At 37.0% G+C, this 59,430-nt stretch overlaps 4 protein-coding genes across 5 annotated transcripts; 3 read left to right on the top strand and 1 right to left on the bottom strand.

Moving 5' to 3' along the window:
* Positions 1 to 3,829: 3,829 nt before the first annotated feature.
* Positions 3,830 to 10,428, top strand: LOC130471407 (uncharacterized). The gene is made up of 3 exons (XM_056841506.1): positions 3,830 to 4,358; positions 4,480 to 5,782; positions 10,311 to 10,428. Exons 1-3 carry the CDS (start codon positions 3,830 to 3,832, stop codon positions 10,426 to 10,428), a joined length of 1,950 nt encoding a protein of 649 aa, XP_056697484.1.
* A 19,889-nt stretch (positions 10,429 to 30,317) lies between these two features.
* Positions 30,318 to 31,287, bottom strand: LOC110780726 (protein FAR1-RELATED SEQUENCE 5-like). The gene is made up of 3 exons (XM_056841504.1): positions 31,122 to 31,287; positions 30,723 to 30,947; positions 30,318 to 30,571 (listed from the first exon to the last, which is right to left on the bottom strand). Exons 1-3 carry the CDS (start codon positions 31,285 to 31,287, stop codon positions 30,318 to 30,320), a joined length of 645 nt encoding a protein of 214 aa, XP_056697482.1.
* Positions 31,288 to 35,769: 4,482 nt separating this feature from the next.
* LOC110780845 (uncharacterized) lies at positions 35,770 to 42,937 on the top strand. Of its 2 annotated transcripts, none has more exons than XM_056826455.1 (10): positions 35,770 to 36,011; positions 36,090 to 36,159; positions 36,781 to 36,909; positions 37,005 to 37,068; positions 37,160 to 37,235; positions 37,757 to 37,841; positions 38,116 to 38,172; positions 39,129 to 39,245; positions 40,530 to 40,578; positions 40,845 to 40,915. In XM_056826455.1, the coding sequence occupies exons 1-9, from the start codon at positions 35,899 to 35,901 to the stop codon at positions 40,575 to 40,577; spliced, it is 759 nt and encodes a 252-aa protein (XP_056682433.1). In that variant the 5' UTR covers positions 35,770 to 35,898; the 3' UTR covers position 40,578; positions 40,845 to 40,915. The 2 variants fall into 2 exon arrangements, with proteins under 2 accessions (XP_056682433.1, XP_021840841.1); XM_021985149.2 differs by lacking the exon at positions 40,530 to 40,578 and adding an exon at positions 42,458 to 42,937 and having other exon boundaries at positions 35,773 to 36,011.
* Positions 42,938 to 45,327: 2,390 nt separating this feature from the next.
* LOC130459532 (uncharacterized) lies at positions 45,328 to 47,175 on the top strand. The gene is made up of 4 exons (XM_056826973.1): positions 45,328 to 45,510; positions 45,896 to 46,130; positions 46,240 to 46,451; positions 46,552 to 47,175. Exons 1-4 carry the CDS (start codon positions 45,454 to 45,456, stop codon positions 46,936 to 46,938), a joined length of 891 nt encoding a protein of 296 aa, XP_056682951.1. The 5' UTR covers positions 45,328 to 45,453; the 3' UTR covers positions 46,939 to 47,175.
* The last annotated feature ends 12,255 nt before the right edge of the window (positions 47,176 to 59,430 follow it).

Below are 59,430 nucleotides of genomic sequence, written 5' to 3'. Positions count from 1 at the left end.
AGCTTCTTACATTAGGAGCACCAGAAACTACTTTACCCACAGCTTTTTACAACCTATCAATTCCTGCATGAGACTGTAATTAGTATGAAGACCTAAGGCCATAAAAAAAAGCCTATAATAAAACCATTATAAAAAAAATGTACAGAAGAAGTTTGCAGATATGCAGAATGCTTACGTCCAGATGTGTCACATAGACCAATATCAAATCCAACTTCCTTCCCTCTTTAAAACGCCTGCGAAAGAACTAATCAGAACGAACCTTCTTAAGGCCATTTTGCACTGTCATCTGTTAACGCCAACCTGTTCGTTCAGCCCATATCTCAAGCTGATCACTTGCAGCAGCATGAAAGTGATCAGCAGCACGAAATGTATCACCAGCCGGAACAATACATAACATGAAGCATGAACATAGAGATTTAATATTCTCCTAAGGACCCGTCCACAGCTGATTATCCCCCCGCCCCCATTAGAAGCATAATCTTTTTGACTGAATACCTGATCTTTGTTACGCAGTGAATCAAGAACCCACTAACGCTGACTTGCAGAGAGAAAGAAGGAAAAGAAGTCGGATGATACTTAATGAAAAAAGAGAACAAAGACAATTACAACCAGTACAAGGTATTATAAAACTTAACATCTCTTTCTATGCTTACTGTAGTCATTAATCAAACCCACATCCCAAACCACGATTTGAGCAATCTCACATCTAATAATCCATAATTGATTCATTTCGTTGATAACATTAAAAATCATTAAAATTTCTACAATTTGGCTTAACTAAAACAGCAAGAATCAAAACCCATTACCAAGTAACAACCTATTAAAAGTATACTACATCACTATTTTCAAAACACTTACCTATTATATGCATGAATTGAACTTATGTGCAGAAACAACACATAATCAAGGATATTTGAGTTTAGGCCCACCTGAAGAGGAATGTCCATACTACAGTGCAATAATGTGGTGGGAAGAGAGAATCAAGAAAAAGAGCACGAAAAAAAAGACCTTTTTCAACATGTGCTGTCAAGACGGGAAAGTAAAACTGCCAAAATTCAAAGAACCACCAAAGTTATTAGCAAAATTGTTGAATTACTCGGGAGACAGGGGAGACAGAAGTGCTGCAAACTTTAGACAGCTAATCCGTATGTACAACTCATGTTTTGCACTTACTTCAATGGGCACCAAAATTGATGCTTCAGTAAACACAAATTCTGGGCCATATGTTTACAGAGTTAGTGGTCAAAATCATCATCTCATAGGGTCTCTTCTCCCGATTGACGAAAAAAGACCAGCATTTGCACAACTATATATATATGACACTGCATCGGAGATAAGCAATAGAACAGAAGCTGTCTGCAAGCATAACAAAAGCCCGGAGTTAAATTCTGAGTTACTCTCCAAATTGAAGGACATGTTTGACAAAATGGTCAATCAGGCTACTTGGTACAAGGGACAATAAAAACAAGACATACAACATCCCCACATCATCTGAGATAGCCGCTCTTATAGTAGGAGATATTGGCCACAACACTTATGGAAGGGATATAATTATTGAGCACAAATCAGAAGGATTAAAAAGAATCAGCGAATTGCACCCAAGCTTCATGGCTCTACAGTACCCTCTGTTGTTCCCATATGGTGAGGATATCTACCATCTTGGAATACCATATGACAACAATAAAGGATCGAAAAGAGGCAAAAGGGAATGTGTGACAATGGGAGAATATTACGCATACAGGTTGCAAACCAGAAAAACAGAAGGACAGACTCTCCTACGGGAAACTCGACTACTCCACCAATTTATAGTTGACTGCTATCGCGCAATTGAAGAAGAAAGGTTGTCATTTATTCGAAACCATCAACAACAACTTAGGTGCGACCTTTACAACAACCTACGAGATGCAATGGTACAAGGAGACACAACAGGGGCAGCAGTTGGAAAAAGAATTGTCTTACCAGCATCATTCACAAGAGGACCAAGGTACATGTACCAAAATTACCAAGACGCCATGGAAATTTGTAGATGGTATGGGAGCCCACATCTATTCATAACATTCACTGCAAATCCAAAGTGGCCTGAGGTTCAGTAAATGTTAAGTGAAATTGAAGGTCAAAAGCCAGAAGATCGGCCAGATATCATGGCAAGGGTATTCAAACTGAAGCTAAAAAAACTCATGAGATGTCTTAAAAAAGACCATTACTTCGGTATTGATGTGGCAGGTAAAAGTAAAACTAACTCATCGATATTTATCTTAACCTATTATTAAAAACTTCCGTTTCAGTTGTTTATTGGAAACTATTTTTTTATTTTAACCTTGAATAATTTATAATGCAGATGTTTGCACTGTGGAGTTCCAAAAGAGAGGTTTACCTCATGCCCATATACTTCTATGGCTAAGTGAAGAAGGAGTAGAGCTCAGTCCGCAATTTATAGACAGTATCATTCAAGCAGAGATCCCTGACAAAGAAACAAACCCCGAATTATATGCTGTTGTTTCACGTTACATGGTTCATGGCCCCTGTGGTAATGCTAACCCGAATTTCCCCTGCATGGTGGATAAAAAATGCAGCAAAAACTACCCCAAACAATTCAATTCAGAGACTACTATCGATAGCAATGGTCACCCTGTATACAGAAGAAGGGAGGATGACATGTATATATATATTTACATACAATATATCTATTTAGTATAATAAATGATATATACATTGCTACATACTTAAATCATAAAAATAAAACGTGTAACAGATTCTTAAGTATAAATGATTTGTACATTACCACATACTAAAATCAAACGTGTAAAAAGTTCATTAAATATTCAAGCTTGAAGATGATTCATCTTTTAGATTTAATTTTCAGTAAATAATAGTTCATCTTTTACATTTTATTTTCAATAAATAATAGTCCAATTTTACTACGCAGTACATAGTATAGAGTACACTTACTACTGTTAGATATTTTAGAAGAGTAGTTCACACTTTGCTCAATGTATTAGCAATTTAATGATTCCTACCTTTCACATTAGCTAATTATGTGATCATGATTTCTACGAACTACCAGGTTCATTAAAAAAGGAGACCATATCATGGACAACAGATCAGTTGTTCCCTACAATCCAGGCCTACTAATAATGTTTGACGCTCATATTAATGTGGAATGGTGTAACACTACACGTGCAATCAAATACCTATTTAAATACATTTGTAAGGGACCAGATAGGACCACCATGATTATCACTGATGACCAAATGGATGAGGTCAAATCTTACCTCGACTGTAGGTACATCTCAGCTTACGAGGCCGCATGGAGAATTTTCGAGTTTGAAATCCAAGAAAGAAGTCCGGCGATCATACGTCTGCCAGTTCACTTAGAAGGAGAACAAGCAGTCGTGATAAGAGATAATGACAATTTGAACTTTATCATAAACAGAGAAGATGTCAATGACACGATGCTCACTGAATGGATGAAAATAAATGTTGTAGACGAACATGCAAGGTCACTGACATATGCAGAATTTCCGACATAATATGTTTGGACAACAACTAATCAGGTCGATGAATTTGGAAATAAAAAAAGAAAAAGATATGGGAGAAGAGACAGCTTGGAAAAAGCATCGGCAGAATCGCATACGTGCACCCTTCAGCAGGAGAAAGGTACTACCTACGCCTTATGCTCAACATTGTCAGGGGCAGTGGATCCTTCCAAGATATTAGAACAGTGGATGGTTAGGTGCATCCTACGTACAAGGAAGCGTGCTATGTGTTGGGCCTACTTAACAATGACAAAGAGTGGCACGATGCTATAAAAGAGGCAAACCAATGGGCAATGCCATCACAGCTTAGAGAACTCTTTGTAACCCTACTGTTATTCTGCAAAGTAACTGACATGCGAAGCTTATGGGAGAGCATCTTCAAGGATCTTTCAGATGACATACAACGGAAGAAAAGGAGGTTATTCAAACATCCAAATCTTATACTCTCGGAAGATCAGATCAGGACATACACCCTCATTGAAATCAACAGAATCCTGATGAAATTTGGAAAGTCGTTGTCTGATTTCAAAGATATGCCACAACCTGATCTCACAGAAGTAGATTGCATGGAAAACAAGCTTATAGCAGAAGAAAGACTCTACGACACCAGACAATTACAAGCAGATTGGTCCGATAGAATAAAAAGGCTAAACAAAGAGCAATTAGATGTTTACAACAGAGTGGTGCAAGCTGTCGAAAAAGACACGGGGGAGACATTTTTCGTGTACGGCCATGGAGGGACAGGAAAAACATTCCTGTACTGCACCATCACCGCTAAGCTACGTGCTGATCGCAAAATAGTTCTAAATGTTGCGTCATCAGGTCAGCCATCTATCTATCTTAGAGTTATGTTATTATCTAATTACATTGCTTACCAATATTTGACAAAAAGCATAATTGATTGCATCACATGATAAGATATTTTAATTTTACTGTATCTTAGGTATTGCTGCCCTATTGCTGCCCGGAGGAAGAACAACACATAGCAGATTTGAGATACCAATTGAAATCCTAGAAAATTCCACGTGTAACATCAGCCGCAAATCACAACTAGCTGAACTAATCCGACATACATCACTGATTATATGGGACGAAGCCCCTATGGACCACAGGTTTGCATTTGAAGCATTTGAAGCACTTGATCGCACTCTAAGGGATATAATGGGAGACAAGAACTGCGAATCATCATCTAAGTTGTTTGGTGGGAAGGTAGTATTACTTGGAGGAGACTTTAGGCAGGTATTACCCATCATCCCAAAAGGAGGAAGACAAGATATTGTACAAGCATCGATCAACAGATCCTACATTTGGAATGAATGCAATGTGTTCATTCTCAAACAAAGCATGAGGGTACGAGAAGGGAACACAAACGCAGAGAACTACCATAAAAACAAGAGGTTCAATGAAGGGATTTTAGCTATGGGTGACGGGAGGCTTGAAACACAATCTGAGGAACACGAAGCTGAAGGAACATGGATTGAAATACCAAGTGAATATATAGCAGAAGTGGAAATATCAGAAATTGACGGGATCGTGGAGACAATTTACCCAGATTTTCAACAGAGGAAAAGTGACGACAACTACTTAAGGGAAAGGGCTATACTCACACCCTTAAATGAAACCGCATACACCATAAATGAATACATAATGGGTCTCTTACCCAAAGAGGAAAGGACCTACACAAGCTGCGATGAAATATGCTTATCTTCAGCTGAATGTGATACACAGTTCAATGCATACCCAAGAGAATATTTGAACAGCCTAAAGTTACCAGGTTTACCCCACCATGAGCTAAAGCTGAAAGAAGGAATGCCGGTCATGCTTCTTAGAAATATCAACCCGCCACAAGGCCTTTGCAATGGGACTCGGCTTATGATAACCCACCTCCGAAAGTTTGTAATAGAAGGAAGGATCATAACGGGCTCAAAACAGGGAAACAAAGTCCTAATACCCAGAATTGTCATGACATCAAAGGACAGCAAACTACCCTTCATCTTAAAAAGAAGGCAATACCCTTTGAAGCCTTGCTATGCAATGACAATAAACAAGAGCCAAGGACAATCACTTTCATTTGTGGGAGTATACTTACCGAAGCCTGTTTTCAGCCATGGACAACTCTATGTGGCAGCATCAAGAACAACTTCTCCAGAGGGCCTAAAGTTCTTTATCAATGATACCTACCAGAAATACAAAAACCACACAAAGAACATCGTCTACAAGGAAGTTTTTTCAAACTTGCCTAGCCTGTAAAAAGAAAAAAAACCTTAAGTCTAATTAGCTAGCCCATCGGCCATGTTGCTCATAATTAAACTTAGTAGAACTTATATCTGAAATTTTTTAAAGATGTTTTATGATAGTCTGGAATGTTCAAACTTTCCTAACAAACTAACCTCCTGCTCTAATTTGAATAAATGACGATTGAAGTGCTGCTGCAGTCTCTCATTTGCATAATTGATGCAGAACTACTCAAAGCTATTTATCTCTAACAAAAAACTACAATAAGAATATTGAAAATAGCTAAAGAAGTGAAATAGAAGATGAAGAGAGAATAAAAGAAACACAAGAATTAAAAGAACATACTTCAAATGATTCGAAGCCATAGATGTCTAGAATGCTGATGGATTTTCCAGTTGCCTACACCTAGAGATTTGTTCATTGTTCTACAAGCCAATCAAACAAGCACGAATAGATAGATTTCGCCAATGCATCACCTAAGATCTAAAAAAGCACCTAAATATTTCTAAGCTTAAAAACGCGTTTGATCTTCCTATATTATAACCACAAATCCACAAATAGCTTCAAGTGATTATAATTGGAAAATATTAGAACATGATATTACAGAGTTTAAAACTTCAGTAATACAACATAAAATTTAGAATCGGATCATATAATCATTTTATTTCAAGAATATTTTTTACTGAATAGAGAATTATCAAACAATACTACTCGAGAACAATAAGATTAGAAAATCAAAATTGAAAAATAGACCCAAAATTGAAATTGTACCTTTAGAAATAAACCTAAATAAAATAATATTCTGAAAACTTCGGAAGGTATTTGCTGTATTTGGTGAAGATCAATGGAACTTGATGAAGATTAACGTTGATGATCGTCGCTGCAAATGAGAGTGAAGCAGTTGAAGTTTTCTTGGAGAGAGAATTGGTTGAAGATTTTTTTAAGAGAGAGAAACAAATTGAAGCGTGAAAATCAGAGATTTGGGGGTATATCACACTAAAAAAAATTACAAGTACTTTAGTTTAGTCTAGACTTTTGCTCAATTATTTAGTTGTCGTAATAGGTTCACTTTTGCTCAGTTATTATGCACCATTTCATTTAACGGTTTTAACCCATTCATTCAATTATGAACAAATTTATTTTAACTTAATCTATTGCCACTAAACCAAACATATGAAATAAATTAAGTTAAAATGAATTTAGATCTACTTAATGCATGTGTGTCATTTTTATCTTTCAAATGAACTTAATTATTATTATTGTTAATAGTTACTGATTGTCTTCCAAAAAAAAAAAACCATTCATTCACCGTAACAAAACCTAATAACATAAATACAAAACCGTTACTAAAAAAGAACAAATAAAAGAAACCCGTGCATCGCACAGGCTTCAAAACTAGTATAACATAAAAATAACTTTTTGTTATTACTTCTCCAGTGAGCTATCCTTCAGTTTTTTTATGATTTTAATTTTAGAACAAAGCAACAAACAAACAAGACCAACCTAGTTCATCTAGCATACTCATACACCCATCTCAAGCAAGGACATAATCCCACAACATGCAACTGCATATCCTAGTAAACACCAATTTAATTTACATACAAAAGTAGAGAGAAAGAAGTTTCACATCATAATTCTACTAGGGGTCATCCAACCCCTATACCTAAGAGAACTACTCACACATAGTAGAACTTAAACCTGGAAAATCTAAGCAAACCATACATGAAACATGACTTCCTATTTTAGTTAAAGAAACTCAACCTAAAAGATGAACTTGAGAATGAACACCAAGAAAATACCAAATTGGGTAAAGAAACTCAACCATAAATCATGCACTACAAACCCAAAAAATTGCAAGAAAGCTATAAATGAAAGCAGTTACAAATTATGCTAAGAAATAACGAAATACTTGAATTGAAAGAGGATATCTTACTTCTTAAAGTGCAGAATTCAAAACACAATTAAAGAAATTAAAGATAACTAAAGAGTTAAACTAGGAAAAAAATTAAGTGGTGAGAGTGTGCAACCTAAAAGAAAACAAAATTCATAGAAAATAAACTACTACATACTCCACACATGTGGGATTTAGGGAACACTCCATTTATATATCAAGGGGGAACATGTGCCCAAAAACTGGGGTAGTCGTCATGCGCCGCACAATGCTCAGTAGGGTTCCACGGCCCGTGCATCGGGGTCGTGCAAGATAATCATGTAAGGTGGCATAACGGGTGTTGCACGGTCCGTGCAACGGGTCATGTCATGTCGAATGTGCATGGTCCGTGCATCGCTGGTATCCAAAGCTTCTTCAAGGCAATGCAAGGGTTGCACGATCCATGCAAAGATCATGTCCCTAGCTGCTTCATTTCTCTTCTACTCTTCTCCCGTGCATAAACATCATGCACTCTTCAACCCCAAAGACTTGGTTTGGTGGAAACTTTCCACTCATATTTCTCCTTCTTCGTCTGAGCCTTTGATGATAGTGAAGAGGTGGGATGATGAGGATGTCGCAACGCTTGGACTCGTTCCTCATTGATGTGGTCATTCTCTTTTTTGGATTAGCGAATACTCTGTGCGTCGCTTTAGCTTGGCCTGAAAATGGGGAGAGAAGATATCTCCGTGGAACATAAGCCAAGAAAGGAAAACAGTATGAATAACTCTAAATCCAACCTATATGCAACTAACCTACGTATGCTAATATTTACACAAAAGAGTTCATATTGGCCCATAAAGATGTGCAAGTTGCAAGCACATCAATAACTATTAATAAATCTAATATGGAATACGGCTCGAAATACATACTTTTTCTCCTCTTATATTGACATTCCTAGTTATTGTAGTAATATTACCTCCATTTTACTAAATTCTACCCGCTTTCTCTCTCTTTTTTTTTTTTTTTGGAAAAATAGATTTTAAAAATACAACATTTGGTCGGTCTTCTCAGAAGGGCTAATGCTAAATTTAACTAAGAATTACACAAGCTTTTGTATTAATCTATTTTAAAAGGGCTCGTTTCAAATGCGACTTGCTAGTACATGTAAATTGGTGATGTGGCATTATGACTATTATAACTTAGATGTTGTTCGGCACCATTTTTGTTTCTTGTTTTTTCGTTGTTTCCCCCAAAAAGAAAATCAAAACCTATTCAGCTAAATGGTTTAATAAAACAAATACTGGGTGGTTTTCATGAAACAAAAAGGGTAGAGCAAAAACTACAAAGAGTGATTCTACAAAAATAGTTTTTTTAAAACACGCATCATCTCTGACTGTCACTCTATCGTCTTTGTGCCTCTCATTTCTCTCTCCTCCAAAATCACAGTTACCCAAAATTCAATAATTCAGATGACCTAGATATCCCTCCGTCTCGTGAGGAGGCGACACCGACTACTCATCTATCTGTTATAGATCTTGGGTGAATAAGTCAATTACCAAAAATTCAATTCCACTCTTTGAAGTAATAATCCCAAAAACTCTATCAAAGATACCAAACCAGAAAACTAATAACAAAGTAAAGAAAATCAACCCCAATAATGGATGAATCCCATAAAAGAGATGACATGCATCCCTATTAGTACATACTCCGTAAGTACCGCCGCGGCTCCGCCGCCTTCTGCACCACTTGAGCGCTGTCACTACCACCCACACCTGCGAACACCCACCCAGATTCCACCTTGTAACAGATGGCTAGTGATAATGGTGGTTGGAAGCTTGGAACGACAAGAAGATATAGATGGTGAAATTTACCATTTTAACTTCATCTAGGTAAGTTGTGATACTTTATATAGGTAAGGATGATAAAGAACATGAGAGGAAAAAATGGTGGTATTAGATTAAGATTTGATTTGATATGGAGCCATGACTATAATTTAGGCGAGAAAAAAGATGAAGGTAGCAAGTGAAAATGAAGATGACAAAGTATCCTCTAAATAAAACAAAAAGTTGTTTTAAATCAGTTTTATAAAAATAAAAAATAAAAACTGAAATCAGCTTTCAGTTTTTTAAAAACAAAAAACAAGAAATATATAATACCGAACAGACCCTTAGTTATATATTTTATTTCTTTTTTTTTCTTTTCTTCTTACCCAATAAACCCCCCCTCTTCTTCTTCCACCATTCTTCTTTGTCCTATACTTCTTCCCCCCATTCTTCTTCGTTCTCATTTTATTATCAGACACTGCAAACAAGTTCATCGGCGTGGGTTGTATAAATGACTTGGCAATGATGGTAGCAATGCCATTTAGTACACTAGTCGGCCACATAAGTGGTTGTATATACCAACATTTACTAAAAAGAAAGATATGCTCAAGCATGATGATACGTCGTGTTTGGGGGTTGGTTGTTGCAAAATAGTGATCCCAAGAAAAGGGTTGGAACTGTTGGCGGTAATTCTACAAGGTGACGTACAACCTAATATTGATGAAAAAATCACCATTGATGTCTCATGATGTGTCACCCCATTACATCTTTGATTTCTTAGCCGAGGAAAACAAATTCAGCTATGATGTAGCTGACCTTTGAAGATGATACAATGTTTATTAACAGAACGATTGACAATGTTCCGATAATGCTCGATTGGTTTATTGATGTTAATGAGACTTATGATAAAGTTCAGCAGAAGCCATCCATCTCCGGTGCTTGCAAGAAGAACGTTGGTGCATAGATTTTGATCAACCAAGGTATCGCTGCAGCTATCTTTCCTACTTCGGTTATGTTTACATTGGTGTAGTAATGTACGTGGGTCTATCATCTGTCCATTGGCTACTGGTTAGATTTTATGATGTGTGAATTGTGCACGGATGCATCAATACATGCCTTGTGTATGGTGTGTGTAGGAGGCTAAATTTGCTCCTGTATAGTTTATTTTTGAATTCAAGTTTTAAAGGCTTGACAAAATCCGATTTAATTTTTCCAAGCACACTAAACTTAGTCCCGTATATCGAGAAGCGTGACAACAAGAGTTATTATGTATAAGTGTTTTCAAGGCTAATATGAAGAACAAGGAAGAACTTGAGGAACTTGTTGTGTCGGGGTAACCAAACCACTACCTTGAAAACGAGATTCGGTGCAACCGGAGTGCACAATTGTATTCACCGATTCGTTCCCTAAGGTTTACACAACTCTCAACACACAATGGCACTCTTGGATGTGAGATGGAGTTACTAGAACCTATGCCCAAAAGAGAGAAAACAAACGAGGGGAAGAGGAAATGATTTTGTGTAAACAAAACAAGAAATGAAACATTTATTTATAAGATTAAAGGAGGAATCAAAACAACCAAGAGATTCAAAGGAATCCAATGATAATAATCATGACAATTAACCATTGATAATGAAGAGTTAAAACCCCCGTAAAGGGGAACTTAAAAACATTTTAACTCACCATAATCAGAAAGGTTAATAGCCTTTGCCGCGTACATAATAAGGTTGTTACAAAAGGAATCACGAGGAAGCAAATCCAGTGTACAAAAGACGTATTTTGGTCTATGCCCGATGGTCCGATCGATGATCCTATCGATCGGGAGCGCGTTCAACAAACAAAATTTCTTTAATTTTCCCGATCGGACGACCTCCGCCTGATCGGACACCCACAACAGTGAAAGAATATGAGCCGAACGTCCGTTTGGACGAAGATTGCCCGGTCGGGTGAATTACTCGCCCACTTTCACATTGTACGCGCTCCCGGTCGGGCGGCATTCGCCCGATGACCATCGGGCGGAATTTTTTTCAAGCTTTACTTCCAATAGTCTCCCAGTAAAGATAAGAAAAATAAATAATGACAGAAGATGAATTTTTGGGTGTGAGGGGGTCGAAAAATAGGACGAGCGTACTTTTCCTAAGAAAATGGCTTGAACGACTTCCCCCTCGGGATTTGGCGATAATATTAAGTAAAAGCGGAACTAACTGTGGGCGTTAGCCTCTTTTTACTAGACTTTAGGAGTCGTTATTCAGTTTTACAACTACAATGAAGAAAACTGACAAAACTTTGTTGTCGTGATATGTCCAAAAGACTAACATATTTTATCACAACAGCCATAGGTCCCCTTGTGATCCCTGTTATGGAGATTGCTCAACGTACATCCAGCAGAGTAGAGATTGAAAGTTCGGGGCAAGTTTACTAATGGGGGGAGTGTCCAACATTAGCCCACGCGGCGGTCCTTACTAGTTCAATTTTACGACGAAAGGGACATGCCTGCATTAAACTATATTACTAATCTGAGTTATTTTTAATGCACATATATTAACTAACGATTGTCTAAATAATGATTTAAGTTAATTGAAGGTGCCTAGCAGTAACAGGTTTGGCCAAGAATTATCTGATTAGTCGTGATCAATATAGAAGATTTATATGAACAATTTTATAGTGGTGATGAAAGCAATAAAATTATAGATTTCAGGTTACAGTATAGCTTAGGCTATGCTGCGGTTCTCAGGAACACTAACTACTTGTCTCTACTAGCCTTCCTTTTCTGTTTTGAACTTTCTGGTAACTGACTGTTTGATGAGATTTTTCCAGATTTTAGGCTTAGGATTTGTTTAGGACTTCAGCAGTATTCAGGCTGGACTGAGCTATTATGCGGACAGGGTCTGCTTGCCAGTGTGCTAATACGGCAGAACGTTGTGAAAACGCGACAAAATGCAGTTTCGGTTAATACTCAAGCTTAGGGAGTATGGTGGAAATTTGATGGTGAATGGTAATTGGTGGTGTTTGTTATCATTTTACGGATTCTAGAGGGTCGTATTTATAGTGTAACCAGTCGAAATAAGATAGACATTTGAAGAATTCGAGTTTTTGTGAAAGTCAAATGGCAGCGCCAGTATAAAGTGGTACTGGCCTTTTATGCGCTAGAATATTGTAGCGTTATGCTGTGATGCGCCAGATTTGTTGATGCTGACTCATTGATAACTCATCCAAAAATCTATCTGTGTCATAACTGGCTTAGAATCAAACTGTAGCGCCAAAATTTTATGGCGCTGGTGTTTGAGCGCTGGATTATTGCGGCGTGTGCATGCCACGTGCTAAAATTTTCTAGCTCTGGTGTTTGCTTTCCGCGGGATTCCAGATTTTTTGGTTTTATTCCGAATTTCTATCCCATTCACGTTTTCAACTCTTTAAGGATACCGATTGGAGTGACTCTTATCCTTTCCTCAAGGATTAACCGTAATGCGACACAATCACTTGAAAATCTATCTTATACGGTTATTATTCTGGGTAGCGGCTAAGAAGGGCAATTACTATAAATAGCAGTTGTTAAAAAGGGAAATACGGGTTTTGGGATTGCGTCAGTCAGTCGCAGGTCGTTCGTCGACACTTAGAAAAGCGTAGACAACCAGTGTTTGGTTTCATCATTGAAATCACCGCTTCGGGAATAAGGACAAATGTAGGTTTCTATAGTTAGCCCCCACTTTGATTGAGTCTGATTAAGGAGATAATCTAAGTACTGGTAGATGGACTGCGACACAAAACTTAATCTGAATGAGACCAAGTTTAGGTGAGGGTCTCCCGAGCCCCCGAGTGATAACATTTGACTTAAGGGTCATCACTAGGAATGTCAATAGTCCCCTCACGAGTCATTGGGAATTTACTGACCTTAAATGATACTTCTCATAGAGTTATTGAAGATGTTCAAAATACGCATAGAGTTTTTCGAAAGCAGTAAGCGATAGACATAATGGTAAAGCAAATTTAGAAAACTTGAAATTAACACACGTTTTTTTTTGGAAAGAGAAACGGTCACAAAACACCTTTCCTTAATAAACACACGTCTTATATTGCAGTAGCTTTTAGAAGAAGAAGGTTTGAAGTCCAATATCAGTGCGGAACCAAGGGGGGCTTGATATGTTCATATTTTATAGTGTTTTAACCCCCTCGTTCCTTAGTACTTTTTGATCTCAAATGAGCTCTTTGGAGCGATTTAAAGTACTAATGTGCTCCTTTTAGTGTGGTTATAATTTCAGGTTCATCGTTGTAGAAATTAGCATATTTTTGTGCATTTTGTACTCATTTGAATCAATACAAGAGATTATGTACTTTCGAGAGCACAAACGTTGAGTTGGAAGAGTTAACAAGCAAAGCGAACAGTGAAAGAAGTAGAAAAGCGACTATCGTCCACTCGTTTGATCATAACTCAAGTTCTACAATTCCAAATGTAGTGATTTTAATTGGGTTGGATTCTAAATTTCAAGATCTTTCCAACGAGTGGTCATTTTTCTAATTCCGATAAATAACGAAAGAGCTATGACATTTTGAAGATAGAGACTTTGTGTTGTTTTGCACCGAAAACCGGCCGGGTTCTGAAAACCGGCAGGTTTTCACAAACCTGGATGCCAGGTTTTTGCTACCTGTAGGTTTTCTATTCTGGGAAGGACCGAAAACCGGCCTGTTTTCACAAACCGGGGTGCCAGGTTTTCGGCCCCAACCCGTATTCCTTTGTTCGTTTCTCTCCGTAGGTTTAAGGGGCAGGCTATATATATTAAATTAGCTTTTAGTAGTAGACTCTTCTGGGGATTCCGTATTATTTTCCTAGTATTAGAACTTCAACTTTATTATTTTCACAAAAACTTTGTCAAACACTTAACTTTTATTTAATTAAAGCTTCAATATTTCAGCTAATTCTTCGTTCTTCGTTTAGGTATTATTTTATTTCTTATTCTATTATTCAATTTCAATCATGCTTTCATTTAATATGTTTATTTGGTTTAATCTAGATATGTGTGAGTAGTTGATTTTCTAGGGTTTTGGGAATCCATAAATGAATATGAAGGGATGATTAATTGTTGTTGATTGTTGGTTTAGCTGTTAATTCCTATTGATTGCTCCTATTTACTTTGCAATTAAATTTGCGCAGGTTTGATTGTATTAGTTTAGCAATATCAATTTAAGACTCGAGAGATGCAATTTGATATTTAGGCTTGTTTCAATAGGTAGAATTGGGATTAATGCGTAGCGAGAGCCCGTTAATTCTAAGTCTATGATTAGTATCGATTCGAGAGAGCATGCTAGTCTAATTAACTATTTCATTGATTATTATTGATTGTTTATCATCCTGGATTGTTGTTCATTGGTGAACCTATACCCTAGACCTTTTATTTCTGATTTATATCGTTGCAGTTTATTATTCAAACCAAATCAATCTCTTGTCTGCAATAGTTTAGACTAGTTAATTAATAGTAGAAATAACGCTTGTTTCCCTGTGGATACGATCCCTACTTCCCTTGCTATCTTGTTAGTGGATTTATGTTATATTTGATTAGGTGATACGACTTTAGCCTGTCAGGGCGGAGGTGGGCCATGGCCCCCTTGGTGTTGTATTTCTGTTAAATATTTAGATGTTTCATAACATAGCACTAAGTGTCATCTAGCTAGCGCAGTTGGTGTGGTGATGTACTCGATATTTATTTCAAGTTTCAGCACGGGTTCGACCCTCTATAGCTGAAATCTTTAGAAAAAGTTCTAATTATTTTTATTTTTTGGTTTTCATTATATATAGTTAGTTCAATTTTTTGTACAAGATATTAATTCATACGGAGTACTAAGTTTGGCCCCTTAATAAACTTATTTTGGCTCCGCCAATGAACAATACATTTTCTCCAATAAAAAAATGGTCTAGGCAAAAGAGCTATCGAAATATGAATAACTCATATTCATACGTACTCAAATCCAATTTGGGGAGGATGCTAATGTGATGGATTAAGTTGCGAATTTTCTTCAACTACCATTGGAGAGGTTATGTTTGAGCTTTTTTTAGGGGAGAGAATGAGTAGATCTAGAAGAAAGAAGAATTGAGAAAGGAGAGAGAAAGAGAGTTTGATTGTCATACATATACAGTGGGGAGTATGTTCTAAAAAAACCAAAATCATAAAACCAAGAAAATTCGTTTCCTCTTTTCCGCTTTAGTTGTGTCAAAACATTGGTGAATTTGTTTTATTAAACACTTTTACCGAACAGTTTTGTTTAATTTTTTTTAAAGAAAAAAACGGAAAACTAAGGCCACATTCGCATTATTGTTGTTTCCCGTTTTCTATTTTTTATAACAAAAACTAGTTCGGTGAAACTGATTTATTAAACAAATTTTCACCAATTTTCACGAAACTACAACGGAAAACACAAAGCCACTGAAAGTAGTTTTCATCGATTTTTTTTCCTTATTCCCACCATTACATATTATCAATACACCATTAATGAATAATTTTCCCCTCTCATCGCGGTTGCTTCCGTCGAATTCTGCCGCCCTCGTTACCTTTCGTCGATGAAAGAGGGTGATGGTGTACGGTGTACCTAGAAATAATCAGCAGGAAACCGTGAAAAGGAAAGGGGTCTCTAATTTTACGGATTTTATAGAACGGAGGTGTTAATTTTTCTTTTTTAAAAAATAAAATAAAAGAGTGCATTTACACATGTCTCTCCTTGGCTCCGGATCCTCTGGATTTCTAGGAAACTCTACAAGGTAGAGTTGAGTAAATCTCAACCCTTGAAAGAAATCAACGGCTTGATGGCCTTCACTATTAAAAAAATAAAAAATAAAACATAAAAACTTCCCAGTTCCCACCAACCTTCCATCTAATGTATTCTCTCTGCTCTTACCAAAAAAAAATGACGATCTCCTTCCCAAACTGTACCGCCGGCCACCATCAATCGTCGTCCATTTTTTTTTTCTGATTCCCGTATTTCAGAGATCTACCTTCAAATTCGAATAAGCATCGTTTGATTCTATAACAGGTACTTCTTATAATCCATGGTAATTTGATTTTTGTTTATTTATATATTTATTTTCGTGTAATTCAAAGTGAATTGATGTACTTCAGTTATCAATTGACGGAGGCTGACCGTTGTTGTTGGTTTGGTGTGTGATCAATTAATGAATTATTTGGGTATTGATTGTGATTATTGGGTTTATTTGTGTTTGCCCAAATTTGATTTGAGTTCATATCCGTTTGGTGGTGATGAAATAAAAGGGGATTCAATTGACGAACTTGAACCATTTCATTAATTATGCTCCCCGTCTTGTTTTGCTGGTAGTGTATTTAAGCTTAGATTTTCATATTACTTGTTTGATTAAATGCAAATTTCGCTAGTCGTTTGATTATTATTGCACTAATGTTAAACTCTTAAAATGGGGTTTCTTTATATGCTTCATGATCGGGTCACTTGGAGTAAGTGAAAGCTCACTAATTGTTGCTTGCTATACATTCTCTATACTTTAAGCTAGTGGATTTTTCTATGAATTATGGTGTGTCTTTGTTATGTTTGGCTCAACATATTACAACAAGTCAGAAATCACCTACTTCTTTATAGCATATTAGCTCAATATGGTAGATCGTTGTGTGACAATAAACACACAAAGATGTAGGTTCAAGTCCTATGTAGGCTACAATATTTTTTTTATTTTATTTTTTTTGGCAGAGGGAAAAACAAACAAACGAAACCAACTAGTCCCTTTTTCTAGATTTTATCGCCAGATTATGGGCTCTAGTGACTTGTACTCTAGGAACTTTAGAAATACAGAAAAAATCTCAATTCCCTCAAAAAAAAAACATCTTCCATTAGATCCTTTATTTCCAATTTTGTTGTGCTAGGTTCACGAAATGCTTCCACCAATTCAATTGAGTTTGTCGATCGTGACCTCGATCCGGGTGCTGAGCTCCACAACATCCTGTAATACCAACCACAATGCTCGAGCTTCAGCTTGTAAAGGCGAAACAACATAAAATATGTTGTTTCCCCTCTATTTGATTTTGATCCCATGCCGCATACCACCCTGCTCCAGCAACCCAATCCTCACCACTGCCCTTTTTTATTTTCTTCCACACACCATCAGTTTGCAAATTCATGGGGATAGGACCAGCCACATTCCCCGTACACCAGTACATTTCTCCTTGGTTAGTGCCACCACCACTCATGTTGCTACGCACTCTTCCCTTCTTCTTACCCTCCATAAACTTCCAACACCTGCTGAAATTGTCCGCCACCTTCTGAACAACGTCATCTAAACTTTCTGAATATGGTGTCATTTCTATGCCTCCATATACTCCAAAGGGTTCCTATAAAATGCAGTAACTTCTCATCACTGGCTTGCTCACTCAACATGAAGAACCTAATGTAATTACGAACTCAGCACTAATAGACAGCGTTGGACAAACCTCTTGAATGTCCAGCGAACCCGCACTCCAAACTTTACGAACAAACTCACAATCCCTAAACAAATGTTCTAGAGATTCCTCTTGTTTTTTGCAACACTTACAAGTAGTATCCAACACCACTCCTCTTGACTTAAGGTTGGTACACGAAGGCAAAGCCTTATTTATCAATCTCCAAAGAAACATCTTCCACGATGGGATAACCTTCATTTTCCAAAACACCTTCCAAAAGGAGTTGCTTACATTTTTCCGCCCTTGAAGAAACACATAAGCTGATTTGACCGTGTATATTCCTATAGAAGCAGGCCACCAAACCAACCTATACATCTCCACACTCTGCCGTAGATGCATAGAAAGAATTCGTTTTGCGGTAGTGGCATCAAAACATCTCCAAATAAGGTTTACATCCCACCTATGATCTCCCGACATTAACTCCTTTACCCAACTAATTGCAGGATCAGCTCCTAACTTTTTCTTGACCTGTTGGTCTTGGAAGGTTATCTGTAGACTAAAGATGGAAATGAAGGGTGGGTTCCTGTCAAATAGGTGGGGTTCTGGCCCTGTACCCAATTATCTACTTCTATCTCAATATTCGAGCCATCTCCCACTCGACTATCTACACCCCCTTTCAGTCTCGTTGCAGCCTTGTACATGCTTCTGAAACCCCACGAGACCAGCGCCAAGTTGTTTACCTGTGTTAACTTTTTCTATGGGTGAACATTTGTATTTCCCACTCATAATCCGACTTACAAGAAGTTGAGGATTATTACGGATCCTCCATGCTTGTATACTCAGAAGGGCCATGTTGAGATTTTCAATATGCCTTAATCCCAAACCACCCTCCACTTTATGTCTTTCCATCAGCTCCCTACTCCTCCAATAGATCGGTCTTCGCTCAATAGATGTACTCAATAAGAATTTGGTGAATAGGCTACAAGATTGGTAAAATACAAAGAAAGACTTCTGAAATAGTTAGTATAAAAGAAAGGGGGCCAAAGTAATCCATCAAGAATAATTATAAAAACTCAAAATACATCAGTAATACCAAAAGAAAATTATGGCAGTTGGACTATTGAATAAGAAGCACCATTGTACTACATATAGCCATAATTCATAATCATATACTTGATGAAATCAAATTAAAGCCGAACTCTTGGTCAAACATGCACCTATGGTATTGTTTCCATGCTAGAGCCACTAAATCCTTTGAGAATTTTTAGAGAATCATTAACCTACATCCATTTAGAATAAGTCCTTAGTTTTTTTTATCCAGAAAGTGATACACATTTGAAGAGCTAAGTAAGATCATACCTAGCCAATTTTCATTTGGCACATAACTTAAATTGGTCTGGGAATGGAGTTGACTAAAATTTTGTACATCATAACCTACAAGAAGCGACTGAAAGATGAAGCATTATGTCCAAAATATAAATTGTTGCAGCTATAATAACTTTATACCTGATTTGGAAATGAAGTCCCTTTCCACAAAGCACAATAAGGTGGAGCCTCCTGTCTTCCATAAGTTTAACCCTAGGTTACAAATCACAAAGCTCGTGAAAAACATAATACAAAGAATGTACATTGTTTTATATAATGTAGTTTACTAATAATTACCAGGAGTAATTGTGTATAGCTACTCCTAGGTACTTCGGAATATTGATAGTTGGTTCCAAATGACATAAATTGTTGTGGTAAAACCCTCTGATTTTCTCCTTCCTAATTTTTTGGCTCCAAAAGGAAAAATATGCTAGCAGTAAAAAATACATAATTAAGATAGATTATGACATTTATTCATACATACCTGTAGCGGTATATTTTATCTATTCGGTTGATTTGACACCTTCTTCTTGATACTCTTTGCCTGATTTGATTGAGATTCTTTGTACTTTTATCATGAAATTTTCAGGCTTTTTCCCCTCTTTCGGCTTCAAAGTAATCTTATTAGGAATAAAGACATGTGTTTCACCTTGCTTTTCACCTTGCTTTTCACTTGCATTCATCTTAGAAAATATAGGAGCTCCACTGTTTTCTATTTTAAGGATCAAGAATAATTTTTCAACGTCAACAATCAAATTATTCAACCCACTCTCTATCAATGATGATGATTCTACAAAGTTGGATGCCCTAGTAGCCATTTTCACAAACTTTTGACATAAAGTTTTGTACCTACGTGTAGCATCCAACTGAGGGTCCTCAAGAATAGTCCTCCCAGAAATATCTTGCACGGTTTCATCCCTTGATTTTCTTGTCCAACGCTTCAAAATATATTTCTCGAGAACCAATTTAATATTCATTGTATCAAGGACTTTCAATGCATGAGCACGTAATATGCCCAGTCTTTCAAACATTTTGTAACTACATGAAATTGTTTCAGTCAAAGGATTACTCAATACTTTGTATTCTTTATCGATAGAGTTATTATTTTCAAAGTCTTAAATTACGACTTTATATTCATTGCTGGTTGACCCTCGACAGGCTGCTTAATATAAGCTATCGTTGACCAATCATAATCATCTTGAAAGGCTTCGAATATATTAGGAGTATAAATTTGGCCAACTTGCCTAAGTAAAGGTGATCTCTGCATCTTAATTCTTGGCAGTTGTTCTCGCGAATGAAACTCATTGCTTGTCTCATTTTTCCGCTTTAGCCCAACGAATCTCTCAAATTGTTTGAAAAAATGCATTATATCCATAGTGAATTTCATATAACCTTTTAAATCCCTGTTGAAGCTTTCACTCAATTGAGTGTTACGCATCCCCAAACAAAATACATTGGTCATGTAACATTCTACCCACTTTTCTTTTACGGCATAAATACTATCTAACCAACTTTTTTTGTCACTTTCCAACGCAATGCTTCAAATGCCTTTTCAAACTCCACCTCTAATTTAATCTCATACATACAAGCTTTGAATTATTGAACGACAGATGTGAAGGAAATATGTCCTTCACCCAAGGTGCATTAAGTCTAATACCAAGGTTCAGATTAATTGCGAACAATTAATTCAGTGAGATCAAGTGATCGGAACAGCTAGCTGGAGCAATGCTTCCGATCAGTGAGTTCTAATGGATATTGAACTCACAACTTACTCTTGACTGAACCTACAAGGTCACACCAATGACACGTAACAGATCACCGGATTAAATGAATCGGAAATTCATTTAATAGCTTTTCGGGATTTAAGTTGGAAACGTATTATACGATACGACCTTGCATCGGAATCGTATATCGTATCCCGAATATTCGTAAGCTAGGCGAAACGAATAAATCGTATCGTACGACGGTGATTCGTCGTATACGAAACGATAAACAATATATCGGAAATATATTAAACGCGGATACGAGGAGCGGCCCACGAGCCGAGTGCACGAAGCACTCAAGGCCCATGGGCGCGCGCGCTAGGCAAGCAAGCAAGGCGACACAACAGCGTTGGCCCATGGCCGAGCAGCTGTGTGCACGCGCGGGCCAAGACCACGACACAGCAGCAGCAGCGCGGCCCACGGCCCAGCTCGCTGTGCGTGTCCGTGTGATGCTGCGCGGGCTTGCTAGTCGGCCTTGCCTTATGGCTTGGTCGGTTAGTAAGGTTATGTAAATAACCTTATGACCTAATTTCCAACTAACTGCAATCACAATTCAGATTACACACAACCCTAGGAGAAAACAGAGAACCCTAATTCTCTCTGTGCCTCCATAGTGTGTTCATCCCAAAAAGCAAATCTCTTGATCAATTGTCTAAGCTACAATAATCAAGACGAATCTGATCGTGTCGGTGAACCAAGTAGAGGAACGACAAGTGGAGTTCTTTGTTCGTGTTCGTTGACGGATTATTGTGGAAAACACGCTTCGAATGTAAGTTTGCTTAATCTGTGCTTTATACATGTTTCCTGGCTTTGGGGATTGTTCCGCACATGTTATTATGTTTAACTGTATTCCCCTACAGTGGTATCATGAGCCTTATGTATTCAAAGCATGAATTAGCATGATTATTATTGTTTTTGCATTGTCGAAATTTTTGGAATTTTTGTTGATTTTTCGGAATTTTTTTCGAATTATGGGATTAATTGCGAAATTGGCAATTCCGAAATCAAAAACATTCGCTTTTTCGATTTTTAAAACCTTAATCTGATGGAAAACGATTTTCTAAGATCAACTCATGAGAATAGAATTGCGAAAACAGGCCTCGAAACATCAGTTTTTGGGCGTTTTTGTTAATTTTTTATTAAAAATTAAATGTGTGGGACAGTAATTTAATTAAAAGGTCGACCTAAACTACTCGGAATTGCTTGAAACTTTGTCACAGTGTTTCTGGGTACATGCTTGATCTATGGTAAAAATTTCATATTTTTCCGATAAGCATAAACCCTAATTTTGCCTTTCCCCAATTCGTAAATTTTACAACCCTAATTGATTTTTAATTAATTATGGATTAATAATTCGGTTAATTGGGAAAGGGGGTATAATTTCATGGGTCAGTGGCTAATTTTAAAAATTATTGGATTAAAATTTTGAATGGTTTCGTTAATTTTAATCACACTTAAACCAATTTATTAATAATCTGAAATTTAATTGTTTATGAACGATGTAAAATTTCGGATTTTGTTAATTAAAGGTTCAAATTTTAAAGTTGATTCGATCGTTCTTAAAAGTTTGAATATAGTTAGCCCTTGATTTATTAATTTTACGAAATTGGATTGTCGTTAAAGTTTATTAAATCGTTAAAAATCGTTGTTTTTCGAAAAATTAAATCGTAACTTTTTTGAAAAATAAAATTAATGCAAGTTCGTGAATTAAAATTTAATTTTAATTAGGTTGGTCCGTTTTACGAACCAAAAACACGAACATGGGCATGATGGAAGTATGGCTCGTCGAGCCATACGAGGCCGTTATGCGAGCCGTGCCATGCGACACGGGCAGCAGCACGAGCTGCGTGCCTCGTGCGCGCTAGGCAAGGCAGGGGCAGGCGATGCCTGCGGGGCTGCGACGAAGCGAAGCGCGATGCTTGCGACGTCGAGCACCCACGATGCACAACACACACGCAACGCAGGGTAGCTATGCTGCGGGTACGCGATGCGCATGCGCAAGGCATGGCGCGCGACGCGTGTGGGCGAGGCATGGCGCGCGAGCGATGGGCGAGCGATGGCATGCTATGCGATGCGATGGGCTGGGCGCGCGGGCAATGCTCGTGTGCTCTTGGGCCTCTCGCACGACGAGCTGGGCGCAAGCCTAGGCCGTTTGATTGAACGTTTTTTTAAATCGTTTAATTAGTTGTGCTTCGTGTATTTGCATTAATTTGGGCTAACGGGATTTTTAATTTAATATTTTATTTACTTGGGCCGAGCCGCGAGTTTTAATTTAATATTTCATAATTAATTATCCGGAATAATTATTGGTTTGAGTGGGAGCCACTAAATGAAATTAAAATGAAAGAATTATTTTAATTGTTTCGTAGGTCGCATTATATTAATTAAATTCAATTTTAATTAGAATAAAGTCTAAGGATTAATAATTTGGAAATTGATTAATCTTTTAGGACGCGTTTATGTGAACGTGAATTTTAATTAATTCACGTAAATACTTGCATATTTACATGGGCCATTCGTTTTAGCATACGAATGGGTGAATGCGTAGAATATATATTTTATGCAATGCAGGTACTCCAAGTGACTAGTATGGCCAAATTTAGGATAGTTAAATACGGTCTGCGCACCGTTCTATCTTTGAATGTAAAGTTGTAAATATGGTCTGCGTACCATGGAAATTTTGATGTAATTTATTATTTTCAAGTATTTCTAAGTTTAGAACTTTAAGTTAGCATTTGAACGAAGATTCAAGACGATGCCAAGCTAACAAGGAGGTGATGAAGATTGGATGCTTCAAGACAAGAAGTTTTGGGCCATACTAGATCACCAATTATTTATGCAATTTAATATATATATATATATTATGCGTGAATGTATGAATGTATGTATACTTTGCATGAACAGGTTGTTTCCTATGAATCGATTAGTTTTAAGTTCACTAAATAATCGAACCAACATAGAAACAACTAGGTCCAAGTAATATTGAGTTTTAAAAATTGCCTTCCAAATCAACACTTACAAAAATCTAGGGATCTAAGATAGTAGGTTTACGCTAAAGCGAGGTGCTATTTTAGTTGACTTAGATGGTAAGGCGTCCTAAAGGAGCACGTTGATTGTGGTTATAACTCAAACAACAATGGCATTAAGTTGTGGCAATGGGATAAATTATGGCATTAATTTATTAACCAAGAGTAATTTGGAGATTACTAGCAATAGGTTTTGCTTACCTAAAATCTTAAAATACTTAAGACATGCTAAAGCTGCTTAAGGATTTAGGACTTTTGGGGTCTTGGAATCGTTTCATTCATTTCGGACCATGTTTTTGCTTTTTGCATGAATGAAATGTTTTAATAGCTTTAATGATTGCATGTTTGCTTTTATTTTAAAGTTATTGAATTGTATGAATGGTTATTTATTATTGCAAATTCTTTTCGATTGTAGTAATGAAAAATGGCCGCAAACAATAACACTTTCAACCTGCGTTCAATTCTCGACAAAGAGAAGTTGAATGGCAACAATTTCCTCGACTGGCAGAGGAACTTACAAATAGTTCTTATGCATGAGGAAAAAGAATATGTCCTTGAGGAAGAGTTACCGGAAGAGGCTAGGCCGGAGGTAACTCAAGCTGCCCTTAATCGTTGGATTCAGGCCAACAGGGATGTCAAATGTGTGATGCTTGCATCCATGAGTGCTGAACTTCAGAAAACGTTCATTAACTCGGATGCTTACCAAATCATCTCGGAGTTGAAGAACATGTTTCAGGACCAAGCCAGAATCGAAAGATTCGAGACTCAGAGGTTGATCCTTGAGACTAAACTCAAGAAAGGAGAACCAGTGAGCCCACATGTTCTTAAAATGATTGGACTCTTTGAGAACATGAGAGCTCTAGATTCTGACGTCTCAAATGAAATGGCTATCGACATCATTCTCCATTCGCTTCATAATGGCTATGATCAGTTCAAGTTGAATTCCAACATGAACAGCATGGAGAAATCTCTTACTGAGCTTCACGGTATGCTGAAAACCGCTGAAAAGACGCTCAAGCAAGAGAATAAGCATGATATGCTTATGGTGCGTAAGGGCAAGAACTTCAAGAAATCAGGCAAGAACAAGGGCAAGAAGGGTAAGGGCAAGGCTTCGCCCTCATCCAAGTCCAATGGCGCCGGTTCTGGTAAACAGAAAAGGGCGACTCGTTCTCCTGCCGACTCTGAATGCTTCTACTGCAAGAAGAAGGGGCATTGGAAGAGGGATTGCTTGAAGAAGAAGGAAGATAAGAAGAACGGGGACGTTGCTTCTACTTCAGGTATGTATGTTATACATTGTAATCTAGCTAATTCTACTTCTTGGGTATTAGATACTGGTTGTGGCTCACACTTATGTTCCAATCCACAGGGACTAAGGAGAAGTAGAAAGCTTGATAAAGGCGAGATGGATCTACGCGTGGGAAATGGAGCACGGATTGCTGCATTAGCCGTAGGATCTTATTTTATTTCTTTGCCTAGTGGGTTTGTTTTGGAACTAGAAAACTATTACTATGTTCCTAGTATCACCAGAAACATCATTTCCGTTTCAAGTTTGGATTCTAAAGGTTTTAGTTTTCAATTTAAAGACAATAGTTGTTCTTTTGCTTTGAATGCAATGTTTTATGGTTCAGCACAACAAGAAAACGGTCTTTACGTGCTAGATACGAGCAAACACATTTATAACATAAATACCAAAAAGGCTAAAACTGGTGATTCTAATCTCACATTTCTGTGGCATTGTCGATTAGGCCATATAAACATAAAGCGCATGGAATTACTTCAACGGAAAGGAATTCTAGAATCATTCGACTTAGAGAAGATTGATCAATGCGAATCTTGTTTACTTGGCAAAATGACAAAGCAACCTTTCTCAAAGGTGGGAGAAAGAGCAAGCGAACTACTAGGGCTAATACATACGGACGTATGTGGGCCTATGAGTACGAAAGCTAGAGGTGAGTTCAGCTATTTCATAACGTTTACGGACGACTTCAGTAGATATGGCTATCTTTACTTAATGAAGCACAAGTCTGAATCGTTTGAGAAATTCCGAGAATTTCAAAATGAAGTAGAGAATCAACATGGCAAGAAAATCAAAGCTCTAAGATCGGATCGAGGAGGTGAATATCTTAGCCACGAGTTTGATGACCATCTAAAAGAATGCGGTATTCTTTCTGAATTGACTGCTCCGGGGACACCTCAATGGAATGGAGTGTCGGAACGGAGAAACAGGACCTTACTCGATATGGTCAGGTCAATGATGGGTCAGGCCGAACTTCTTTACAGTTCTGGGGACATGCGTTGCAAATTGCAGCACTCACACTGAATCGTGCTCCGTCAAAAGCTGTTGAAAAGACTCCATACTAATTATGGACTGGGAAACTTCCAAAGTTGTCTTTTCTGAAGATTTGGGGTTGCGAAGCATATGTCAAGCGATTAATTTCGGACAAGCTACAACCTAAATCTGACAAATGTTTCTTCGTTGGGTATCCAAAAGAAACTATGGGGTATTACTTCTACAACCAGTCAGACAACAAGGTATTCGTTGCTCGTGACAGTGTCTTTTTGGAAAGAAATCATATTTCCAAATTGACAAGTGGGAGAATAATAGACCTCGAAGAGATTCGAGACGAACAACGAACTCGGAACTCTTTAGAAGCAGTTCAAGTTGATGAACCTCCAAGGTCTTTAGAAGAGCCAGTGGGAGTAGTTCCTCAAAACGTTGTTGCCCCTCGTAGGTCAAATAAAACTATTTTTCAGCCGGACAGATGGACAGGCGTCCTCTTGACTGAAAACTTAGACGTTCTCATATTGGATAGTGATGAATCTTTAACTTACAAGCAAGCTATGACGAGCCCAAGCTCCATTAAATGGTTAGAGGCCATGCAATCTGAAATAGACTCCATGTCTGAAAATCAAGTCTGGGATTTGGTTGATTTGCCGGATGGGTTCACACCTATCGGATGCAAATGGGTCTTTAAATTGAAGAAAGACAAAAATGGAATTGTATACATATACAAGGCTAGATTGGTAGCAAAAGGTTACAGTCAAGTTCACGGCGTTGACTACGATGAAACCTTTTCTCCAGTCGCGATGCTTAAGTCTATTCGGATAATCCTTACGATTTCCGCTTTTCATGACTATGAAATATGGCAAATGGATGTCAAAACTGCCTTCTTGAACGGTGTTCTTGAAGAGACTGTGTTCATGACACAGCTGGAGGGTTTTGTCGATCAAAAGAACCAAGGAAAGGTATGCAAGCTTAAGAAGTCCATCTACGGACTAAAGCAGGCATCAAGGAGTTGGAATAAACGATTTGATGAAGCAGTCAACAAGTTTGGCTTCATCAAGAATCAGGACGAATCTTGTGTATACAAGAAGGTTAGTGGGAGTAAAATTGCATTCCTAGTCTTGTATGTTGACGACATACTGCTTATTGGAAAACGACATTCCTATGTTGGAGTCTGTAAAGACTTGGCTCGGGAAGTGTTTCTCAATGAAGGACTTAGGAGAGGCACAGTACATATTGGGCATCAAGATCTATAGGGATAGATCTAAGAGGATGATTGGACTAAGCCAAAGCACTTACATTGACAAAGTGCTAGCTAGGTTCAATATGATGGAAGCCAAGAGAGGCCATCTACCCATGTCACATGGCGTATATCTAAGCATGAATCAGTGTCCCAAAACATCTGATGAGCGTAGAAAGATGAGTGGAATTCCATACGCTTCGGCTATTGGATCCATCATGTATGCTATGATTTGTACAAGGCCGGATGTTTTGTTCGCACTCAGTGCAACGAGCAGGTTCCAGTCAGAACCAGGTGAGGCGCATTGGGCTGCTGCCAAGAACATCCTAAAGTACCTGAAAAGGACCAAGGATCAGTTTCTGGTTTATGGTGGTACAGATGAGTTGATTGTTAAGGGCTATACGGACGCAAGCTTTCAAACTGACAGAGATGATTTCAGATCACAGTCTGGGTTTGTGTTCTGCCTCAACGGCCGAGCAGTAAGCTGGAAAAGTGCTAAGCAAAGCACTATTGCGGATTCTACAACTGAAGCCGAGTACATTGCTGCCTCAGAAGCAGCAAAGGAAGCTGTTTGGATTCGGAAGTTCATCGAAGAACTTGGTGTTGTCCCCTCCATTAAAGGACCAGTGGCTTTGTATTGTGACAATAGCGGAGCCATTGCCCAGGCAAAGGAGCCTAGGAGCCACCAGAAGTCCAAGCACGTACTGCGGCAATTTCATATACTTCGAGAGATCGTTGAAAGAAAGGAAATCAAGACTTGCAAGGTTGGAACTGACGACAACGTCGCGGATCCATTGACTAAACCGTTGCCACAAGTGAAACACAACGCACATGTAGCAACCATGGGAATCAAGCATGTTGGAGAATGGCTTTGATTTTCTAAGTATTGTTTTAGAACATCTGTTAGATCTATGTTTAAAACAATTGGTTTAACCATTTCATATTTATGAAATTTATTATTTCATATTCATTTAATTGTGGTTTAGAATTAAATGATAAGTCCATGTGATTCCAATCATTCAAATGGGATGTCAAGATGGATTCTTTGGCAAAGAAACACCCATAAGTGAACTTGAATATTGAAGTCACAAAGGATCCCTAATCCAGGTCATTGAAAGGTGGACGACCAATGACTAATGAAGATTAGATTGCAAGTAGATTACTTAGTTCTGTTTCTTGAACTAGAGTGACTGGATGTCAGAATCTTTTCATAGATACTTATTGGATCTTGTATCGGATTGACCATGAGAACGCTTTAAGAGATTAAAGTCATGTCATAGGTAGTTCTCATTAATGGTGATTAGAAACCATTCCTCAGAACATGAGCGATTATGTCTGCTCGTTTGAGAATTAGTTCGCTTTGATACTAGCTAAACGTCGCACCGTAAAAGGAGGCTATAAAAGCAGTTATTGGGCGTACTATGAATCAAAGTGAGTGTTCATAGATTGCAAGAATTGATTGTCCTCCTATCTTTGATAGGATATGGTGTTGTTGTGTAACAAGGCCTCTCGGAGAGTTAGATACTGTAAAATGCATGGCCGTGCTCAGAATGGTTAGGCTTAACCTTCTGCAAAAGTTTGACAATTGAACTCTGTAATCTGAGAAACACTTCTGGACCTAATAAGGATGGCTTGGATCTTACCTTATGTTCAGTAAGTAACACTAAGCGACAAAGGAATTTGGATGCACACTTGTCTGAATGACAAGTGGGAGATTGAAGGAAATATGTCCTTCACCCAAGGTGCATTAAGTCTAATACCAAGGTTCAGATTAATTGCGAACAATTAATTCAGTAAGATCAAGTGATCGGAACAGCTAGCTGGAGCAATGCTTCCGATCAGTGAGTTCTAATGGATATTGAACTCACAACTTACTCTTGACTGAACCTACAAGGTCACACCAATGACACGTAACAGATCACCGGATTAAATTAATCGGAAATTCATTTAATAGCTTTTCGGGATTTAAGTTGGAAACGTATTATACGATACGACCTTGCATCGGAATCGTATATCGTATCGCGAATATTTGTAAGCTAGGCGAAACGAATAAATCGTATCGTACGACGGTGATTCGTCGTATACGAAACGATAAATAATATATCGGAAATATATTAAACGCGGATACGAGGAGCGGCCCACGAGCCGAGTGCACGAAGCACTCAAGGCCCATGGGCGCGCGCGCTAGGCAAGCAAGCAAGGCGACACAACAGCGTTGGCCCATGGCCGAGCAGCTGTGTGCACGCGCGGGCCAAGACCACGACATAGCAGCAGCAGCGCGGCCCACGGCCCAGCTCGCTGTGCGTGTCCGTGTGATGCTGCGCGGGCTTGCTAGCCGGCCTTGCCTTATGGCTTGGTCGGGTAGTAAGGTTATGTAAATAACCTTATGACCTAATTTCCAACTAACTGCAATCACAATTCAGATTACACACAACCCTAGGAGAAAACAGAGAACCCTAATTCTCTATGTGCCTCCATAGTGTGTTCATCCCAAAAAGCAAATCTCTTGATCAATTGTCTAAGCTACGATAATCAAGACGGATCTGATCGTGTCGGTGAACCAAGTAGAGGAACGACAAGTGGAGTTCTTTGTTCGTGTTCGTTGACGGATTATTGTGGAAAACACGCTTCGAATGTAAGTTTGCTTAATCTGTGCTTTATACATGTTTCCTGGCTTTGGGGATTGTTCCGCACATGTTATTATGTTTGACTGTATTCCCTTACAAGATGATCCATAAATTAGCAAGTGCTTGATTGCATTTTCTGTGATGTGACAAGTACACAATCAATGCCATACCTTTGCCATCACCTTTGCAATAGCCTTTCTCGTAGAGATATCTTGGTTAGTGAACATTGTCTTTGGATTCTTATTTCCATGTGTTGCTAGAAACATTTCAAACAACCACCTAAAAGATTTAGTTGTTTCATCATATAAAAGAGTTGCACCAAAAACCGTTGTCTCCCTAAAATGGTTAAAACCAACAAATACACCAAGCGGTTGGTGCTCTTTGTTTCTACCAAATGTAGTATCAAAGGAAACTACATAGCATAATACATAAGCATCCTTGCATCTGCCCAAAAAATATTTGTTATTTGTTCTTCACAGTCCAATTGAATTGAATATTGGAAAGAAGGATTTTCTATCGTTTGTAATTGAAAGTATTTTAACAAACTTCTGGCTTCCTCATACATATAATCTCTTTGGCGCTTACTCCACGGATAATTTTATGGTCCCGATGGGTGTAGCCAAGATTGTTTAATCCACCAACATGTGAACCAATGGGCTCATGGGTTGCTTTAGGCCTAATTCCATAATCATCAGCAAGTTCAATTTCAACAACTTGTACTTCAATTATATTCCTTTGTGATGACAACAAGTCCGAAGTATTTGGACAGTGAAGTACATGATTGTGTTCTGATACAAATTCATGAACACGATATTTTCCTGTAACTTATTTATAATAATACGAACCTTACAACCAGTTCTTGTTTTAGCTGGAGGATTAGTTGTCAAATGATCGCTTGTCCGATATGCAAAAACCCTCTTTCGAACAAACAAATCTTCGAGAAGTCACTTGTTCGTCCTTACTCTTATTCTCATAATGCTTCCGAACATTGAAACCCATCCTCGCTCCATATTCTAACCAAGAATTCCAAGCATGATACACCGAGTCGAATTCCATACCAATCCGAGGAATCCAATTTTCTAATATCTCTACATTATCACTGAACTCATTTGCTGTAAAATTATCCATCATTGCACGGAAAAAAAAAATCGGTATTAATATGATTAATAAAATAAATTAAAGTGTTCGTTTGCTTGATTGAATAAACAACTAACTAATTAATGTAGACCATGGGAATGACAGATGCAAATCATTTAACCATGTATGGAAAAGTGGAAAATAATACTCATAAATAAGCATAATTAATTAGTAGAATGTTAAATAAATAATAATGAAAGTACCATGGTGTTTGGTCAAGCAACAAATGCAATCACACACACACGCACACACAAACAAATAATCAGTTTCTTATTACATTCAATTACTAAAATGTAAAAAGAAAAAAATATTGTTGAATATACCTCCTGATTGTTCAATAATCGATAATTGACGATGATGACCTTCATTGCTTAGTTGACCTTTGACAGGCTGCTTATATAAGCTGTCGCTGACCAACCATACTCAGAAAGGCTTCGAAATATATTAGGAGTATAAATTTGGCCAACTTGCCTAAGTAAAGGTGATCTCTGCATCTTAATTCTTGACAGTTGTTCTCGCGAATCAAACTCATTGTTCGTCTCATTTTGCCGCTTTAGCCCAACGACTCTCTCAAATTGTTTGAAAAAACGCATTATATGCATAGTGCATTTCAGAAAACCTTTTAAATCATTGTTGAAGATTTCACTCAATTGAGTGTTACGCATCCCCAAAGAAAATACATTGGTCATGTAATATTCTACCCACTTTTCTTTTACGGTATAAACACTATCTAACCAACTTTGTTTTGTCACTTTCCCATGAGATGCTTCAAATGCCTTTTCAAACTCCACCTCTACTTTAATCTCATACATACAAGTTTTGAATTATTGAACGACAGATGATCCATAAATTAGCAAGTGCTTGATTGCATTTTCTGTGTTGTTCCAAGTGCACAATCCATGCCATACCTTTGGCATCACCTCTGCAATAGCCTTTCCCATAGCGATATCTTGGTCAGTGAACATTTGTCTTTGGATGCTTATTTCCATGTGTTGCTAGAAACGTTTCAAACAACCACTTAAAAGATTCAGTTGTTTCATCATATAAAAGAGTTGCACCCAAAATCGTTGTCTCCCTAAAATGGTTAAAACCAAAAAATACACCGAGGGGTCGGTGCTCTTTTTTTGTACCAAATGTAGTGTCAAAGTCAACAACATCTCCGAATTAAGCATAATACAATATCATCCTTGCATCTGCCCAAAACATATTTGTTATTTGTTCTTCACAGTCCAATTGAATTGAATATTGGAAAGAAGGATTCTCAATCGTTTGTAAGTGAAAGTATTTTAACAAACTTCCGGCTTCCCCATACATATAATCTCTTTGGCTCTTACTCCGTGGATAATTTTTATGGTCCCGAAGGGTGTAGCCAAGGTTGTTTGATCCACTAACATGTGAACCAATGAATTCATGGGTTGCTCTAGGCCTAATTCCAGAATCATCAGCACGTTCAATTTCAGCAGCTTGTACTTCAGTTATATTCCTTTGTGATGACAACAAGTACGAAGTATTTGGACAGTGAACAACATGATTGTGTTCTGATACAAATTCATGAACACGATATTTTCCTGTAGCTTATTTATAATAATACAAACTTTACAACCAGTTCTTGTTTCAGCTGGAGGATTAGTTGTCAAATGATCTCGCTTGCCTGATATGCAAAAACCCTCTTTCAAACAAACAAATCTTCGAGAAGTCACTTGTCCGTCATTACTCTTGTTCTCATAATGCTTCTGAACATTAAAACCCATCTTCCCCTCCATATTCTAACCAAGAATTCCAAGCATGATCCACCGAGTCGAATTCCATACCAATATAAGGAATCCAATTTTCTGATATATCTACATTATCACTGAACTCATTTGCTGTAAAATTATCCATCATTATACGGAAATAAAAAAATCGGCATTACTCCGTAATATGATTAATTAAATAAATAAAAGTGTTTGTTTGGTTGATTGACTAAACAACTAACTAATTAATGTAGACCATGGGAATGACAGATGCAAACCATTTAACCATGTATGGAAAAGTGGAAAATAATACTCATAAATAAGCACAATTAATTAGTAGAATGTTAAATAAATAATAATGAAAGTACAATGGTGTTTGATCAAGCAACAAATGTGATCTCACACACACACACACACAAATGAATAATCAGTTTCATATTACATTCAATTACTAAAATGTAAAAAAAAAAAAAAGTTGAATATACATCCAGATTGTTCAATAATCGATAATTGGCGATAATGAAATCTGATAGCACCTTCTATTGTTTCTCAAACTTATAGTACACCTTAAGAATATAAATGGTGCAATGTATTGCGACCAAAGAGGCAAAGATCGACCTTTTGTCTAGGGTTGAAGAGTTTGATGGGAATTAAAATGCTAGTAATCTATCTTAGCGGGAAGTTTAATAATTGCCAGTAATGTATTATGTAGGATTTTGGTGGGAAGTTTTTATGTTTTTTTATTTCATTTTTAATAGTGAAGGCATCAAGGCTATGATTTCTTTCAAGGGTTGAGATTTACTCAACTCTACCTTGTAGAGCTTCCTAGAAATATAGAGGATCCGGAGTCCTCTCCTTCTTAATCAACTAGTATTATACGCAGGCGATGCGTGCGAATATAAGAAACCGATTTGTGTTATTACATATAAACCTGAAATAACATGTAAAAAAATATAATATAAATATGAAGCGTGTTAATATAAGAAACATATAAATTAGATAGAGCCGAACGCATATAAAAAGATTGATTAAAACGGTAAGAATTTATTCAAGGGGCTAGATTGATTAAAATGTTTCTTTGGGCTTTTCCAATTTGGTAGGTTGTCATTATATCGTCTATTATATAAGTGTGGAGGGTATTTTAGTAATATAAGGGGGACAACAAAAGTGGATTTACTAAAATAACCCCACCTCTTCACTTATAAAATAGAGATAATCAAAGAAGTATACATGCGGCGTTCATAGACTTACAGATATGTTGTTTGTGAGGTTAATCACCTTTTTAGGCAACTATAGTCAGACATGTAGATCAATAGATGTAGGCATAATACTCCATAAATAATACTCCCTCCGTTCTTAAATGTTAGTACCTTTTAACTTTTTCATATGTTTCAACTCAATATTTAAACGTAAATATCTTCAAATACGTACGTTAAAAAATATATATATATAAAAATTTGATATTGTTAAACTACACATTGAGACGAACCAAACAAGATCTCACATAAATATATTTTGATACGCATTGGAAAGAAATTAGAAAATTCTCTTCAATTGTAAATAGTGACAAGATTCCAAGAGGGACTAATAATCAATAGTGGAAAGAGTAATAAAAAATGATAATAATCTATAGTACTCCAAATTCCAATACGAGTAGTACAATTATGATAAATATTAGTTTCAAAACAAGAATTAATACCGAACAAGCCCTAAGAAACACTAAGGGGCCGTTTGGTTCACACGAGGTAAAGGGAATGGAATCAAGAAAGCGTTTGGAATTGAATGGAAAGGAAATCCCTAGATTATCACAAGTTGTTTGGTTTACAAAATTTAAAAGGAAACCCATTCTTCCCACCACCCCTTCCCTAAATCTACAACCACCACTGAACTTCATCCTTCCCCCTCCACCGCCACCCCACTCCACCGCCTACGCACCCCACTCCACCGTCTACCCACCCGCCGCATCTCCACGAAAACCGCCGCATCCACCACCTGTTGCCACCGGTTTCATTGTTTTCGCAGCGTCTCCCCACCAGCGTCGCCTCCCACTGCAGAGTGCCTCCTCCACCGCGAAGCAACGAGTACCGCCCGTCCCTTCCCCCTCTTTCTCTCTCCTCTATTTTTCATCTCTCTTTTAGATCTAGTTTTCCGGCGAGATTAGGGTTTGTTTTGGAAAGTTGTGGTCAATTTCGGGGGTTGGATACTTGATTTTTGTGCTGGGTAAGATGATTCGATGGTTATTAGGGTTGTTTTGGTTGTGGTATGATGGTTTTGGTGGCGGTAGAAGGTTGTTGGGTGGTGGTATGGTTGTTGTACGGTGGTTTCGGTGGTTGTAGAGTGGTGTTGGGTGGTGGTTCGGTGATTGTAAGGAGGTTCTGCGTTTTGGGGGTTTTGGTGGTGGCGGCACAAGTGATGGTGTGGTGGTCAAGGATGGTCAAAGTGGTAGTTAAGTTGGTTGGGTGAAGAGGAATTTGGGGGTTAGGGTGATTCCTTGGGGGGGGGTGGGGTGGGGTGGGGAATCATGGTAGAGGGATGTTGGGGAATTAAGGGGGTAAAGGGAATGATTGAATTGGTCTCACAAACAATAAGAAAGGGAATAAAGGTAGTTATCCCGGACCCTAATTATCCCGGGCTTAGCCTTAAGAAATCAAAACAAAAATCTGTTTTTAATTTTTAAAAACATAAAACTAAAAATAAGAATTGATACTAGCCCTTAAAGTTTAAACCTACGCGACCCGACGGACGAACGCGAGCCCGAACCCCGAACCCTGAACTCCCAATTTGACCATTCGTGCAAGTCCGAAACTTTGCCCCCAATTGCTGTGTTTCTCCCTCCCTCTCAGCCTCAGTCTCTCCAGTAGAATTAAACATGTCAAACCACCACCAGAGTCTCGACATGGCGAACCTGGACCTTTACAAGCAGTATTTGGTCTCAGCTTTTCTCGCGATGGAACCATCTGATTCCTTAATTTCCTTAGCAAGGTAAAAAAGAGAAACCCTTTTCACCATTGCAACTAACTTGTGTAGTACTATTCTTGTAATGATTTCCTCATTGTTTAGGAAATGTGGGGGTGGCTTTATTTCGGAGGATGTGCAGCAGTTCATTTGGGCTTACTGTATTAACAATAGTGTAAGTGATCTTTGTTAGTTTCGTTCCCTTGTGATTTATTCATACTGTGATTGAGATTATATTGTGCTAAGTGTTAATTTGGTATTTTTGGTTGTTAATTAGCATGATTTACAGTATTTTACCTGTACTATATTCGTCCCTAGGTGTCACATTGCTAGTTCAAGAATTAATGTGACTATTGATTCCGGCAATCCGGCCGAAGAGAGTATAATACATAATTCATTTAGCTGGGATATTTATGGGTTTTGTTTGATTAGGTTATTCTAAGGGAATCATTGGTTGTTGGGTTTACGACTTTACGCATTCGTTTGAGGATGTCCAGCAAATTTGCCACTATACTGAAATTTCTTGCTGAGGGTGGTTTTGGTCCTTTGGGAAATGTTGTCATGATGCACTATATTTGGCCTGAAAAGAAGGAAAGATGGATAGTGAGGTGTGCCTGAGTCGCCTGACTGCCCGTGTTATGATTTCTCTTTTTTCTTCTAAAAATGTGCATTGATTGACTAGTGGACCAAGTGAACTTGGAAGAAAATTCGTTGAATGATGCTTAGAAGTTTTACAGTTGGTGGATACAGTAATATCTAGCTATTTCAAAATCCATGGTTGCTTGTATTATTGCAGGAAGAGAACTGTTATGTACCTTACTTGAAAATATTTCTGAAGAAGCTCATTGATGAAGTCGAATCAACTGGGGGTGATGTGTTGGATGAATTTTATGAACGTTATGCTCACTACATGGTTTCTTTGAAGGTCAGTTTTTGTTCATTTATCTGTGGGAGTGTTATTTTTCCATGGAAGCCCTTCATTTATCGTTTTGTTGTACTACTACTGATTTTAAATCGTAGGAAGATGCACCGGGGAATGAAAAAGCATGGATAGTGAAATGCATATCATTTTTTTTTCATGATGGTAAGAACTTTTAACCATTAACATGAGGGTTTTTTTAGTGAGCTAATGTCTGGCTAACATTCTCGCTTGTCTTTGGTGACATATTTTCAAGTTCCTAGTCACCCAGGTCAAATGCAGATGGTTGTACCATTGCAGTGTTCACTCAACATGCTTGAAGGGGACACTGGGTACGTTTTTCTGTCAATACGTTCTGTTCTTTTGAGATTTCTTTCCCTATTATGTTCTCTTAACATAAATAGACCAAATTGCCAACACTTTTGAGGGGTTTCTAGGAAATTATGAGTTTTTTGTCTTCAGTGTTGATTTCTCCTTTTCATGCAACAATAAAAGTATTGTTCTTAGATCATGCGTTGTTCCAGAGGGAAACTCATTATGTGAATCTAAATATTGTAATGGTCTGCATTGCATGTATCTAGTTTGATGCTATGGGCCAAATCTTAATGCGGAAAACAAATGTGACATGCAAAACGTTCTTGCGGATTTGTTAGACTATTAGAGCATTATTAGCTAAGCCTTGTTGTCTTCAGTATATTGTTTTTGTTTACTTTGTTCTTGTTTGTGGTTCTGATTAACCCCCCCCCCCCCCCCCCCCCCCCCCCCCCCCACCCCCTCTTTGCTTGGACAGTCTTGTAGCATACTTAAATCACTTGCTTTTTACAGATAAGCTGATTGTGTAAATAATGTGTAGGTGTGCTCTTTGGCCTTCTAGTCTTTTTCTGTCCGAGTTTATTCTTTCGTGCCCCGAAGTTTTTACGAGGAAATCATGTTTTGAGGTGAAGTATAGCCATGGTGTATTTCTTTTGGAGAAGTTTGGTGATAAAGTTGCTATAAGTATAACACTAGCACACCAGCATTAGTCTCTCGCTTTTAGCATGCTTTTCCGTTCGCCATAAGCAGGCCTGTTCTATATATCATCTAAGAAAATAGTTTTGTGTGTATTCTGTGCTGCAATTTGATACTTCAAGTACTTGAGTATACTTATATTGATGGCAAATTGCCATGTGGTGATAATAAATTTGCTCTTTTTGTTTGTTTTATGTCAAACAGGTTGGTTCTGGTGTAGGTTTGCTTGGTGTCTGCCTCAAGCATGTTACAGCCTCTCAGGTTCGTTTTATCATATATTCCTTCTTGATTAGAAGAATTTCTTAAATGGTTCTTTATCTTGAATAGATTGTGGTAAAGGTTTACTTGTCATAGTTTTACTTTTACAAGGTGCATTCGTTCATTATATTTTTCTATTAGACAGGGAGGAGTTAGACTCCAGTCCATGAAATATTCAATTAATTGGCGGATTTTCTCATTCTTTGGGCTTAGGGCATGACCAATTTTTTTGGGGGAAACCCTTTGACACGAATGGAGTAGTTATTCAGTGTTTATTGTTTTATTAGGAATGATTCTGGATTCTTAATCATAAATTTGTTATGCCTTGTCAAAAATGATTACCTCGCAGTAGAAAGTACATCTATTTAAGGCCAACCAACTTGAAACATGGGATCCCTTCAAATAAACAACAGATAATCTAACTTAGTGGCGTTTTCATCTACTATACATATCTTCACTTTTCTTGTACTCCGTATTAGTTTCAGTTTTTCAAACTCACAGAATGTTCTGTCTTTCTTTCTTTCTTTCTTTCTTTCTTTCTTTCTTTCTTTCTTTCTTTCTTTCTTTCTTTCTTTCTTTCTTTCTTTCTTTCTTTCTTTCTTTCTTTCTTCCTTTCTTTCTTTCTTTCTTTTCCTGTCTACTATTTCCCCCAGTTTCTTCAATCTTTTCAGTTGTTTCTCTGGTTCATCTGCATAGTGTATATTTTTGTAGTATTTTTTATTTTTAACTTGTAAAATTTTCATCTTGTCACACCTATTGCTTACAATGGGGAACTTTCTAGTTTTGCGACCTCTTCTTTGTCTTTCTGTCTTTGAGGATGACCTTTTGCCTTTTTGGTCTTCTGAACCAGCTTCATACCTAGACGTAGACGTTGATCCTTCCCATGATAAAGCTTTTTCAAAAGAGGATTTCACTTCTATTTTCAGTATTTGATTTTCAATTTTGTGTTTTGAATGCAGGTGATCCTGACTGATGGTGATGCATCAAGTTTAGAAAATTTGAGGCTTAACTTGGAAATGAATAAGGTTGAAAATCTAGATACTTCTTTAGATAGAAGTAAAAGTAGCCCATATATGGTAAGTTAAATGAGTTTCTGAAGGCAGCAGCATTTCCTGTTCAAAAGTACTCTTCTTAAGCCTTAATGCTCTAGATGTAGCCTGCGTGTTGGTATCTATGTCTTTACTATCTATATGCTTGATACATCTTCAGTAGGACGTAGGTTCTTAGGTTTGTATTGCTGTGACGAGGTTATATCAACAATAAGAGTTAACTGAGTGCTTGTGAGGTTGCTTCAATAAGCTTTTAAGGTGCTCCCTTTGTGCTGTGTGGCATCTAAGACGTGTGATTGAAATAGGAGTTCTTCAACATAGTTGTTATGTTTTAATAGCACGATTTATATTAAAGTACATACTTCTTCCATTTATGATGCTTATGCCATGTTTCAAAATGGATGTCGAGATTACTTATTATCTCATGCACTGCTTCACTGAAAGCAGTTCCTGATTTCCTATTGGTTTTTATCCAAATTTTTTAATCTTAACGAAAAGTCAGGATACACACTGAAGTGCAGAAAGAATGGGCTTTGGCATGAACATCATAAAATCGCTGTGTCAGTCATAAACAGAATGCTGCGTAATTCTTGGGTTGTTGCCTTCTGGGATTACCTAAGTATGATTGTATGATCTATGATGTTTTTACGGTATCATTGTTTTCACATTCAGCTGATTGCTGAAAATTGGCATGATCAATGTGCTGTTTCAGGCTTGTAGACATGATGGTGCATGAGAAAAAAAAAAGTGCTTGTAAAGTAGAACACACAGTACCAGGTACTTTTGAGATTTATCTCAAACCAAAGAAAAAGAAGTTGGACACTAGAAAAAAAAAATATGGACTTTTAGTTGAGAGTTAACTGTTAATTGAATGGGAGTTTCCTTTAGTTATTGCACACTTTCTTCTCTTAATAGTAGATCTTTGCGCTCTTTATTCCTTTTCTATTAGCTTCTCTTTGATCCTGGTGTCAAAGGGGGTGTTGAGGTTAGTTTACCTAATTCTTTTACCTGGTCACCCCCCGGTGGACCTTGTTCTGTAATGTGCAAACTAAGTGATATGCTTGTACTCCTGTGGAATGGTTTAATGAAATAGTTGTGAATTATGTATTCTGTATGCATTCCATGTTCCAAAGTGTACCAATTTCCAGGTAAAACCAGTTTGAATTGTGGATGGGCTGTAAGGAAGTTAGTCAAGGGATGGGGGATCGTCTGCTAATTGGTTTTCTTGATGTTTACAGATAATAGATGTAGTAAGTCTGTAATGAACTAGTGACTTTATATTGATGTGGAAAACCTTAATTTCTTTCGAAGGTATTCTCTGCAAATCAAGCAAAGAGTTCTCATTCGATTAACTTTTAAGGTTCGAGTTCTGGTCCTTCTTTATTGAACCTTTGAATTGACAAAATAGAACCAGAGGTTGAATGGGAGACTGAATTATCAAGTTAGGTGTTATGGTTACAGTGGTGACGTGTAATTGTGTGCAATATTACTATGCGATTTTCATCATATATCGTTTGTACTTTGTAGCACCCTTGTAGTGGGAAGTCTAGGAGCTGTATTGCTGTTTACTTAATTTGTAACAATATACATTCAAGAAGCAATTATCTATCCTACCATTTGTTGCAGGTGCAATGCATCCATCTTCCATGGGAAAATGCAAATGAGAGTGAACTTCAACAATTCAAGCCTGATATTGTGTAAGAATTATATTTGTTATTCTTATGACAGTATTACGAGATATATTCTGCTCTTAAGGGAAGTTTTTCTCTTCCTTTTTTTTTAGGTTTCAATATTATCTAAATTTTTTGTTGTAAGCCTTTGAGTTATGTAAATCTTAAAACTTCTATCTCCCAAAATATCATAAGGGGCTTCTTCATGTGGGTGTACACCAGCATCATTGAAATGGAGTTTTTGGAGAAGGACAAATCATGAAAATGAGAAGGCTAGGATGAATGAGGAAGTCATGTTGTTAAAGGACATATTTTGGGAAACTGGTTTTTGAGGAGGATGCATGAAATTTAAATTCATGTATTCTTCTAGTTAGAGGAACGGATACCTTTTGGTGTAGGAGGGAAATGTATATGTGGTAATAGTATTTGGAGGGTAATTTTCACTTTATAGGGAAAAAATTGTCTGGAAGAAGTTTCTTAAACTTTAGATAACATAATATTGAAGTTGATTGCGACTTAATGGCACTGATTAGCAGCAACTCGTATAGTTCCTGAAGTACAGGGCACTGTGTAGTAATATGAAAAGGGGAGACATCATACTAAAAAAAGAAGGGCACTATGTTAAAAAAACCCTTTATAATATCCGGTTTGATCTGAAGGCCTTACTAGAGGTTCAGCGGTTCAGCTAAACTGCCAGTTGCAAGTTTCTTAATTCAGCATGTCTTGGGAAGCAGTCATTAATTCTGGTGTCATTGATTGACATAAAATCTAGAGGTGAATTTTGTGTTTCAGGCACTACAATTGCTTGTCTTATTTGTTCCTTTTCAAGTTTTCAAGGTGTTAACATTTCGTGGAAAACAATTCTCAAAGCTCCCAAAAAGAGACACATTATAATATGGAAGCTAAACCACAGTGTTAAAAGACAAGGAGTTTAACCAGAGCCCTTTCTTATGGCTAGGAAGCGAAAAAATAATGTCAAATAAGGATATATTTTGATAACTCCGAATTCATAATGATTCCTGAAGCAACTTTAGTTAGTGCTGTTTCTGCAAGTCTCTTGGCAGTTGGCAATGCTGTTATTATTGGACCCCTTTTTGTAGACGAGGCAGTTAGCCAGGTATTGCCTTTGCAGGTTATATAAATGTAGGAACATCGCTAACGTTTGGTTTTTCGAGCCAGGTAAACTTCTTTGATGATTATTGAGTCTCCAAAAATGCCGACTGCAGGTTGAATGGGACAATTGGAAGTAAAGATCCAAAGTCCTTGGATATATTGGAGCTTAATGGATACCATTTGTTTTTTTTCTTTTCTTTTCTTCTTACCAACACTAACTTATTCTCTTTCCCACCACTTCATTCCCTCATCATCACCTTAATTTACCTTGTTTTATTAGTTTTGACTTTTATTACTTCCTTAATGCATTACCCTCAAATCCTCAATCCAAGCATGCCCTAAGTATTGTTGTCTTCCAAGTAATAACATCATGTCACGAATAATTATGTGACTCCTGTGTCTCTAAAAAGTGAGATTTTACCCTAAGCTAATTCTTTTTGTGTACTTGTCATGCAGTTTGGGAGCTGATGTAATCTATAATCCATCGTGCCTCCCGCATCTTGTTCGAGTACTTTCCATCCTTCTGAATCAAAGAAAAACCAGTAACAGCAAAGTGAATGGCAATGCCCAAGTCAATGATAAAGAAGAAAATTCCAAAGACAATGATTCTAAAGTCTGGAACAAAGAGAGATTACAGGGTGCAACCTTGGAAACCTTGATTGAAGAAGTGGTGAATGGTCCGGTAGCTCTTATTGCCTCGGTGATACGAAACATTGATACTTTCGATTGCTTTCTGAAGTTGTGCTGCCAAAATGATATTCTTGTTAGGGATATGACTGAATCAATTAGGCCGTTTAACTTGTTACCTTATATGGACTCATATAAGAGATCAGATGTACACTTGTTGCTGCTATCTTATTCAAGCAAGTGAACTAGTGAATGTGTGCTCAATTTTATTGAGGATTTTAAATAATTTGCAAGCATTTTGAGTTCTTATAGAGGTGATGTTGGTGCACCCACTTTGTGATCGAATCACACAAAGGTGTGTCAAAATCAACAAAGTAATGTGTCAAAAACAGTTAATTCGTCATTTCTCCTTTGTCAGCAATAAACTTCGGTTCAGTCGTACAAAGATGGAATCCGCCACAACACAAGAAGGCTGCTATATTTCGAATAGTGATGGCGCGACAAAGGGTATCCCATGACATGCTGGGGGAGGTGCCATTAATATAGACTTTTTGAGGGGTGGTTTGTTTCTGGATATTCTGCTAATTGTGGCTACTACATTGCCTTCAAAGCAGAAATGATGGCTCTAATTATGGGGCTAGAACATGGACAAAACCTTTAACTGAGTCAACTTGATGTCCAATTCGACAGTTTGCCGTGTGTTCAGGTAGTGCAAAACAATTACCTTACCCATGGAGACATAGCTGTCCATACTCACAAATTAACTACCTTCCAGACATGCTTAGAAACGCTAACCGGAAGGTGAGGATCATTCATGTTTATCGCGTGTCAGATTGACTTGCTAATTAATGAATCGCTCAGAGCAATAGGCTTAATATTTCACAAATTCTTATTTACATGAGGTGTACGATAAATATTGTACACCGAAGTTAAAGTTAATGTAAAATGCTTAAAAGTTACCCTTATATATATAAAAGTTATATATTTTTAAATTTCATTTTAATATAAATGTTTCTTCAAAATCGCTAATAAAGTAATAATAATGTATAAAATTAATTATTAAACCCTTTAAAATGTTTATCTATCAATTTTTTTTCATAATATAAAAGTTAGATAAAACATGGTAAAAGTTAGAGAAAATTGGGTAAAAGTTATATTGGTATACAATAAATTTATTGTACACCTCGTTCATGCAAGACCTTTTGTTAATATTTTACATAGTACTCCCTTGGTTTCATATTAATAGAGGACACTTGACTTCGACACTATTCACAAATTTCAATTTAACTATCATTTGTGATTTATGGGAAGAAAAATAGAGTCGCGTGAGGTCTTCTTTGATTCGTCCCTGTACGTACTTTCGGAATATCAAATTTTTTATAAATTTTATGAATACAAAATTAGAGATATTAATGTCAAAATATTTACATTGGTAAACGTGAAAAAGGTAAAGTGTAATTATTATTTCGAAACAGATGGAGTATTCTGTTAGAACTTAGAAGTTAGTGGTACATCTTAGAGGATGATGGTCGAGGTGTGGCATTACCTTTTTTTATTGAATTATCATAGCATTGGGGTTTAAACAGCTACCCACCTATTGTAGGTGGGTGTGGCATTACCTCGCTTTGTACCTCCTCTCATGAGGAAAAAATAAAAAATAAAATCACAAATGTGACACGTGTCAGTATTAACTGGTTTAACATGTGAATGTGAGAAATATTTAAGAGCAATATCAAGGGGGTCTTATCTTAAGACTTTTTTCATATGCCATGTCAGTTTTCCACTAGTATTTAGTTAATTAAATTTTGTTAAGACTTTTTTTATACTCATCAAAATTTAGCTATTCACCACTCAAACTCATTTAAAGCATATCAAGTAATATAGCATCTTATTTATCTTTTATTTTTTATTTAACCCACTTCAATGCTGCAAAATGATATGTCTGATCTTAAGACTAGGTAACATTTCAGCAAAATTCAAGTCTTAAGACTTGACACTGATATTGCTCTAAGATGTAGATACTCACCAAAGTTAGGACCATCCCGAATTAATTAATAAGTTGACTTCGTTTAAAATTGTTCACTATCACAGAGAAAATTATTCCGTAGCTTTTTTAATTCTTGATTTTTTTGAACTTATTTGAACTAAAGCGAAACAAACAAAAGCGTTACTGCGTCAGTGACATATTTCGTCTTTCACAATTTAATCTCGGCAATTTTTTTCGTTCGTCCCAATTTAATGGTCATACTTTATTTCATGTCATTGACCCACTAATATTTTATTAACTTTCTCCCATCATCCCTATTTTTTTTATTAAATTATAAATGGTAAACAATAAGTTATCGCATAAAACTACATGAAAAATTTGTTTCAACGATTAGGCCCTGTTCTATTCACCTTATTTTCACTTAATTCTGTAAAAATAAGTTCAGATGAGTTCAGGAAAAATAAGAGTTGACTGAGTACAATTCATAACAAAAATAAGTTTTGATAATTTCTAATAACTTTAGATAAGTTCAATTAAGTTCATATCAGATAAGTTCAGAAAAAATAAATCAAAATAATCGGGTTGGACACTAAACACACCAAACTAGTACACCACACATCGCATCACATTCCGTACGTCACCAATTAAAATTGCAATATAACTGCAATCCATACCTCACGACATATATATTCTCCCGCCCAAAGACGGTTTTCAATCTCTTGCTCTCAAAACACAATTAAACCTCTGTTTTCCAAAAATAAAGAAGCAAGACAATTCTCCTTAAATTCAAATATTTTCAAGATACTCTCTCAAAAAAAAAATCAAGATTGTAATTGCAATGGAAAAGGAAAACAAGAAGATGAAGGAGAAGATAGAAGACTATGGACATTCTAATGTAAGATTTTCAATGATACTCTCTAAATTATTTCCTTGGTTACGTTGATTGATTATATCTTCTGAATCACTTACTATTTTACTAATGGCGGATCAAGAGATAAATTAATGTGTGTAATTTATTGCTTCGTTCAACTGCGTTTCATGATCATATTTTTCTTTGTATAACTCTCAGTATTCGATTCTATTATTCTAATTACTTGGCTGTTTAGATTTTGTTTATTGGATTTGTGTTTGATTTTTTTGGTGTGAAAATGGTAAGCTTCAATAATTTAAATGAAGTTATTGGATTTGTGTTTAGTGATTATTTGACATTATCGTGATATTCTTCAACCTAAAACCAGTCTTTCTTAATAAAAGGTTGATTAATTTTACGTGTTTTTCAGTTGAATGTGGTAGATAATGAGGAAGGTAGTGTGAAAAGACCCAGATATGCCTTGGACCTGAATTTTTCTTCTTTTGAACAACATGAAATGGGAGCTCCTTCCAGTAGTTTGTCTGAATTTGATCCTTCCCCTACTTGTGCACTAGCCCCACAGTTTCGTTTCAGTGATACCAATGATACTGGATCAGGAAGCCAGGGGTCAATTCCTAATGTTGGTAATCTGTTTGAAAATTCAGGTATATATGCTTGAAAACCTCAGTTGTTTGTTTGTGTTATACTGGCAATTTGTTCCCTGCATTACTAACTAGTTACTTTTGATAATTTTATACATCTGTATTGGGTAAGATGTGTTAGTGCGACAAATGCAGCAATCACCAAATCCTATGGCAAAGGTTACCGCTGCTTTATTACAGTCATCCCAAATAAGTGGCACAACACCATCTCCTATGACACAAGTGGCCGCTGCTATATTTCAGTCATCTCAAAGAGGTGACACACAGCCATCTGATACCTCTGATGAAAGCCTTCCGATGAATGATATTATGTGGGATTTCCAGGTCTGCTTTTGATTCTTCACACGCTCAATTTTCTGTATAGTCGATTAGTCGGTATGTTAATAAGGACAATAAGGTTCTTCTACTTTAATTTTGTGTGCAGATAGATATGAATAACAACATTTTGAAGAGGTTTGAAGAGTTGCAATCAGAATTGGCTGATTACAAACATCGCTTTTTACTGCTGGAAACTCGGTTCAATAATATGAATCCATCAGAGGGACAAATTGCAATTGATGACACAAGGTGTGATTCGGCTGGGCAGGCAACCGAAATGGTCAAATCAGATAAGTCTAATCCTTCAGTTGATGCAGTTCCTTCTAGTACTAATGTTCTGTCAAAGGGGCCGTTCATTACAGTTGCTGGTGAAGGGTTGTCTGCAGAAAATACAGACAGAAATAAAGAAGCAACAGAAGCAGATGAAACACAAGATGACAAGGAGAAATCTAATGCTTCTCAAGATGACAACACTCAAGAATTTCCCGGGTGATCATGTTCACTGCTCGGACCTTAGTCTCTTTTCTATTTTGTACCTGAATTTCCTACTGTCTCTATCAGATTTCATACTCTTCTAATGTTATCTACCGACTACCGTACATGATTTGTTTTTGAAAGCATGATGCTTTTTTTCTGTGAATAGATTACTGCAGTTAAGTAGGTATTATCCGAAATGTTTGTACAGAATTATGGAACCTTTTTGTATGCAAATCATATCAACAAATTGATTCACTCACCTTCAATTTTCCAGAAATGTAGTTGCAACATTTAGTTATATAACTGTATCACTAACAATGGGCACACAACCCACCTAAGAATCTTCAATTCTTTTTTCATGAATTTGTCCATGAGTTTGAAAGACAATAATTCTGCAACCTATTTTTGACAAATTAATTCAGTGATAATTAATTTTGCTACCTAGCTTAATTTATCACCCCTTTCACATGTTATCTTAGCTAGCATAGTAATTCCATGAAGAAATCCAATCTCAAACTACATAACACATGCACTAAATGTACATTTTGCTAAAGGAAACAGGAAATCACACAATTACCAAATTAGGTACTCCGTAAATAGAGACTAATTAAAGATTGTGATTTTGATGAACCACTTTTAAGTTTACTAGATTATGTAGCATTTTTTTGTTTTGAGGGGAAGATGTTAGATTACTTGCTTAAGTCCTAAGTCTATGCACGATTAGTTCATTATATTAGCAGCATCATTTCAACAACCATTGCTGAGTAAGCATGCTGATGTGGCAGCAGTTATAACCAACTCCCTTAATACAAGGAGCTTGTACTAACAACCTTAAGAAGGTTCTAGATTATTAGCTACCATATATATTGTAATCTGCTGATTTCAACTTAATACAACATAATTTCTTTCCCTAAATTCTGCATTCTATCATGGTATCAGAGCAGGCTTCATAAACCTAGCTCGTTTTCTGAAAAGTTCCGCAAAATTCTTACACAAATTCATCCCTAAATTCAGCTAAACAAGTGTGTTCTTCATTAAAATCGATTGTCAGTTGGTGTTTGTTCTGGAAATTTGATCAAAATCTAAAGTGTTTGTAGCTGCATTCTACTAAGTTTCTTGATCTGAACTAATGGCGATTGATGGTGAGAATGATGGAGATTCAAGGAGAAGTGTAGTGTTGCCTCCGAATCAAGATCCTGCTAGCATTTACTACATTCATCCGTCTGATGCTAATTCTGTTCAACTAGTTTCTTTCAAATTTGATGGTGAAGGCTTCACTGGTTGGAAAAGATCCATGATGCTTGCATTATCTGCTAAAAATAAGATAGGTTTTGTTGATGGAAGCATTAGCAAGCCAGATTATGGTACTGTTGAGTGTAGAGCTTGGGAAAGATGCAATGATTTGGTTTGCTCTTTGATCTTCGGAAATCTGAGTGAGATAATTGCCAAAAGTGTAATGTTCTTAAAGTCTGCCAGAGATGTTTGGCTAGATCTTGAGGAGAGATTTGGATTTGCATCCATGGCTCAAGTCTATTCCTTAGAACAGAAGCTAGCTGAATTGACTCAAGGAGAGAATAGTGTTTCTGAGTTTTTTTACTGAAATCAAGACAATTTGGGATGCTATTGAGGAAGCACATCCTATGCCTTACTGTACTTGCAACAACTGTACTTGCAATGTAACCAAAAAGTTTTTTCAGAGACATCAGGAGAAGATGGTTATGCAATTTATGATGAAGCTGACTGATCAATTTGCCACAATTCGAGGAAATGTACTAATGGTGCCAAGTTTGCCTAAAGTTTCTGAAGCCTATAGACTCTTTGCTCAAGAAGAAAGGCATCAAGAAGTTTCTAAGGCTATTTATCCTACTGAACCAGTTGCTTTTGTGGCTGAGAAGAGGAGATTTGTTGGAGATCACTGGAATAACAGGAACTACAAAGCACAAGACACTGGTTCTGCTTATCAAAAACATGGAAACAACAAGTCTGGTTCTCCCTATTTTTGCACTCACTCTCAGATTCCAGGTCACAGTATTGAGAGATGTTTCAAGGTTCATGGATATCCACCTGGTTTTAAGCACTTTAAAGGCAACAATTTCAATAAGACAGCAGCTATGTCCTCTGGTGTTGATACTGAAGCAGAAGTTCTAGTCTCTCAGAAAACTGATCCACCTACAATTTCAGTGGAGCAATACAATCAGCTGATGAATATGTTGACCAAGCAACAGAGGAATTCTGAAGCTAATCAGTCAAATCTTGCTATGATGGCAGGTAACATTTTCTTATTGTCATCTTCAAATTCTAAATGGCTATTAGATAGTGGAGCTTCTGATCACTTCTGCCATGACCTAACTCAATTTGCTGAGTTTAAATTGGTTGAAAATCAAGCCACCTATATCACTATACCAGATGGGAGTAAGATACCTGTGAAACACATTGGCTCGGTGATTCTAAATGAAAATATCACACTGCACAATGTGTTACCTGTTCCTGATTTCAAGTATAACTTGATTTCTGTCCACAAATTGTGCAAGGACTTGAACTGTGAACTACACTTTACTCACAACAAGTGTTTTGTTTGTTGTCAGAAAGGGAGGTTGATTCCTCTTGGTGAAGTCAGTTCTGGTCTATACAATGTTGGAGAACCAAAGTTACCAGCAACATCAACCACTGTGGAGTATCATACTTGCAACACAGCTTGTCACTCTGCCATAAATGATGCCAAGCTTTGGCACTTGAGACTAGGTCATTTACCTTTTAGTCAACTCAAACTTATAAATCCTAATTGTAAAGTCAATTCCTGTGTACAAGACACTATATGTCAAGTTTGTCCTGCAGCTAAACAAACTAGATTAAGTTTTCCTCACAGCAGCATTAAGAGTTTAGCTCCATTTGATTTGATACATATAGATGTTTGGGGACCCCATTATGTGAAAACCACTAATGGCTGTAATCAGTTTTTGACTATTGTAGATGATTACAACAGATTTACTTGGATTCATCTGTTGAGAAATAAAAAAGACTCTATTTCTGTGCTGACTGATTTCTTGAATATGGTCAAAACACAATTTGGTGTTACTGTCAAGTGTATTAGATCAGACAATGCAAAAGAGTTATGTGAAGGTGATTTCAGGAGATTATGTTTAACACTTGGCATCCTAAGTCAAACTAGCTGCAGTCATACACCTCAACAGAATGGAGTTGTTGAGAGAAAACATAAACACTTGCTAGAAACTGCAAGAGCTTTATACATTCAGTCTAGGGTTCCTGATAGGTTTTGGGGTGAATGTGTGATGTGTGCAGCCTACCTAATCAACATAATGCCACTCAAATCCATTGAGTTACAGTCACCTTATCTTAGACTCCATGGAAAGTCACCTAATCTTAGCCATCTTAGAACCTTTGCGTGTCTTTGCTATGTATCGACAACAAAGGTGGGAAGAACAAAGATGGATAACAGGGCTACCACTTGTGTGTTCATGGGTTACTCCACTTCACAAAAGGGGTACAAAGTATTAGAACTTGATACCAACAGGTTCTTTGTTTCCAGAGATGTGCAGTTTCATGAACACCATTTTCCATTTCACCTATTCCACAAAAAACAGACCTCTATTTCCAACTACACAAATGCCATCTTCCTGCCAGCATTTGCTTCACCTCAAACTTTTGATACACCTGATTATTCTTCTCCAGAAACCATTTTCCCCTCTCATACATCACCATCTATATCCTCTCATTCTAGTCCATCCATCTTTACTGAATCTACATCTCCACTTTCCTCATCTACATCATCCCCATCTAGTTCCACTTCTTCTATTCCTACTCTTTCTCCCACTCCCATCTCTCAACAAACCAACCCAACTGATACATAAGAGCCAATTGCACCTAGACAATCTTCTAGAATGCATAAAACACCCTCATATCTTTCAGATTATGTCTGTCACACAGTCACATCTCATTGGTGCAACTTGGTCTCTTACATTGCTTTTCCAGCAGATTTCCAAGCTTTCTTGTCACAATCTTGTGACATTACAGAACCTTTAAATTATACTGAAGCTTCCAAGCATAAGTTATGGTTAGAAGCAATGCAGAAGGAGCTACAAGCCTTGGATCAAAATCTTACTTGGGAACTTGTAGAACTTCCTAAAGGGAAGAAAGCTATTGGTTGCAAGTGGGTTTTTAAGGTCAAACTTAAGTCCAGTGGTGTTCTGGAAAGGTGTAAGGCTCGACTAGTAGCTAAGGGTTTCAACCAAAAGTATGGCATTGACTATGAGGAGACATTCAGTCCCGTGGTCAAAATAAGCACCATTAGATGCTTGATTGCAGTAGCAGCTAGCAAGCATTGGCCTTTGTTTCAACTGGATGTAAACAATGCCTTCTTGCATGGGGATCTCAAAGAAGAAGTATACATGTCAGTGTTAGGTTATGATACATATGACAATTCATAAATCATGCGGAAAAACCATTTAGCCAGGAATACATATTATTTACACATAATCATATAGCATAGTTTAGATGCATACTCTTTGTTGCGTGCCTTCCCTAGCTGCGCCCGAACCGAACAAGAACAAGTCTTTAGGACTCCAAGTGTTGTCCCTCCGTAGATAGTCCACAGCACGTCCGGATCCGCCTTAAGGTTGACCAACTAGAATCGCCCTTAAGGTACTAAAGATTTTCGGTACTTATAGTCAAGGAATGTGTCTAAATTTTCTCTCAAAAACTCACTTTGAATACTTGAATAATCTATGAAAATATGTGACCCTAGGCACTTATTTATAGAGTTATGGAAAGGGTTTTGGAATCCTATTAGGATACTAATTTATTTAATTATAACCCTACTAGGACTCTAATTAAATAATCATTATCTAATAGTTTTAGGATTTAATCACACTTCGAATCCTGATTGCTTTAGGATTCCCGCACAAGCATTGCACGAGCACCGTACACCCGCGCAAGCCTTGCGGCCCACGCTAGGCGCACAGCGCTCGGCCCACTGCTGTGCTCCGCGCGCGCGCCCAAGGCCTTGGCTGGGCCTGGCCTTGCGCTGGGCCTGGTCGAGGCTTGGCGTGCGCTGGTGTGCGTTGGCTCGCTGGGCGACGGCCTGGCTTCGTGCTGGGCCTTCGTCTAGCGGGCCTCGTCCGATGCTAATTCGTACGATACGCTTCCGATTAAATTCCCGATTCCGGAATTTATTTCCGATACGAACACTATTAAATATTTCCGATTCCGGAATCAATTTCCGTTTCGAACAAATATTTAATATTTCCGTTTCCGGAATTATTTTCCGATTCCGATAATATTTCCGATTCTGACAATATTTCCGTTTCCGGCAATATTTCCGATTCTGGCAATATTTCCATTTCCGATAATATTTTCCGATACGTACCATGTTTCCGTTTCCGGCAACATCTACGACTTGGATAATATTTATATTTCCGATACGATCCATATTTCCGTTTCCGGCAATATCATCGTTTCCGGAGTATTCATTTCTTGCCTATGACGATCTCAGCTCCCACTGAAACCAAGATCCGTCGATTCCGAATATCCATAGACGGAGTATTTAATGCTATTAAATACTTGATCCGTTTACGTACTATTTGTGTGACCCTACGGGTTCAGTCAAGAGTAAGCTGTGGATTAATATCATTAATTCCACTTGAACTGAAGCGGCCTCTAGCTAGGCATTCAGCTCACTTGATCTCACTGAATTATTAACTTGTTAATTAATACTGAACCGCATTTATTAAACTTAACATAGAATGCATACTTGGACCAAGGGCATTATTTCCTTCAGTCTCCCACTTGTCCTTAGGGACAAGTGTGCATTTCCTAATTCCTTTGTCGCTCGATGCTTGCTCTTGAACATAAGGTAAGAGTTGTCATCCTTATTATGTCCAGAGGTGTTTCTCGGTTTCAGAGTTCAACTGATCAAATAAACAAATAATCATAGCCTATGATTCATCCGAGCACGGCCATGCATTTCACAGTTTCTAGCTCTCCGAGTGGCCTTGTACAACTTTTAAGCATCTCATCCCGATTTATGGGAGGACAATCCCAATCTTGCGATCTTGAGATTAGACTTCGTTTGATAGGTGATTACCTGAGCGTTGCCTTTATAGCCTCCTTTTACGGTGCGACGGTTGGTCAACGTCAAAGCAACCAGTTCTCAAACAAGTAATCTCAAATCACTCAGGTATTGAGGATTTAGTGTCTAATAATTTTAATGAAATTTACTTATGACAGATTTTCATCTCTTACAGTAAAGTTTCATAGGTCTTGTCCGATACTAGTCTTCCCAAAGTAAGTATCTATGCAAATGATTATGACATTGCCATGTCCACATAGTTCAAGAAACAGAACTACTAGTCATCTTGCATTCTAATCGTCTAACGTTCTCTATGCGTCCAATTTTATAGAAAACTCCGACTAGGGACCATTTTCAACCTTTGACATTCAAGTTCACTTGATAGACATTTCTTAGTCACAGGACTGGTCCTGACAGTCTATCTTGAATATATCGTCAAATTGAAGGGACTCATCATTTAATACTAAACCAAGATTAAATGGAATATGAAAAATACATTTCATATATGATAAATGTTCAACCCCAACGTTTTACAACCATGGGCCTCGAACCCATCTTTAAAACATTTCATGGAATTCAAAGCTATGCTTGATTTCCAGTGCTACAATGTGAGTGTTGCTTTCTCACTTGTTGCATAGGTTTAGTTATCATGCTTTGCCAATCTTAATATCTTTTTCATCGAATGTTCTTCGAGATATGATGATAAGATCTTTTCGAGTTTGTTTATTATGTGATCTAGTCTTTCTTACTTCGATGGTGGTTTTACTCATTTTGCAATGAAGAACCATCAAGTTAGCAGACGTTTTTCTTGCTTCAAGAGTGGTTCTACGCATTTTTCAATGAAGAACCATCAAGCCAGCAGATAGGTGATCTACCCAAGTTCAGTGAAGAACTTTAAACAACCCTGTTTTATTGCTTCTTAGGCAATAATTACTTTTACTTCAACTGTATAGGTTGCTAGTGATGCTTTGTTTGGATTTACCTATCCAGGCAGTTCATAGATATGTGGAAGATTCTCCTACTATATCTTAGAACATAGAAATAATTATTTTAGTTTCCCACGCAACAACTCATGGTCTCCAACCCATGTTGCCATTTTCAAAACACGATGCTCTATAGCTCGTCCTTATCAATGGTTAACTCCAAAGGGTCTTGCTTGATCCTTTGCCAGTGTTTATGCGTGTAGCATCAATATTTAGCATATCTTTATTTCCTTGAATCAAGAACTATTCCTATGTACCTTTTCAAGTACCATAAGTATTCTTGATCTCAATCTAGTTGATCTTTACTTAGATCAATAGAGATTGGTATATGTTCGTCATGGCTAAAGTCATACGATACGTTTTTGGCGATCCTCATATTATATCATACATGATAAATTCTTTTGCAGAATAATTCCCAATTGAATTCTATTCATGTAACTTTAGCTTATCTAGTTTCAGTAGATACTAAATTCAGCTAAATTCTTTGACATATAATATAGGTTAAGAATCTTATTTAGATCCTTTGATGTTTAACTTAGTAAATGCTTATACATAGTTCAAACATCCTTTACTTAGATTTATTCACATGGGTCGAATATCTCCAATGGAGACTTTCGTGTTTGATTTAGTAAATGCCATTACTTAATCCAAAACAATATCATAAGATCTTTGTAAATAGATCTTAATACCCAGTATGTACTAAGTTTCGCCATGGTCCATCATTGATGAATAATCTCAAATCTAAGTCATTAGCATTTGAATGTTATTTCACAATAGAGAGATATGTGTGTAATACACATAGGACCAATTAAGTTTTAAGTACTCCCACTAAACTTCTTATACATCTATAAGAATCATGTATATTTTATGAAACTAAAATGCTTATTAGCTTCACTTAAAATACAGTTCCAATTCCCAATTGCTTGCTTAAATCTGTACTTAGATTTCATAAGCTAGCTTTCTTTTTCAAGCATTTATTTGGATCCACAAATCCTATGACATGCCATGTACATAGTTTTCTTCCAACATTTGATTGAGGAATACGTTTTGTCATCCAATTGTCATATGTACCAATATGCAATCATTGCTTGATTTATAGACTTGAGCATTACGATTATGCATGAGGTTTCAACACAATCCACGCCGTGAATTTGCTTGTAACCTTTAGCAACTAATCTAGCTTTGTGTGTGAACATAATTTCATGTTTGATGGTTTTTATCCTTAAAACAAACTTTGCAACCAATAGGTGTGAAACTATTCTTGCAAATCAACAAAATTTCAATTTTGTCATCAAAACATTGAGTATGTTTTATGGCCTCTAACCATTTAAAACATTTGAGTCTATATATGGCCTCTAACCATTTTAGGGAATCTGGGTTTCGTCATAGCTTTCTTACAGGTCACAAACTCATTAATCTACATGATAATAGTTTGACTGCAAGTTGTAGGTTTCTTCACTATTTAATAGAAGAATCTCATAGTTTCATTGACCTGATCTCTATGTTTCTTCACTATCTAATAGAAGAATCTCATAGTTTCAGTGACTTGAATTCTATGCCTACTTGGGTATAGAACATCAAACAATAGAATATCAATAGCCACTTAAAAGTCCTTTGAATATTCTGTTCTCCTTGAAGCACTTGTAAAGTCTTCTAAGAGATGTCTATTCTTTAAAGCCACTTGTAAAGTCCTTACAGAATAAGTTCGAATTTTCTGAAGCACTTCGAAAAGCCTCCGGAATGTCCGTTTATGTTTGTTGTTCGCCTCGAAGACTTTCGAGGTCTATTTTCTCCCACTTGTCATTTTGGAAACGAATCTCCAAAAAGGACATCATTTCGAGCAAACAAACATTATGTTCTAAAAATTCGTGGTAGAAACAATACCCTTGTGTCTCATTTGAATAAATCACAATGAAACATATATCTATACTTGGGCCTTAGTTTTTTGAATAACAAACACTAAGCTCCCACTGAGTTTAGCAACTCTCTAGATATATATTATCGAAAAGATATTCTGAAATTTCTTTTCTATAGCTTTGACGAATTTAGTTTAGTTTGGTGGTAGTTGAGCATTTTGTTTTAGAAATTAAAGGAAAAGTCTTTATGATCCATCATTGATCGAATCAAGTACTAATCGACTTCGATCATTCCAACTTAGATATGCCATATCTTATGGAGCTAGATTGTGAATTTTACTACACAATCATTGATGATCATTCTTGATTTAAGCAATCATCAACATGATCTAACCTAGATCTTTATGATTTCTTACTAAGTGGGATTTATACTTCTGAATCTTTGAACTAGCCAAACAGATTCAAACTTATATCACATTGAGTAAATAAACCTATATTCACTCAAATCTGTGTGAAATAATAAAGTCATAAAACCTTTCTTTAGCTTTGAACTCTATTGTCTAGGCGTTCTAACAATAGTTCATATCTTTTGTTACTTTCAACAAGTAAGACTAGTCGTCTTAAATTGATCTAGAAATCAATGAACTTTCAAAAGTCCATCAAAATAGAGCTTTTGAATGTTAATTTGTTGATATGGTCTAAGCAACAATGCCAAAGATTAGTGGAACTCAAATCAAGGGGTTGATTTGAACCTAGTAAAGTTCTTTAAAGAGTTGTTTGTTTTAATCAAGCATATTGACTCAACCTGTAATTGACCATTTCATTCAAATAAACAAACAAACATTGTTTTTGTTTTTCTTGAATGTGAGTCTTTCTGTGTTTGAAAACAGAAATTTAGGTATGTTGATTATGGAACAAAATAGCCATTAAGTTCCAGCCTTTGAAAGGACTTAAAACAAACTAGATGACCCTACAACTAATGTAGCATTGCCATGCTTCATTTCCCACTTGTAGGTCATTAGTGTATCCTAGCTTCCATTGTTTGAGTTATTACCGAAGTAAGAACCTCAATCGGTATATGATACCAAGGAAGTTTGATTGCTAGGTCACTTCTCTTTAAACATAAACTTATAGGTAGAAACGGAATTGTAAATTCCTTTCATTTGTTCCTCGTTTTCCTATTTCTTGTACCCTTTCTTATAGTCTTAAGAATTGAATTCTTTAGTGTTGACTTTTATACTTTGTTAGACATGTCTAATGTCACCCCAACAAGGCTCTTACCATTTAATTTATGTTGAATATTAAGTTTCAACTAGATGATCTTACCAGAAGCTTCTAAAGTTCTCTAAGCATCGATCTATTCGAATGTCTAGGGACTAGACTCATTCGAGAATTAAATGGACAAAGATATTAGGTTGTTAACCATTGGTAAAGTTGAGCGTATTAAACTCAATGCTTTATGATCTCAAAACTACATTGTATTTTGAATTCACAAGCACCAATTGGTTTGCCATTCGATTTTGATATTCGAAAACAACCATAAAAGTCGATATAAGAAACGTACATTTTAAATTGCTCACTTTCTCTCTTTTCCGTGAATCGTTCTTGGATTCACTACCAATCGAGGAAATTTACTGTTACCTTTCTAAAAGGATTTATTGCAGTGCAAGATATTTTAATTATAAACAATAATTAAAACATACATTGAAGCATGCAAAGTCTAAACATTTATCATGAATAATAACTTGAAAATTAAAGCAATCATGCAATTTAAACAAGTCATTAGCATTTTATTCGAGTTTATTGTTCCGACAGGTGTGAATAAAATGATTCCAAGATCCTAAAATCATTGAAGAACTAAGCACAGTTTGTCGACTTAATCCTAAAACATCTTAGGTAAGCAAAAGCCTTTTGCTAATAGTCTAGAAACTATTCTTGGTTGATAGGTACGTCTAAGAACTTATTAGGTAAACCTATCGATTTTTCCACGACATAAAAGGACTCCTTACTTATATCGTTGAGTTTCACCAAAACTAACATGTACTCACAATTATTTGTGTACCTTTCCCCTTTAGGACCAATAAGTAACACCTCGCTGAGCGAAAACTATTACTAGATTGATGTAAAGGATATCCAAGCAAGTGTATATTTTGGCATGGCACCTTTTAACTCAATTTTTAAGTTTGGAACTTAAGGCTCTTACTATGTTGGTTAGATTTTAAGTGAACTAAAATCCTTAATCATGCAACATAATCAAGCCACAATCTTATGCATAATTAAGACATATTTAAAGCAATAAATAACTTAAAGCATGCACAAGATAAATGTGATCTAGTATGGCCCGACTTCATCTTGAAGCTTTGACTTCAAAGTCCGTCATGAAAATCTCCGTGGGAGGCACCATTTTCTTCAAATAGGATAAGCTATAACTAATTACAACTATTTGATGGTACGCAGACCATATTTGAATTGAAAAATAACTTTGGTACTTTAGACCAATTACATTCAAATTAATGGTGCGCAGACCATATTTTCTATCCTATTTGGGCCATACTAGTCACTTCATAACCTGCAAAACAGTACATATACAATATATACCATTCATCCATTCATTATCATGAATGGCCCACATAGCTGGTTAGTAAAACACATTATGCATCACGTAAACATTTGCAGCAATTAATCAAGGGCACCAATAATCTACCAATTATTCAGTCCTTATTAATTCTAATCAAGTTGTTTTAACCTTAACGATTTGTAGACCTAATCAAGAGTTTATGACTAAAAGGGCTCCCACTTAAACCAATAAATTTATATGCTTTACTAATTTTAAACATAAAAATGTATTTCTAGTCTAACCGGAAACATACAAATTTAATTAAAATTTAAAGCTCATATGAATTTATAATTGAATCCAAAAAGTTTAATTTAATTTCAGTCGTATTTAAATTAATTCATGATTTTAATTTTAGTAAAATAATTAGAATAAATAAAATTTATTATAATTACAATATTCAAAATTAAAATCCAAGAAAATAATTTAAATTATTAATTTTAAAATTAATTAAAATTACGTAAACTGTAAAATTTCAAATTAAACATTCAAAACGATCTAATCGCAACGCATACACCCTACGCATCGCACGCCCATGGGCCACACGCACACAGCCATCGCTGGCCATGTGCGCGCAGCCCATGCGCTCGTCGCATAGCTGCTGCATCTTCCCATCGCAAGCCATCGCACAAGTGGTGCTCGCTGCGCGCGCGCCAGCGCTCGACGCACGCGAGCCATTGCTCGCTGTGCGCGCTCGCCAGCGCTTGCTGCGCGCGCTCCAACGCTTGATGCACGCGAGCCATCGTTCGCTGTGCGCGAGCAATTGCGCGCGATCAACGCTGGGCGCAGCGCTCGTGGCACGCGAGCTTGCGCTCGCCGCGCGCGAGGCTGCGCGCGCTTGCGCGAGGCAGTGCGCGTTGTGGCGCAGCTCGCTTGCTGCCCACACGCGACTGCCATGCCATGCCTTGCCTTCGCCCATGCCCATTTATCCATAGCTCGTGGCCCACGACACAAGGCAGGGCTGCTGCCT

The sequence above is a fragment of the Spinacia oleracea genome, chromosome 4 (assembly GCF_020520425.1).
Source record: "Spinacia oleracea cultivar Varoflay chromosome 4, BTI_SOV_V1, whole genome shotgun sequence".
NCBI lineage: Eukaryota > Viridiplantae > Streptophyta > Magnoliopsida > Caryophyllales > Amaranthaceae > Spinacia > Spinacia oleracea.
Note: the sequence above shows the minus strand (reverse complement) of the source record. Positions and strands in the feature narration are given on the sequence as shown.

What these genes read in the sequence shown, in the direction of transcription:
- LOC130471407 (XM_056841506.1), top strand. Translation starts at nt 3,830, where the DNA reads ATGCCATCACAGCTTAGAGAACTCTTTGTAACCCTACTGTTATTCTGC. An exon ending in TCTAAATGTTGCGTCATCAG is followed by an intron (nt 4,359 to 4,479) that starts GTCAGCCATCTA and finishes ACTGTATCTTAG; the next exon opens with GTATTGCTGCCCTATTGCTG. An exon ending in TTTTCAAACTTGCCTAGCCT is followed by an intron (nt 5,783 to 10,310) that starts GTAAAAAGAAAA and finishes GTTTATTAACAG; the next exon opens with AACGATTGACAATGTTCCGA.
- LOC110780726 (XM_056841504.1), bottom strand. Translation starts at nt 31,287, where the DNA reads ATGGATAATTTTACAGCAAATGAGTTCAGTGATAATGTAGAGATATTA. An exon ending in GAAGCATTATGAGAATAAGA is followed by an intron (nt 30,948 to 31,121) that starts GTAAGGACGAAC and finishes AATTTGTATCAG; the next exon opens with AACACAATCATGTACTTCAC. An exon ending in AAGCGCCAAAGAGATTATAT is followed by an intron (nt 30,572 to 30,722) that starts GTATGAGGAAGC and finishes TATGCTATGTAG; the next exon opens with TTTCCTTTGATACTACATTT.
- LOC110780845 (XM_021985149.2), top strand. Translation starts at nt 35,899, where the DNA reads ATGTCAAACCACCACCAGAGTCTCGACATGGCGAACCTGGACCTTTAC. An exon ending in CTTACTGTATTAACAATAGT is followed by an intron (nt 36,160 to 36,780) that starts GTAAGTGATCTT and finishes GTATTATTGCAG; the next exon opens with GAAGAGAACTGTTATGTACC. An exon ending in CGAGGAAATCATGTTTTGAG is followed by an intron (nt 37,842 to 38,115) that starts GTGAAGTATAGC and finishes TATGTCAAACAG; the next exon opens with GTTGGTTCTGGTGTAGGTTT.
- LOC130459532 (XM_056826973.1), top strand. Translation starts at nt 45,454, where the DNA reads ATGGAAAAGGAAAACAAGAAGATGAAGGAGAAGATAGAAGACTATGGA. An exon ending in AAGACTATGGACATTCTAAT is followed by an intron (nt 45,511 to 45,895) that starts GTAAGATTTTCA and finishes CGTGTTTTTCAG; the next exon opens with TTGAATGTGGTAGATAATGA. An exon ending in ATATTATGTGGGATTTCCAG is followed by an intron (nt 46,452 to 46,551) that starts GTCTGCTTTTGA and finishes TTTTGTGTGCAG; the next exon opens with ATAGATATGAATAACAACAT.